The sequence below is a fragment of the Triticum aestivum genome, chromosome 6B (assembly GCF_018294505.1).
Source record: "Triticum aestivum cultivar Chinese Spring chromosome 6B, IWGSC CS RefSeq v2.1, whole genome shotgun sequence".
Lineage (NCBI taxonomy): Eukaryota > Viridiplantae > Streptophyta > Magnoliopsida > Poales > Poaceae > Triticum > Triticum aestivum.
The window spans coordinates 65,517,675-65,589,339 of NC_057810.1; the positions used below are offsets into that span (position 1 = coordinate 65,517,675).

At 44.3% G+C, this 71,665-nt stretch overlaps 3 protein-coding genes, 1 long non-coding RNA gene and 1 other non-coding gene across 8 annotated transcripts; 4 read left to right on the plus strand and 1 right to left on the minus strand.

Moving 5' to 3' along the window:
* The first annotated feature begins 18,547 nt into the window (after positions 1–18,547).
* On the plus strand, positions 18,548–25,759 carry LOC123135808 (F-box protein At5g03970). The gene is made up of 3 exons (XM_044555021.1): positions 18,548–19,724; positions 20,995–21,093; positions 25,675–25,759. Exons 1-2 carry the CDS (start codon positions 18,608–18,610, stop codon positions 21,045–21,047), a joined length of 1,170 nt encoding a protein of 389 aa, XP_044410956.1. The 5' UTR covers positions 18,548–18,607; the 3' UTR covers positions 21,048–21,093; positions 25,675–25,759.
* Positions 25,760–28,569: 2,810 nt separating this feature from the next.
* LOC123135809 (uncharacterized) lies at positions 28,570–32,944 on the plus strand. The gene is made up of 3 exons (XM_044555022.1): positions 28,570–29,792; positions 30,776–30,873; positions 32,644–32,944. The coding sequence occupies exons 1-2, from the start codon at positions 28,652–28,654 to the stop codon at positions 30,826–30,828; spliced, it is 1,194 nt and encodes a 397-aa protein (XP_044410957.1). The 5' UTR covers positions 28,570–28,651; the 3' UTR covers positions 30,829–30,873; positions 32,644–32,944.
* A 4,553-nt stretch (positions 32,945–37,497) lies between these two features.
* Positions 37,498–43,019, minus strand: LOC123135810 (DNA-directed RNA polymerases IV and V subunit 4). Of its 4 annotated transcripts, none has more exons than XM_044555026.1 (10): positions 42,828–43,019; positions 39,998–40,057; positions 39,103–39,204; positions 38,873–38,980; positions 38,557–38,623; positions 38,368–38,445; positions 38,222–38,255; positions 38,069–38,137; positions 37,884–37,973; positions 37,498–37,780 (listed from the first exon to the last, which is right to left on the minus strand). In XM_044555026.1, exons 1-9 carry the CDS (start codon positions 42,871–42,873, stop codon positions 37,899–37,901), a joined length of 639 nt encoding a protein of 212 aa, XP_044410961.1. In that variant the 5' UTR covers positions 42,874–43,019; the 3' UTR covers positions 37,498–37,780; positions 37,884–37,898. The 4 variants fall into 4 exon arrangements, with proteins under 4 accessions (XP_044410961.1, XP_044410960.1, XP_044410958.1 ...); XM_044555025.1 differs by having other exon boundaries at positions 38,557–38,626; XM_044555023.1 differs by having other exon boundaries at positions 38,557–38,668; positions 42,828–43,017.
* A 21,830-nt stretch (positions 43,020–64,849) lies between these two features.
* TRNAA-AGC (transfer RNA alanine (anticodon AGC)) lies at positions 64,850–64,922 on the plus strand. The gene has a single exon. It is a non-coding gene; the product is annotated as a tRNA-Ala (tRNA).
* A 1,390-nt stretch (positions 64,923–66,312) lies between these two features.
* On the plus strand, positions 66,313–70,716 carry LOC123133498 (uncharacterized). Its single transcript, XR_006465274.1, has 3 exons — positions 66,313–67,593; positions 68,273–68,366; positions 70,458–70,716. It is a non-coding gene; the product is annotated as an uncharacterized lncRNA (long non-coding RNA).
* Positions 70,717–71,665: the final 949 nt, after the last annotated feature.

The following is a 71,665-nucleotide window of genomic DNA, read 5'->3' on the forward strand; positions in this document are numbered from 1 at the left end:
CCACTTAGACATTTTCATTATGGTCTTGTCCTCTCGGCCCCCAAAGGAAAGAAAAGAAATAAAACTATTTACACGAGAAAGCTCCCAACAAGCAAAAGAAGAACGAGAAATCTTTTTGGGTTTTCTTTTAACTACTACTACAAGCATGGAAACTAGGCTAACTAATTTTTTTTTGTTTTTCTCAAGGTTTATCAAACACACAAGAAGAAAGCTAGAAAAAGAAATTAAACTAGCATGGATAGTAAAATGAAAAAGTATGAGCACCGACGACTAGAATGAGTGTGTGAACATGAATGTAATGTCGGGGAGAAATACGTACTCCCCCAAGCTTAGGCTTTTGGCCTAAGTTGGTTTATGGCCATGGGTAGCCTGGCTGATATCTGAAGTTGTAACTGGGGTCCTACTGAGATTCAGCAGTCATTGCTTCCTGAGCTGCAACATGGCGGCGAGCCGCCTCCGTCCTCCTCTCGTACTCGTTTGCCTCCTCCCTGGTTATAACATATCTTCCTTTTGCCTGATAGTCAAAGAGGGCAGGAGCAGGGAGAGTAATATGGACAGCGTGATGTCTGTCAAAGATTAGTCGATACTAGAGGAATTGTTCATTCCTCTCAAGAAAATGATGATTAACCATGGCATTATAATCTAAATAAGTGGGAGGCAACTCCTTATCTTTTTCATGTGCAGGTATACCAAGATAATTAGCCACACGGGTCGCATAAATCCCTCCAAACTAGTCTCCAACTAAACCATTATTATGCAACCTACGTGCAACAATTGCCCCCAAGTTGTATTATTTATCACCTAATATAGCACTCTTGAGAACACAAAGATCAGGAACACACATGTGGCATGCTTCATCTTTACCGTTAATTCATCTACCAATGAAGAGAGCAAAATAATGTATAGCAAGAAAGTGAATGCTCCCTATGGTAGCTTGTGCTATTTCTCTAGATTCTCCCACCGTGATAATAGCAAGAAAGTCTTTATATTCATATTTACGAGGTTTATTAACACTGCCCCACTGCGGGAGTTTACAAGCAGTAGTGAAATCTTCTAGGTCCATGGTATATGATTTATCATAAATATCAAAGAGGACATTTTGAGAATTACGCGAAGATGTAAGTTTAAACCTTCTCACGAATGAATCAGTCAAATGGTAGTATTGAGGACACTTATCTTGCATGAAATCCTCAAGATCGGCATTATGCACATATGCATAAAATTCATCCTTGATGCCTGCTTTGACCATAAACTCCTCTGACGGCCATTCACAAGGCCGCATGTTAGCTTCCCTTGGTGGCTCGTCGTCTTGCTCACGTATTGCAAGCCTGGGTCCTTTCTTCCTTGAAGAACTACCTTGGTACATTTTGCTAGACATACTTCTTCCTCTGAAAAATTTCTGAGATTTTTAGTAACTCAAAATAAAAGTGAATCAAACTCAACAAAATAGATAGCAACTACTCCGACAAGTGCCTAGAGCCTATATCATGCACTAGAATTACTTGGGACCATATAAATTTGACATGCAAGCTCAAGAACAGGGTCACCTAGGCAGCAAAAATTTGCAATGAATAAAGCACTAGAACAAAAACTAATTGGACCATTGGAGGAGTCACATACCAAAGAACAATCCCCCAAAGCAGTTTTGTGAATGGAGCTTTGAGCAAGGAGATCAAAAATGACAGCAAGGTGAGCTAGAACTTGTGCTTGAGCGGGATGGTGATTTTTTGGGAGGAAGAAGAAGTGTATGGGTGCAGGAATAAGTGGAGGGGGGCCACCGTGGGCCCATGAGGCAGGGGCGCGCCCTGTAGGGGTGGGCGCACCCTAGAGCCTCGTGGCCAGGTGCCAGCTCCCCCTACTGTGTTCTCAGTGCCAGGTATTCTCAAATATTCTAGAAAAATCATATTAAATTTGCAGGGCATTTGGAGAACTTTTATTTTCGGGTATTTGTTTTGCAAGGATAATTCAGAAAACAGACAGAAAATACTACTTTTACTTTATTTAATCTAAATAAAAGAAAGTAAAAGGAGGGTACAAAAGGTTGTGCCTTCTAACTTCATCCATCTCATGCTCATCAAAAGGAATCCACTAACAAGGTTGATCAAGTCTTGTTAACAAACTCATTCCGAATAACATGGAACTAGAGAAATTTCGAATGGCACTAGGTTACCTCAACGGAGATATGCACATCCCCAATAATAAGAATATCATATTTCTTCTTGATAGTAGGAAGAGGAAATTCAAAACCTCCAATAATGATAGTTGGAATTTTTCCAATAGAATTGATGCTATGAACTTGAGGTTGTTTCCTCGGAAAGTGTATCGTATGCTCATTACCATTAACATGAAAAGTGACATTGCCTTTGTTGCAATCAATAACAGCCCTTGCAGTATTAAAAAAGGGTCTACCAAGGATAATCGACATACTATCATCCTCGGGAATATCAAGAATAACAAAGTCCGTTAAGATAGTGACGTTTGCAACAACAACAGGCACATCCTCACAAATACCGACAGGTATAGCAGTTGATTTATCAGCCATTTGCAAAGATATTTCAGTAGGTGTCAACTTATTCAATTCAAGTCTACGATATAAAGAGAGAGGCATAACACTAACACCGGCTCCAAGATCACATAAAGCAGTTTTAACATAGTTTCTTTTAATGGAGCATGGTATAGTTGGTACTCCTGGATCTCCAAGTTTCTTTGGTATCCCACCTTTAAAAGTATAATTAGCAAGCATGGTGGAAATTTCAGCTTCCGGTATCTTTCTTTTATTTGTAATAATATCTTTCATGTATTTAGCATAAGGATTCACTTTAAGCATATCAGTTAAGCGCATACGTAAGAAGATAGGTCTAATCATTTCAGCAAAGCGCTCAAAATCCTCATCATCCTTTTTCTTGGATGGCTTAGGAGGAAAAGGCATGGGTTTCTAAACCCATGGTTCTCTTTCTTTACCGTGCTTCCTAGCAACAAAGTCTCTCTTATCATAACATTGATTCTTTGATTGTGGGTTATCAAGATCAACAGCAGGTTCAATCTCTACATCATTATTATTGCTAGGTTGAGCATCATGAACATTATCATTAACATTATCACTAGGTTCATGTTCATCACCAGATTGTGTTTCAGCATCAAAAATAGAAATATCATTGGGATTCTCAGGTGTGTCTACAACAGGTTCACTAGAGGCAAAGTCCTGTCATTTTTCTTTTTCTTCTTTTTAGAAGGACTAGGTGCATCTACATTATTTCTCTGAGAATCTTGCTCAATTCTCTTAGGGTGGCCTTCAGGATACAAAGGTTCCTGAGTCATTTTACCCGTTCTAGTGGCCACTCTAACAGCAAAATCATGTTTATTATTCAATTCATCGAGCAAATCACTTTGAGCTTTAAGTACTTGTTCTGCTTGAGTGGTAACCATAGAAGCATATTTACTAATGAGTTTAAGTTCACCTTTAACTCTAGCCATATAATCACTCAAGCGTCCAATCATGTAAGCATTACTCTTTAATTCTTTACCAACATAAGCATTGAAATTTTCTTGTCTAGCCATAAAGTCATCAAATTCATCCAAGCATGGGCAAGCAAACTTAGTAGACGGGATTTCAACTTTATGATACCTATAGAGAGAATTTACCTTTACTACCTGTGTCGGGTTATCAAGACCATGTGTTTCTTCAATATGAGGTAAATTCTTAACATCTTCAGCTTTAATACCTTTTTCTTTCATAGACTTCTTTGCCTCTTGCATATCTTCAGGACTGAGAAATAGAACACCTCTCTTCTTCGTTGTTGGTTTAGGAGTTGGCTCAGGAGTTGGCTTAGGAAGTGTCCAATTATTTTCATTAGTCCACATATTATTCAATAACAATTCAGCTTGATCAACAGTTCTTTCCCTAAAAACACAACCAACACAACTATCCAAATGGTCTTTGGAAGCATCAGTTAGTCCATTATAAAAGATATCAAGTATTTCATTTTTCTTAAGAGGATGATCAGGCAAAGCATTAAGTAATCGGAGAAGCCTCCCCCAAGCTTGTGGGAGACTCTCTTCTTCAATTTGCACAAAATTATATATTTCCTCAAGGCAGCTTGTTTCTTATGAGTAGGGAAATATTTAGCAGAGAAGTAATAAATCATATCATGGGGACTACCACACAACCAGGATCAAGAGAATTAAACCAAGTATTAGCATCACCCTTTAATGAGACTGGAAATATCTTAAGGATATAATAGTAGTGAGATTTCTCATCATTAGTGAACACGGTAGCTATATCATTCAATTTAGTAAGATGTGCCACAACAGTTTCAGATTCATAACCATAAAAAGGATCAGATTCGATCAAAGTAATTATCTCAGGATCAACAGAGAATTCATAATCCTTATCAGTAACAAAGATAGGTGAAGTAGCCAAAGCAGGGTCATATTTCATTCTAGCATTCAGAGTTTTCCGTTTCAGCTTAGCTAATAACTTCTTAAGATCAGATCTATCATTGCAAGCAAGAAAATCTCTAGCAGTTTCTTCATCCATAACATAACCCTCGGGAACAACAGGTAATTCATACTTAGGGGGAGAACCTTCATCATCACTATCTTCAATAATTTCATTCTTTCTAACCCTAACAAGTTGTTCATCAAGATATTCACCTAATGGCGTAGTAGTATCAAGCATAGAAGTAGTTCCATCATAAGTATCATGCATAGTAGATGTGGCATCATCAATAACATGCGACATATCAGAATTAATAGCAGAAGCAGGTTTAGGTGTCACAAGCTTACTCATAACAGAAGGAGAATCTAGTGCAGAGCTAGATGGCAGTTCCTTACCTCCCCTATTAGTTGAGGGATAAATCTTAGTTCTTTCGTCTTTCAAGTCCTTCATAGTGACCAACAGATATAAATCCCAAGTGACTCAAAGAATAGAGCTATGCTCCCCGGCAATGGCGCCAGAAAATAGTCTTGATAACCCACAAGTATAGGGGATCGCAACAATTTTTGAGGGTAGAGTATTCAACCCAAATTTATTGATTCGACACAAGGGGAGCCAAAGAATATTCTCAAGTATTAGCACTTGAGTTGTCAATTCAACCACACCTGGATAACTTGGTATCTGCATCAAAGTATTTAGTAGCAAAGTAGTATGGAAGTAATGGTAACAGTGGCAAAAGTAACACTAGCAGTTTTGTAGTAATTGTAACAATAGCAATGGTAAAGTAAAGAAGCAAAGCACAATGTGTGAAAAGCTCGTAGGCATTGGATCAGTGATGGATAATTATGTCGGATGCGATTCCTCATGTAATAGATATAACATAGGGTGACACAGAACTAGCTCCAGTTCATCAATGTAATGTAGGAATGTATTCCGAATATAGTCATACGTGCTTATGGAAAAGAACTTGCATGACATCGTTTGTCCTACCCTCCCATGGCAGCAGGGTCCTAATGGAAACTAAGGCATATTAAGGCCTCCTATTAATAGAGTACCGGACCAAAGCATTAACACCTAGTGAATACATGAACTCCTCAAACTACGGTCGTCACCGAGAAGTATCCCGATTATTGTCACTTCGGGGTTGTCGGATCATAACACATAATAGATGACTATAGACTTGCAAGATAGGATCAAGAACTCACATACATTCATGAAAACATAATAGGTTTAGATCTGAAATCATGGCACTCGGGCCCTTGTGACAAGCATTAAGCATAGCAAAGTCATAGCAACATCAATCTCAGAACATAGTGGATACTAGGGATCAAACCCTAACAAAACTAACTTGATTACATGGTAAATCATCACAGTCCAGCAAGCCTATGATGGAATTACTCACGCACGACGGTGAGCGTCATGAAATTGATGATGGAGGAAGGTTGATGATGACGATGGCGACGAATCCCCCTCTCTGGAGCCCCGAACGGACTCCAGATCAGCCCTCCCGAGAGAGATTAGGGCTTGGCGGCGGCTTCGTATCATAAAACGCGATGAATCTTTTTATACGTTTTTTTCTCCGCAAAAGCAAATATATGGAGTTATAGTTGAGGTCGGTGGACGTCCAGGGGGCCCACGAGGTAGGGGGCGCGCCCCAGGGGAGGGGGCGCGCCCCCCACCCTCATGGACAGGGTCTGTGCCCCCTGACGTTGATTCTTTCGCCAGAATTTTTTATTAATTCTGAAAAGTTGCCCGTGGATTTTCAGGTCATTCCGAGAAATTTTATTTCTGCACAAAAATAACACCATGGCAGTTCTGCTGAAAACATCGTTAGTCCGGGTTAGTTCCATTCAAACCATGCAAGTTAGAGTCCAAAACAAGGGCAAAAGTGTTTGGAAAAGTAGATACGACGGAGACGTATCACGGAGTAATGCAATAAGAATGATGACATGATGTATACGAGATCCGTTTATCTATTGCGGCAGATATAGATCTCATCTTTTTATCCTTAGTAGTAACGATACATATGTGTTGGTTCCCTTTCTGTCACTGGGATCAAGCACCGTAAGATAGAACCCACTACAAAGCACCTCTTCCCATTTCAAGATAAATAGATCAAGTTGGCCAAACAAAACCCAAATATCAGAGAAGAAATACGAGGCTATAAGCAATCATGCATATAAGAGATCAAAGAAGACTCAAATAACTTTCATGGATAAAAACATAGATCTGATCATAAACTCAAAGTCCATCGGATCCCAACAAACACACCGCCAAAAGAGTTACATCATATGGATCTCCAAGAGACCATTGTATTGATAATCAATAGATAAAGAGGAAGCCATCTAGCTACTAACTACGGACCCATAGGTCTACGAAGAACTACTCACGCATCATAGGAAAGGCACCAATGGAAGTGGTGAACCCCTCCATGACGGTGTCTATATTGGATCTTGGTAGTTCCGGACTCTGCGGCGGCTGGATCAATATTTCGTCGCCTCTCCTAGGGTTTTTGGAATATTTGGGTATTTATAGAGCAAAGAGGCGGTTCGGGGGGCACCCGAGGTGGGCACAACCCCCCAGGGCGCGCCTGGGCCTCTTGGCGCGCCCTGGTGGGTGCTGCTCATCTCGAGCAGCCCCTCAGGTGCTTCATTGGCCCATTCGCTTTCTTTTGGACCAAAAAATCCTCTAGGAGTTGCATTGCATTTGGACTCTGTTTGATATTGATTTCCTTTGATGTAAAAAACATGCAGAAAATAACAACTGGCACTGGGCACTATGTCAATAGGTTAGTAGCAAAAAATGATAGAAAATGACTATAAAAATATTGTAAAACATCCAAGAATGATAATATAACATCATGGGACAATAAAAAATTATAGATGCGTTGGAGACGTATCACTCGTCACGTCCGGGATCTCATCCGGGACAACGAACAACCTTCGGTAACCACATACAATTCCAATTACAACTCTAGCGTCACCGAACCTTAAGTGTATAGACCCTACGGGTTTGGGAACCATGCAGACATGACCGAGACACCTCTCCGGACAATAACCAATAGCAGTATCTGGATACTCATATTGTCTCCCACATGTTCCTCGATGATCGCAGTGGATGAACCATGATGTCGGGGATTCAATCAATCCCGTATACAATTCGCTTTGTCATTACTTGCCCGAGATTCTATCGTCGGTATCCCCATACCTTATTCAGTCGCATTACCGGCAAGTCCTTTACTCATTCTGTAACACATGATCCCGTGACTAACTCCTTAGTCACATTGAGCTCATTATGATGATTCATTACTGAGTGGGCCCAGAGATACCTCCCCGTCATACGGAGTGACAAATCCCAGTCTCAATTCGTGCCAACCCAACAGACACTTTCGGAGATACCTGTAGTGCACCTTTATAGTCACCTAGTTACGTTGTGATGTTTGATACACCCAAAGCATTCCTACGGTATCCGGGAGTTGCACAATCTCATGGTTTAAGTAAATATACTTGACATTAGAAAAGCTCTAGCAAACGAACTACACGATCTTGTGCTATGCTTAGGATTGGGTCTTGTCCATCACATCATTCTCCTAATGATGTGATCCCGTTATCAACGACATCCAATGTCCGTTATTAGAAAACCACAACCATCTATTGATCAACGAGCTAGTCAACTAGAGGCTCACTAGGGACATATTGTGGTCTATGTATTTACACATGTATTACAGTTTCCGATTAATACAATTATAGCATGAACAATAGACAATTATCATGAACAAGGAAATATAATAATAAAAATTTTATTATTGCATCTAGGGCATATTTCCAACATCTTTTCCTTCTCATGGAAGGGGAAAAGGGGAAGGGAGAGGGAAGAGGAGAAGGAAAGGGGGCGCGCCCCCTCCCCTAGTCCAATTCGGAATCCCTATGGGAGGGGGGCGCAGACACCCCTTGTGGGCTTTCTCCCCTCTCCCCTATGGCCCATGTAGGCCCAACAATTCCCCGGGGGATTCCGGTAACCTCCTGGTACTCCAAAAAATACCCGAACCTTTCTGAAACCATTCTGATGTCCGAATACCATCGTCCAATATATAAATCTTTACCTCTCAACCATTTCGAGACTCCTCGTCTTGTTCGTGATCTCATCCGGGACTCTGAAAAACCTCCGGTCACCAAAACACGTAACTCATCTAATACATATCATCATCGAACGTTAAGCGTGCGGACCCTACGGGTTCGAGAACTATGTAGACATGACCGAGACACCTCTCCGGTCAATAACCAATAGCGGAACCTAGATGCTCATATTGGTTCCCACATATTCTACGAAGATATTTATCGGTCGAACCGCAATGTCAATATATGTTATTCCCTTTGTCATCGGTATATTACTTGCCCGAGATTCAATCGTCGGTATCTTCATACCTAGTTCAATCTCATTACTGGCAAGTCTCTTTACTCGTTCCGTAGTGCATCATCCCACAACTAACTCATTAATCACATTGCTTGCAAGGCTTCATATGATGTGCATTATCGAGAGGGCCCAGAGATACCTCTCCGATACTCGGAGTGACAAATCCTAATCTCGATCTACACCACCCAACAAACACCTTCGGAGATACCTGTAGAGCATATTTATAATCACCCAGTTATGTTTTGACGTCTAATAGCACAAAAGGCATTCCTCCGGTGTTTGGGAGTTGCATAATCTCATAGTCGGAGGAATATATATATTTGACACGAAGAAAGCAGTAGCAATAAAACTGAATGATCATTATGCTAAGCTAACGGATGGGTCTTTTCCATCACATCATTCCACTCATGATGTGATCCCGTTTATCAAATGACAACTCGTGTCCATGGCTAGGAAACTTAACTATCTTTGATCAACGAGCTAGTCTAGTAGAGGCATACTAGGGACACGTAGTTTTGTCTATGTATTCACACATGTATCAAGTTTCCGGTTAATACAATTCTAGCATGAATAATAAACATTTATCATGAATAAGGAAATATAAAATAACAAGTTTATTATTGCCTCTAGGTCATATTTCCTTCACAAGCATCATCAAAAAGGGATATTTCAAACGAATCAACGGGATCATAGCAATTATCATAGCATTCATCCTTCGGTAAAAACGAAGGGACGTTAAACAATGTATGAGTTGAAGAGTTACTCTTATTAGAAGGTGGGCACGGGTGATCAATCGGCTCTTCCTCCTTTTGTTCTTCGCTCTCCTCATCATCTTTTTCATCCAATCAGCTCACAGTTTCATCAATTTCTTCTTCCACAGACTCCTGCAAAATATTAATCTCTTCTTGGACAGAGGAGACTCTCTCAATAAATGCATCAATATCGCAATATTTGTAATTATCATAGCAATATTTAAGGATGGCAAAAAATTTAGGTCTATAAACAACATCATCAAAAGCTTCATACTTTAAAAACAAAGATTCAATTTCATAAGCACCCTTAAAAGCAAAAAATTCTTCTATTCGTTCCACATCATAATAATCATATATACCATTGGCATAAGAAGCCAAAGTTTCATTATCATTAAATTTGCATGAAAAGGGAATGTAACGCCCCAGATTCGATGCGCCAAGTGTCCGCCCGTTATTCGCCGTCCTTGCCATGTCATTTGCTTGCGTGTTGCATATTGCCATGTCATCATGTGCATCTCATTTTGCATACGTGTTCGTCTCATGCATCCGAGCATTTTCCCCGTTGTCCATTTTGCAATCTGGCACTCCTATGTCCTCCGGCGTCCCCCTTTTGTCTCTCGTTGTGAGCAGGTGTTAAACGTTCTCGGAATGGACCGAGTCTTGCCAAGTGGCCTTGGCACACCACCGGTAGACCGCCTGTCAAGTTCCGTTCCATTTGGAGGTCGTTTGATGCTCCAACGGTTAACCGGGTAACCGCAAAGCCCCTTTTGTCTTGCAGCCCAACACCCCACCAAAGTGGCCCAATAACCCATCCAAACCCCCTCCATGCTCTCGGTCGTTCGATCACGATCGTGTGGGCGAAAACTGCTCCTCATTTGGACTCTCCTAGCTCCCTCTACCTATAAATACACCTTCCCCCGAATTTTCGCGCAGATGAACCCTAGCCCTCTCCCTCCTCGCGCCGCCGGACATGTCCGCCCGCAGTCGGACGCGTCCACCGCCGCCCAGCCACGTCATTCGGCCAATAGGAAGCCGCCACCTCAGCTCCCGCCGCCGCGCCCGGCAAATCCCGAGCCGCCACGTTGCCCTCCCCGCGCCCTCCACCGCTGCCGGCCTGTGCGGCCCGCTGCAGGCCCGCGCGGCCCGGTCGCCGCTGTCGCCCGGCCCGCGCCCGCATGCCGCCCGCTCCACCGGCGCCGGCCTCGTCTTCGTCCGCCGCCGCCTCACCGACCTCGTCTCCGTCCGCCGCCGCCTCGCCGACCTCGTCTCCGTCCGCCGCCGCGCCAGACCTCGCCGCCCCGCCGCCTCGGGTACGCGCGCCGCCCGCGCCTCCCCGCCCAACGCTACCTCCCCTTCGAGCCGCCCGCCGCCGGTCACCGCCCCCGCCGCCGGATCCCGCCGCGGTCGCCGCCCCCCTCCAGCCGCCTTCCCCCTCAACTCCGGCGAGAGCCCCGGCCATCCTCAAAGTCCGTGCCCGGAGCCCCCAGATCCAGATCCAAAAAGAGGTTGACCCCAGATTTTCCTTAAGTTCTGAATTATTTTGCATTCCCGTGCTAACTTTGACTGGTTATATCTCCATGCATACTGCTCCGTTTTGCGTGCATTATATATCAAAATGTTCATTTTGAGATTCTCTACATTTCATTCCATTGTGCCATGCTTGTTTGAGTTCATCTAGATGCCCTAATCATCGCTGCAAGAGTGCTATATGATGTTAATCTGCTGTCTGATAACAGAACTTGATGTTTTGTCATTTTTGTTGCATTTGATGTGTGCATCTTTTGAGCATGATCTCTACATGTGTTTTGAACTATATCATGCCATCTTTACAGAGGTGCAATCCATGTATTTTTGTGAGTCTTGTAGTGAGTGCATCGAGCTTGTTAAGTAGGGTACTTGCTGTTACTGTTTTGCTATGCTAAATCTGTTATTTCGTGATGCTATGTAAACCTGCTGCTACAAGTCATTCTATGCATAATATGGAGATGTTCACTAAGGATGTTTTGTTACACATGTAATGCTCTATCCATACATGCCCCTGGTTGAATTTATAGCCTACTTTAGCTTGTTGTAATCTTGCTCTCAAATTGCTAAATAATGTTGCTGTCAGCGTGTTAACATTAAGTTCAGCTTTGCCATGTGATTTGCTAGTGATCCATGTACCCTATGAACTTTCTCTTGCCATGCTTAGCTTCATAAACATGTCTTATTACTGTTGGTTGCCTTGTCATGCCATTTATTGCTCTGTGGTGAGTGGTACAAGCTCACCAACATGCCTACTTATCGTTGTTCCTGCCATGTTTGAATCTGTCATATCATTTGCCATGTTTACATGGGTGCCATCATATCTTCTGATCCTTTTTGGCTCATGGTCAGTAAAGGACTTTTGTTCTATGCATTTAGTAGTATCATGCCATGCCTTTGTTTGCCATGATAAGTTCCTGCAGCATTTTGTTTGATAGCTCTAAACATTGCAACTTGATGTTATTTCTGCAAAGTCTGACTGTTATTATGTGCAATCTTGCCATGTGTTTTTGAGCATGTTCTAGTGATTTCTGGAGATAGCTCAGTGTTCATGTTTTGTCATGTTGTACCTGTACATCATGCCCATGCCTTTTGTTCTTATGTTGAGGTGATGTAGCTTATTGTTTTGATGCTTGCAAGATGCCTAGTTGCTGTTTTGGACAGCTTGTCCTTTAAACTTGTATAGAGTGTATGTGTTGAACCGTTGCTCCGTTTTGAGTGTGCTTTATATGAAACTTGCTTGATTTTGCATGAAATTTCATATTATCAATGCCATGTTTAACTTGTTTTGCTCATATCTTCTAGGCCGTAGCTCCGAATTAAATGAAGTTTATATGTAACTTGACTAGAATCTCGTGTAGATCATCTTGGTGCATCTTAACTTGCTGTTTGACAACTTGAACATAAGGTTTATCCAGATCTGGACCAACTTCGAAATTTTCACATGAGGACTTACCGGAATTGTTATATGTTGTTTCCGGCCTCATTTAACCTTGCTTTGATGTGTTGCTCTCGTTTGCATCATCTCTTGCCATGAGTAGCTTCATGTAGCTTTGTCATGCATCATACTTGGTTGTGCACCATGTCTTGTCTATGTGTGATGTGTTTACCATGTTGTGTGCTTCTCTCGATAGTTCCCGTTTCGTTGCGATCGTGAGGACTCGTTCGTCTATGCTTGGTTCGTCTTCGTGGCTTCATCTTCTTCATGGACTCGTTCTTCTTCCTTGCGGGATTTCAGGCAAGATGACCATTACTCTGGATCTCACTACTATCACTGCTATGCTAGTTGCTTCGTTCTATCGCTATGCTGCGCTACCTATCATTTGCTCCTCAAGCCTCCCAATTTGCCATGCCAGCCTCTAACCTTTTCACCCTTCCTAGCAAACCATTGCTTGGCTATGTTACCGCTTTGCTCAGCCCCTCTTATAGCATTGTTAGTTACAGGTGAAGTTGAAGATTGCTCCATGGTGGACAGGGTTATGTTGGGATATCACAATATCTCTTATTTAATTAATGCATCTATATACTTGGTAAAGGGTGGAAGACTCAGCCTTATGCCTGGTGTTTTGTTCCACTCTTTCCGCCCTAGTTTCCATCATACCGGTGTTATGTTCCCGGATTTTGCGTTCCTTACGCGGTTGGGTGATTTATGGGACCCCCTTGATAGTTCGCTTTGAATAAAACTCCTCCAGCAAGGCCCAACCTTCGTTTTACCATTTGCCTCACCACCACCTATACCCTTCCCTTGGGTCGGCCAACCCGAGGGTCATCTTTATTTTAGCCCCCCCCCCCGCCCAGGGCCAGTGCTTCTCTAAGTGCTGGTCTGAACCGAGCAGACTGCAGGGCCACCTCGGGGCAACTCGAGGGCTGGTTTTACTCGTAGGCTGACCTATCCGGTGCTGCCCTGAGAACAAGATATGTGCAGCTCCTATCGGGATTGTCGGCACATCGGGCGGCTTTGCTGGTCTTGTTTTACCATTGTCGAAATGTCTTGTAAACCGGGATTCCGAGTCTGACCGGGTCTTCCTGCGAGAAGGTATATCCTTCGTTGATCGCGAGAGCTTATAATGGGCTAAGTTGGGACACCCCTGCAGGGTATAAACTTTCGAGAGCCGTGCCCACGGTTATGTGGCAGATGGGAATTTGTTAATGTCCGGTTGTAAATAACTTGACACCTGATTCGAATTAAAACGCATCAACCGTGTGTGTAGCCGTGATGGTCTCTTTTCGGCAGGGTCCGGGAAGTGAACACGGTTTTGGGTTATGTTTGACGTAAGTAGGAGTTCAGGATCACTTCTTGATCATTGCTAGCTTCACGACCGTTCCTTTTGCTCCTCTTCTCGCTCTTATTTGCGTATGTTAGCCACCATATATGCTTAGTCGATGCTGCAACCTCACCACTCTACCCCTTCCTTTCCCATTAAGCTTTGCTAGTCTTTATACCCATGGTAATGGGATTGTTGAGTCCTCGTGGCTCACAGATTACTACAACAACAGTTGCAGGTACAGGTTTTGCGATGATCATGACGCGAGAGCGATGTTACTTGTTTTGGAGTTCTTCTTCTGATTCTTCTTCGTTCAGGGGATAGGTTCCAGGTCGGCATCCTGGGCTAGCAGGGTGGATGTCGTTTGAGTTTCTGTTTGTGTTTCATCCATAGTTGGATGGTGCTCTTATGTAAGATGATATTGTATTCGTGTGGCTTTGTATGCCTCTGGTATGTATCCCCATCTATTATGTAATGTTGATGTAATGATATCCACCTTGCAAAAGCGTCTCAATATGCGGTTCTATCCTTGGTGGGACCTTCGAGTCTCTTTAGGATAGTATCGCATATTGCGCGTGACAGCGAAGGTGTGGAGCATTCATCTTAGAGCAACAAGTAAAATCATATCTCAAGCATAAATCCCGAGCATACCAATGCAACATATAAATTTGATCCCATAAAAGTTTCCCTTTTTGTGTCAAGCGATAATCCCTAAAGCATTCACGTTGATCCAACGTTACTCCCATTATATAGTTGAATGGGGTTTTCTCAGGATTATCAAAGTAGTGCATAATATCTTCCACATAACGATCATCGAGGGTTTTAGGAGGTTCCCCATCTCCATGAGTAGCAAGTACAACTAATTTTTTTGGTGTTTCGTGTTCCATATTCATAACTAAAGATAGAGAATAATTTAGAACAGGAAATAAAAACTACTTAGTGATAAAGCAAACAAGCACACACGAGAATATTCACCACACACTATTGCTCCCCGGCAACGGCGCCAAGAAAAGGTCTTTTAGCCCACAAGTGTAGGGGGTCGTTTGTAGCCTTCTTCGATAAATAAGGGTGTCGAACCCAACAAGAAGCTAAAGGCAGAACACATATTCTCTCAAGTTCTATCGACCAGCGATAAACCTCTACACACACTTGATGTTTGCTTTACTTAGAACGAGAATAAAACTACGAATAAATTGCAAGGTAATAAAAGTGGATAGCTTTTGTAAACAAGAAAGTCATTTGTCCCTAGGCAATCGATAACAAGTATCGGTAATCATTTTTGCAATTTTATATGAGGGAGAGGCATGAGCTAACATACTTTCTCTACTTGGATCATATGCACTTATGATTGGACCCCTAGCAAGCATCCGCAACTACTAAAGATCATTGAGGTCGTGAAACCCAACCATAGCATTAAGTATCAAGTCCTCTTTACTGCCATACGCCATAACCCACTTATCCGCGTTTGGGCTGCTGTCATCCCCTGCAACACCGACAATAAGCAAACCATGAACATATTACAACACCCTACAGCAGGGCCCCCTCATGTTTGCGTGAGAACGAAGGGCACCGTAGGACAACACCAAAATAAAATATACAATCATATCAACCAAGATCACGATTAACCCACAGGACAAAATAGATCTACTCAAACATCATAGGATAGCCAAATATCATTAGGAAATAATATATGGAGTTGAGCACCATGTTTAAGTAGAGATTACAGCAGGGAGAAGGGGTGTTACACCGCTGCATAGAGGGAGAGAGACTTGGTGTTGACGGTAGCAAGATTGTTGATGTAGATCGCCGTCATGATCCTTGCCCCGATGGCACTCCGGCGCCACCGGGAGAGAGGGGGAGAGAGCTCCCCTCCTTCTTCTTCTTCCTTGGCCTCCCCCCTACATGGGAGGAGGGTTTCCCCTCTGGTCCATGGCCTCCATGACGGTGAAGGGGCGGAAGCCCCTCCGAGATTGGATCTCCCTCTCTGTTCTCTTCTATTTCACGTTCCCCAGATCTGGCCCTTCACGATTTCTTAAATTCCTGGAGATCCGTAACTCCGATCGCGCTGAAATTTTTACACGATTTTTTCCATAAATTATCTTTCTTGCGCTAGAAGAAGGGCTCCAACCGATGTTCGAGGAGGGCACAAGACACCAGGGCGCGCCTGGGGCCTGTGGCGCGCCCTGGTGGGTTTTGGGCTCTATGGGCCCCCGTTTGCGTTGATTCCACCTCCTAAAAATCACATATATTCCAAAATATTCTTCGTAATTTTTTATCGCGTTTGGACTTCGTTTGATATGGATTTTCTACGATACAAAAAACATGCAAAAAACAAGAACTGGCACTAGGCACTGGATCAATAGGTTAGTTCAATAAATCATATAAAAAGTTGCCAAAAGTATGTGAAAGTTATATAACATTGGCATGAAACAATCAAAAATTATAGATATGACAGAGACGTATCAAGGGCCCGGGACGTGGTGGCTGCAGCGGAGCAGGCAGAGGCGTCTCGCGCTGGGATGACGAATCCACCCGGCGTCCACAGCCCACAAGCTGCCTACAGCCAGCAGAGCGTCGGGTCGCCGACCGGCTTCTCGCTGTCGCCACACCCCTGGGGGTGCGCGCCCTCGCCCGGCTATGCGCACGGCGGGTTCAACCCCAACATCACCTTTTCGCATGGCCACCTCGCCCAGTGCATGCCCTCACTCCCGTTCGCCAGCGTCCAGTACCCCCATACACCTACTCGACGCCAGCTTACGTCGTCGCCTTTGCGCCGTGGCACCCTGCACTTCTCGCAAGCCTTGTCGTCGCATTTTGGCAACCCCGAGGCAACAGAAGCCAACATGGATGACATCATCACGAGCGGCTCGGCCGCCACCTTCCCCGGGTTCCATGCGCAAGATGATACAATGGACCTCGCCGGCGCATGCTCCGGCGAGGAAAGGGAAAAACAAGAAGCGGGCGGCCAGGCCCGGCGAGCCACGCATCAAGTGGGTGTCCAAAGAAGATGAGTGCCTCGCCGAAGCATGGAAGACCGTCTGCCTCGACCCAATCACCAGCACGAACCAGAACGCCGACACGTACTGGGAGCGCATCAAGTCGGAGTTCGATGAGCGCAAGTTGGTGCACCCCTACTTCAGCATCCACATGCAGCGCGGCTCGAAGGCCATGGCGAACCATTGGGCGCTCATCCAAACGCCCTGCAACAAATGGCATGGGATCTTCGAGGAGATCGTGGCTCGCCAGGAAAGCGGCGCCAACGCCGAGGGCCAGGTATGCACAAACGCCGGTTCACGCTCCTTTTCGTCGTGTGCGTCACCGATACTTGTTCTTCGGCGCAGATGGTTCCGATGTTCGCCATGTACCGCCAGGACAGCAGCACCGACCAAGAGTTCAAGTACCTCCACGTGTTCTCCCGGATCGAGAAGTGCAAAAGTGGGCAGACGTCCGGCACACCCTTGACAAGGCCAAGGAGACGTACAAGCCGGACGCGCCGACGCCGGGCGCGGCTGATGGGCGCCCAGACGGCAACAAACAAGCCAAGACGGCGAAGAACGTCGCGCTGGCTGTCGCGTGGCTGCAAGCGTCCATCGAGCGGTGCATAGCCGACGCCAAGAACCACGCCGCCCAGAGGGAAGAGAAATCCGAGGCGCCGTGGTCGGTGTTGGTGACGAACAACACCGTCAAGCTTGATCTACTCTGGACCAACGTCGCCGCGAAGAAGAGGAACACCGACCTAGCATTCCTGATGGGGACGGACATGTAGACGATGGACGAGTAGGTCAAGGCGTGGTATCTGGTGGAGTGCGGCCTCATCTTGAACCAGATGTCGTCGATGACCGCGCCAACTCCCACGCTGACCCCAACGTCGCCGCCAGCCCGAGCAATGATGCCTCCACGACGCCCAGCACAGAAGTCGCGCCGACGCCGACAAGCCCGTGCACGCTGACTCCCGCCAGTCCGACGCCGGAGGACAACGCCGCCGTTTGATGCATTGCCTACGTGTCCTTCCTTTTGAACGCCGAACTTTCAAGTGATTGATCGCCGAACTGTGGCATGGTGATCGCCGAACTATGTGGCAGCCGCTGATCGCCATACTTGTGGCGTTTTTTGGGTAGCGGGAAATGTCAAGATTGAATTTATAACGTCTTGGGCCGACACCTGGGGTCGTGGCTGGGAACTAAATCGCTCCAAGGCCGAAAAAGCAACGGCTGGTGCACTGGGGGCCGAACGAGTGGAGATGCTCTAAGGGTGATGTGTTGCAACGGGCTCCTCCTTTGTGATGCCAGTGAGTGTGAGTGCTTCGTCTACAAGCCGGCCACGTGGTGATAGGGTTAAATTTGTTCATGAAGGCTGCAAGAAATATTATTATAGATAACGATGCATTTTCTAATAGTTTTTATTTCGAAATAGAATTCAGATAAATTAATTAGAATAAAAATATACACAATAGATAAATTTTGGAGCAAGTATTACCTAGTATTTTTAGAATTAATTTAATTTCTAGAGAAAAAAGGATAATATTAATTTGCACACTTTGTGATGTTTTTGTAGGGGCATTGGTCTCTCACATTCGATCCATGGGCTTTGGGCTGTCGAGCCGTTGGAACCAAAAAGAAGCCACGGGATCGCATTCCACTTCAGACTTGCCTGCTGGTTCCTGTCCAACGCCACACTCCCCACCCCAGTCCCCACCCCCGAGCGAGCTCTAGGGCGAGATGAGCAGCCGCCGCCGCCGCCGCCACGCCCGCTCGCCGGCGGCCGCGCCCCTGGACGACGACGACCTGCTCTCCGAGATCCTGCTCCGCCTCCCGCCGCAGCCCTCCTCCCTCCCGCGCGCATCCCTCGTCTGCAAGCGCTGGCGCTGCCTCGTCTCCGACCCCGGCTTCGTCCGCCGATTCCGCATCCGCCATCGCCACAACCCTCCCCTCCTCGGTTTCTTCAACAGATATAAGGGTAGGCCCTTCGTACCTACTCTGGATGCCCCCAATCGTGTCCCCGCCGAGCGCTTCTCCTTGCCGAGCGACAAGGATCACGACGACTCCACGACCCTTGGATGTCGCCATGGTCTCGTGCTCGTCTACCTTCCGAGGAGTTTCCAGGTCCTGGTGTGGGACCCCGTCACCGGCGACCAGCACCACATTGCCGTACCCCGGGAGTTCGAGAAGAACCTAATCAACGGGGCGGTGCTTCGCGCTGACGGTGACGCCCAGCACTTCAAGGTGGTTCTGGCAGTGGCAGACGGCGACGACGTACAACATACACGAGCGCTCGCCTGTGTTTACTCGTCAAAGACCGGCTTGTGGGGAAATCTTATCTCTACGCCGCTCCCATACCAGGATTCTGGGTGCAATCTTCAAACCATGGTTTATTCGAGAGACGCTGTGCTGGTTGGGAATTGCCTTTACTGGAAGCTTGCTGGGAACTTGATTGGTATCCTCAAGTTTGATTTGGAGAGGCAGAGCCTAGCTGTGATACGGGTGCCAGTGGATTTGCTTGGCGAGGGTAACTCCTTCACGGTTATGAGGGCCGAGGGTGGTGGGCTGGGTTTCCTCTTTGTGCCGTACTCAGACTGCAATGCTCAGTTATGGAAAAGGAATATCGATTGCGATGGTATTGCCTCATGGGTGCTTGCACGAACTATTGAACTGGACAAGCTACTTTCTGTGGGATGGCCCTATATGATGCTTGGGTTTGCTGAGCAGAATAATGTGATGTTTTATTGGACAGTTAATGGCGTCTTAATGGTCGAGCTTGAGTCATTGAAGTTCAAGAAGCTTTTTGAAACCATGACTTTGTCGTACTATCATCCATTCGAAAGTGTCTACAGTGGAGGTAATAGTCTGGCTTACTTCCTAAAAAAAAGTCTGTTTTTTTGCTAGGTTGCTGATGAAATAATGCTCACATGATTTATTGTTAAGCTAAAAATATTTAGGTAGTGTCATATCATTTGTTCCTTTGCTACTTGATGGTTTCTCAATGTATAGCGATGATGCTATGTGTAATGATTATGTACATGTAAAAAAATCCTGTGGTTTTTAATTAGTTTCTGTTATGCAGCCAAGCAGTGGGCTGCAATTGGTTTGCTTCCTCCTCATTACTTGAACTTAGTAAACTTAGTAAAGGGTTGGAGGTTAGTAAACTTAGTCATTTTTTCTCAAGATGAGATCCACAACAGTTGGAAGTTGACTACATGAAAAACTGACTTGAATCCTTTGGAAGATTAAGCCTGGAATATTTCCTTCATTCTATATTGTTATCTCCGCTGATATTTCTAATAGTCTTAAATGCATAATAACCACTTCATTTGAAATTTGCGAGTAACTTATCACTTGTAGAACTGTCCTACGTGTGTCAAGTTCATTTGCACCAGGAAACATTTATAACCAGTGTTCATTTTCATCTTTTCATGCTAAATTTATTTAAAGATAATTTAAACCAGGATTACTTATGTTGCCAGGATTGTTAGTATGAGTTTTCCAATATGGTGTGGAAGGAGCTTCAGATTAGCTCTATATAAGGCCTCCATTTTTTACCAGCTAATTGTATGATTGTGCATGTTATTCATTTGCATGACATCAATGAGTATGCGCTGTTTTGGGGATATTCACTAAATTTGGCAATAGGTGTATTATGTTTATCTGTTTCATTATTGTATCAAATCTGAGTTGCTTTTCTTGAATTACAGCAATGGATTTACCTAAATACCTAGTTGATGCATCTCGTTTCTATGTCTTTCATCCGAATGTCGTGAGCGAGCCAAAGCTCCCGCTTCGGGTTTATTGATAGCTAATACTGGTTACAATATAGGACTCTCTTTGTATAGCAAGTTAGTAAATAAGAAAGCTTCAGATGTTTCATCTGGATAGGGCATGCACTAACTAACTTTGTAGAACAACTAATGTACTACCTCTGTAACTAAATGTGAACTGCAAAAACGTCGTATATTTAGTTACAGAGGGAGTATTTGATATGGATAATATATTTTATGTGGAAATCAGGGGCTGACTTGAGGATCAAGCCTTCAGTTCCTTCACCTTATCCTTATTGCGGCAGCCGTGTACTCTGCCCATATGATACATTGTTTGACTTCTTATGCTTTTAGGAACATGTGTTGGCGATGGACGCGATGGGGCTGAGCTTTTGGTTGATGCATAAGATGATTGTCCGGTTGGATATGCTATTTGATCTACTGGTTGAGCAGGTAAGCTTATCTCCTACACTGATGTTCTATCTCCTTTCTACTGGATATGCTCCTTGTTTGCCCTCCCTTCCATCCAGCTTCCTTGCTTTCAGTTGTTCTCCTCCTTAGCACTCTCCAAGTTCCTTCTGGTAGTGGCTCTTCTCCCTCTAGCCCCTCCAGTGACTGGCTGATGACTTATGACTCTTCCTCTTTCCCTATTTGTGCATATGTTTGTGCCTGCTTAGAGTTGAGAATGTTGTCATGCTAAGTAGTAGGAAAGGAAGCACTAACCTTTACTTTGCTTTAGTGATATATTTGTGTTTCTGTTTTACTCTTCGCAGCATTGCCTTTTACTTTTTACCCACTGTGGTTATGGGCCAATCAAGTCCTAGTGTGATTTGCATGTTGTCCCGTCTACACAAGGGAATAAGTAATTGCTAGCTAACAATACCTGAGCATCTGTTTTCAAAGTTTCTTTATTTATACAGGTGTATTAGTATCCTATTTCATGTTGCTGCTTGTTTTAGATCACTGATATCCAATGAACTAATTGTTTAGAGTTATATTTATGGTGGACTTTGGCCTTTTGCATTCTGACATTTGGCCTCCCCGTGTGGCTTTTGCCTCCTGATAATATCAAGTTGCATATTTTCTTGACATGGTATTAGAGCCTTAGTTTTTTTTCTGCATGTGCAACTCGTGCTCTCCCGACCCAATCTTGCGCTGCCGTTGACCTCCATCAGCCACCGTCGCCGTTTCTCCCATCCGCACACTCACTTTCTGTTTCTCAAACCGTTGCTTCCCCGACAACTACCGGGGTGCTGTTGCGACCTGTCAGCATGCTGTAGCCTTGCTTTTCACGCCGGTTGTGCTGCCTTCCTCCCTCTCTTGCCGCTGCAGCATGTGCCATCCCACATCCGCGCGCCAATCCGCGGTCAACGACGACGCCCGCGACTCCTGCGCCAGTCCGCGGCCTGCGCCTGTGCGTCAGTCTGCGTCCCGCGACTCCTGCACCTGTGTGCTAGTCCGCGGCCCACGACTCCCATATCCGCGCCCCAGTCCGTGGTCCACAACGAATTATGCGCGCCCGCGCCCACACGGACGGCTCCAGATCGGGCCGCCAGTCCCTTGATCTAGATCAGACTGGGACTCCAGGTCGTCTGCCATCACCACCACCTCCAGGAGGACGCCATCAACTTCCAGGTCGCTCGCCCTGCTGCTCCCCTCCAGCCGAAGCTCCCAGGCCACCGCCCGATGCCTGTCCTCCGATCGCCAAGGCCCTCCAGGCCGTGTCTGCCCCTTTGATTCGCTCGCGCTGACTCCCTTGGCCGGGTGTTTCCAAGGTGTGTGCATCTTGATAAGGTTTGTGACTAAAAGAGAGAGAGAAAAAAAAGAAGTGAGAGTTAAAAAAATGTTGTGTCCGTCAGGCTTGCATCTCCTTCGCTGCCCACCAACTTTCGACGGTGTTCCCTATATTGATCCCGTCTCACACATGCGTCGTCGCTTGGTGCTCATTTGTCTATGACGTTGTCCCCTAAGACGTCTTCAGCAGGCTGCATTGGTTGGTCGCTATTCGTCGACTCTTCTTGTGGCCTCTGCCCGCGGTGGCGGTGACCGCTCTACGTCGACTCTTCTCACGACTTTTGCCCGCGGTGACAGTGACCGCTCTATGTCGACTCCTCTCAAGCAGTCACGGAACCTGCAGAACCTATCGGTGAAGAATCCCAAGCAGCAAGCAGGCGTCGCAGTTGCACAACCTCACGCGCAAACCTAAACATGGCGGAAGAGGTCGAGGTAGAAACACTTGCCGACGATGAGCGGTCGACACCACCCATGGAAGCCGCATATAGAGTCAACGTAGAGCCGCATGTGGGAGCCACCAGGGGAGTCGACGTAGAGTGGTCACTGCCACGCACGGAAGCCATGAGAGGAGAGGTCGAGGTAGAAACACTTGCCAACGATGAGCGGTCGACACCAGCCGTGAAAGCTGCATATAGAGTTGACGTAGAGCTGCATGTGGGAGCCACTAGGGGAGTCGACGTAGACCGGTCACTGCCGCGCATCGAAGCTGTGAGAGGAAGGGGAGTCGACGTAGAGCGGTCACTGCCGCGCACGGAAGCCGTGAGAGGATCTCCTCTATCCTCTCACGAGTTTCGTGCGCGGTAGTGACCGCTCTACGTCGACTCCCCCAGTGGCTCCCACATGCGGCTCTACGTCGACTCTATTTGCGGCTTTCACGGGTGGTGCCGACCGCTCATCGTTGACAAGTGTTTCTACTGACCTCTTCCGCCGTGTTCATGTTTGATTGTGAGGTTGTGCAAGTGCGACGCCTGCTGCTTGGGATTCTTCACCGACAACTTCTGCAGGTTCCGTGACCGACCCTTCTGGCACCGAGAAACCACCTTCTACTCATTTCGTTTTTGCATTTCTCAAGCAAGCATGTTCTGGCGAGCTCACCTCTTCCTTGCATTTAAGTGTGCGCTCATGTGTGTGTGTTGTATCAGGCAGGGAAGTTTCTGTCCAATTTTGGATGTGTTTTGTTGAATTTCTATCTTGTTCAGAGCTCGTATTTTAAACGCTCAGTTACCTGGTGCTATTTGGCACTACTGCATAAATAAGTGTCCGTTTGACTAGGGTCGAGCAATGCTACTTGCGTTCTTTGATACTCCCTCCGTCCGGAAATACTTGTCATTGTTCAATGTTAAGTATTTCCGGACGGAGGGAGTATATTGGAAAGACTTTGATTCGTCTTTTTATGAGTTTTGAAGAAGTAATGTCTCAACTTACTTCCTGACAAAGACGGTAAATAACCAGGCTGTTGTGAATAGGACAGGTATTTCTAAATCAAAGCAGAATAATTATTAGAATTGATATGCTTCTACACAAGGATGACAGCCCACTAGTAGAAAAGGGGGCATTGGTCCAGGCCGGGTCAGCCCATTAGTCCCGGTTCGTGAGCCTCGGGGGCCGGCCGGGCCACGTGGGCCATTGGTCCCGGTTTGTCTGGACCTTTTGGTCCCGGTTGGTGGGACGAATCAAGACCAATGTGCCTTGCTTCTGGCCCACCACCATTGGTCCCTGTTAGTGGCATGAACCGGGACCAAAGGTTTCCCTTTAGTCCCGGTTCATACCACCAACCGGGACTAAAGTGTTGGTCCTCGTTGCGGCCAGAGTTTAGTCCCACCTCGCCAACCAAAGGGGGCTCACATCGGTTTATAAACCCCTCCCTATCTGTCTTGTTGAGCTCCTCTCAAAATGAAAATAGATGCCTTTATACAGGAAATTTGACCTAAATTCATACTGAATTTCTCTGAAGTTAGTAGAAATTTATTATGAATTTAGGTTGAATTTTCTCTATAAGCGCATCTATTCTCATTTCTGAGTAGTTTTTTATATAATTTTTTTCTTTTCTGCTATATTTATTTTTATTTATTTATTTCTGAGTTGTAATAAGTCATTAAAAATAAAAAAGATTTTAGTAAAGTTAATCACAACTATTTTTTCTTTTATTTATTTCTGAGTAGTTTTTTATATAGTTTTTTTTCTTTTCTGCTATATTTATTTTTTCTATTTATTTCTATGTGGTATAAGTCATTAAAAATAAAAAAAGGCGCAATGCTAGTTAATACGCTTCAAGCCTTTCGGAATAGTGTAAACTGCACTGCATATAGCTCTGTGCAGTCTACCCTATTCCTCAAGGCTTGAAGTGAACCAACGTGCAGGTGAGCATTGAGCCTCTTCTTCATCGTCTCTGCACTCAGGGCTTATAAACAGCTACGAGTGCCTCTCGCTTGGCGAGGTGGGACTAAAAAAACAGTTGCAGAAAGAATCAACTAAAAAACAGCTGCAGAAAATAAATAAGTAATTAGACGGGTCCATTGGTACCGGTTGGTGGCTCCAAACGGGACCAATACCCCTCTTTAGTCCCGGCACATAATGCTTTAATGTCTTATGGTTTGGCCCTCGTGATACCATGCCAACTTTTAACTTTCAACTTTTTCAGAGTTCATTTGAAATGCTTTAATGCAGAAAACAAAAGAAAATAAATAATGCAGAAAATAAAACAAAAAAACTGGAAAAAAATAAAGCAAAAAGAAAACAAAAAAAGTGTATTCAAATTTGAAAATTAATGGCACTAACAGAAAGTTTATAATTTTTCTAAAACTAAAAGCAAAAAGAATTAAAAAAAATAAAGCAAAAAAACAAAAGAAAATAAATAATGCAGAAAACAAAATAAAAAATCTTGGACAAAAATAAAAATAGGAACAATAAGTATTTTGTTGTAAGTAGAAACAAAATAAAATAAATAAAGCACGAAACAAAAAAACAAAAAAAAAGTGTTTTCAAGTAAAGTTGTACAATGCTCAGAGTGTAACCCATTTTGGTTGCAAAAACTGGGAATCACTTTGCAAGATGTATGGTTTTGATGAGGCTATGCTTGTCACCATGGATCTTGGTGATCCTACAATCGCGCAAGAGAGACCTTCGATTTTCGTCCTTGTGGATACACCTCCAATTCTTCCCCCACGTGAGCTTAACATAATTATTAAGTAATTTATATTGTTTATTTCAAAATAGTTGACAACTTATTTCCATTGACAGCTTATTTTCATTCTTAAAAGAATGTGCGGAAGATGGTAGACAGAACCTACTACACCGAAGGCTCCGAACTAACTTATCAGGAGAAAAATCATCTGGTCGCATTTTGTACTGATCTTGAGAATTACAATATCTACAATCAAACTCCTCAACATTATGGTCAATACGTGCCACTAGTGCACGTGTTAAACTACGGTAACTACCATGAAGATACCCTGGTAAGATTTTTTACTATTACGACATCCGTGCATCTTTTTGCACACTTCTAAAACTAGTACATCATTGCTAACTACGAAGTTATTACTATGTTTTTCAACAGATAATCCCGAATGATTGTGTGCCTCATCTGATGTATACACACGGTAGCCTTCATGTTTTGAATATACAACCAGGTCTTCCTACGAATCTCAACTGTCCATACCGGGTTTCTAAAAGAAGTGGAGACATGACAATCAAAGAATGGAAAAAATGTATGGACAGTCGTAAAGAGCTTCTTGGAAGCAACAATCAACGAAGGGCAAAAATTGAAAACAGGATGATCGCCATTCTTCATAATGGAGAGTCAGGGTCTATATTGTTTTATACTATTTTACCTTAAGGGTGTTTAAGTCATGTCCTACCTGATACTGATGATCATGTGCTAAGAACAATTATGTAGAGTTGGGTTCGATGACTATGAGGATGATGATCGTATGACTTATTATTAATAACGAGTAGAAGTTGTATGATGATGCATGATTAGTAGGACTTGTTATTATATATGATGATGTATGATGCAAGCATGCATGAGTTATTATATCAGCGGGTGAAATAAACATATATAGCAGCAGCGTTGGTAAACCAAGGACGAAGATATAAGAGAGGACACTTCTCTCTGTTAGCTAGCTAATAACAACCTAAAAATAACCCTCAAAATCCCTAAAGCAACCACTTTTCTAAAAAAATGGACTTTTGGTCCTGGTTGGTGTAACCAACCGGGACCAAAGGCCCTCTGACTGGGCTCGGCGCACAGGGCCACGTGGAGGCACGTTGGTCCCGGTTCGTGTTTGAACCGGGACTAATGGGTGAAGGTATTAGTAACGACCCATTAGTCCCGGTTCATGAACCGGGACTAAAGGCCCTTACGAACCGGGACTATTAGGTGTTTTTCTACTAGTGGCCTTTGCTTTAAGATAGACAAACTTTTACATAAGTGCCCTGCAAAAAAAAACTTTTACATAAGTGATGCGATGAAGCAAGACATGGACACTGTATAACTGGCACTACATGCTTAGCATCCTAAGCTCCCATATTATATATTTTGTTGAAAGAAAGAAATATATAGATAAGCTGTGACACAGCACACACAGATCCGGGAGAAATCTCAATGACAGCTCAAGATGGGAATTGGCCGGGTCGGCCCGCTGGGTCGCTGACCCGACCCAAAAATTCAAGGCCGATGGGTCACATGGGTCGGCCTCAATTTTTTTTTGGGTCAGTAGAGCCGACACCAAATAACCCGTTGGGTCAGCGGGATCGACCCACCTCGTGCTCTCTATTCTCACGACGGCTATTTCTCAATCGTCGCCCTCGCCGATCTCTGCCTTGCCGGTGGTGCTGCCTCCCGCTCATCGTCCCAGTCACGTCCAGCTCATTATCCGGCTCACCGTCAGCCCGTCCACCCTGCGCCGTCCAGCTCTCTAGTGTAAATTTGAGACTAATAGGTAGAGCGTCAGTCTGATGTCAACTAGTAGTACTAGCGGTATCCGATGGCTAGATACAATTCACCCGCATGGATGCATCTCTGTACAATGCCTGGAAAGAAACAGACGAGCTTACAATGGTCTAGGTAATGTATGCATGTACAATGAACAGATGCAGCAGCTAGACCACTTGAATCTCCGTATAAATTTTTTCTTCTATCCCTAGATTACTACTCTATAGGATTTTAGCTATCGGCATATCACAAAAAGAAAACACACGTCACTAATAATTTATTTTTTGAGAAAAAACACATGTCACTAATAATTGGGTCGACCCGAAATACCCATTGTGCCAACAAGGCCACTACTATTCACGATATGGGTCGGCCCGTGGCCTCTTATGTTGGCCCTGAGGCCACCAGGGCCGGGTCCAAGGCCAGGGCCGGGCCGACCCATTCCCATCTTGAATGACAGCGGCAGAACTGCCATCATATCTTGTCACAAGAGATGGATAAAGCTCGGTTAATTCATGAAAATCTGGGCAGAAAAATCCCGACAAAGGGATAAACCACATGCAAATTTAACTTGGTCTGGGCCGACTTCAAAGATAGAAGGGAGCTGACTAAACAGATTACAATGCAACACACACTACTGCACGCACAGACAGCACATAGAAATTCATGCTAGCAATGTCGAAGCCTGCTGCAAAGACAGGGAAGCAAAGTAGCATTGAGGATCAGTCATTAGCATGAAAGCACCGAGAGCCGCCTGATCATGGAACTTAAAACAACGAACCCCCATCTTCCAACCCCGAAGAAGAACCCTATCCTCTCGCCTATGCTAGAAGGCACCGCACCGTCGGATCGTTGGGCGGTTGTAACCCCAGAGCAGGCAAAGCTAGCGGTCCTCACCACGCCTTAGGCACACATACACCCGCTGCACTCTCACCTTCCCTGGACAACCGAGAGCAGAAGGAAAGCCGTCGGGAGGATCGTCGAAGAAGCAAGCCACATTTGTCTTTCACGTGGGATCAAAATTTTAGGTTGGGCTTTTCTCACATCGGAGAAAACGAGGGGGAATGGAAGAATTTTACTTCCAAAAAATGTTACTCACAAAAATAAAAAATATGGAAGGATCATGGGCTTAAATGTTTATGTGGCCATGGGCCATGGGCTCTCGAACAGTGAAGGCAAAGTGAAATAGTCACGGGCTCTCACTCCACTTCACATCCCACGGACCAGTGTCTCCTGCTAAGTCCGAGTCCACTGCCAGTCCCCACGCGAGCGACCTAGGGCGAGATGAGTAGCCGCCGCCGCCGCCGCCACGCCGGCTCGCCGGCGTCCGCGCCGCTGGACGACGACGACCTCCTCTGCGAGATCCTGCTCCGCCTTCCCCCGGAGCCCTCCTCCCTCCCGCGCGCATCCCTCGTCTGCAAGCGCTGGCGCCGCCTCGTCTCCTACCCCGGCTTCTTCCGCCGCTTCCGCCTCCACCACCGCCGCAACCCTTCCCTCCTCGGCTTCTTCGACAGGTTTAATGGCCTCTCCTTCCTACCCACTCTGGGGGCCCCCAATCGCGTCCCCCACGGGCGCTTCTCTTTCCACTGCGATGACTTCGACAGCTGCTCTATGTCCCTTGGATGTCGCCATGGCCTCATGCTCATCTTCCTTCGTAAGCGTCTCCAGGTCCTGGTGTGGGACCCCGTCACCGGCGACCAGCACCGCATTGCCATTCCCGCAGCGTTTGATACGGAGAAAACCCTTATCAACGGGGCGGTTCTTCGCGCTGCCGGAGATGTCGAAAACTTCCAGGTGGTGTTGGTAGCTGCAGATGGCGACGACGAACAACACATACAGGCGCTCGCCTGTGTTTACTCGTCAAAGACCGGCTTATGGGGAAATCTTGTCTCAACACCGATTCCATACCAGGCTTCTGATAGTCCATACCGTATCCCCACCATGGTTAATACAGATGACGCTGTGCTAGCTGGAGATTCCCTTTACTGGAAGCTTACTGGGAATATGGTTGGAATTCTTGAGTTTGATTTGGAAAAGCAGAGTCTAGCTGTGATAAGGATGCCACTGGATATGTATGGCCAGGGCAAGTGCTTCACGGTTATGCGGGCCGAGGGTGGTGGGCTGGGTCTCCTCGTTGTGTTGAACTCTGACTACACCGCCCAGTTATGGAAGAGGAAGATCGATTGTGATGGTGGTGCTTCATGGGGGCTTGCACGAACTATTGAACTGGACAAGCTACTTCCCATAAAACCGGAGGAGAAAGGGCTTCTAGTGATACTAGGGTTTGCTGAGCAGAATAATGTGGTGTTTCTGTGGACAGTTATCGGTGTATTGATGATCCAGCTTGAGTCATTGGAGTTCAAGAATCTTTATAAAACCATGATCTTTTCTTACTACCATCCATTTGAAAGTGTCTACAGTGCAGGTAATAGCATGCCTTTTATTTCGGGTACAACAAAACCAAGTTGTGTTTTGATAATTGGCTGATGCAATTACGTTCACATCATTCTTGTTAAGCCAACAATTTCAGTTAGTTTCATACCAGTGATTTCTTTTGCTGCTTGATGATCTCTTTAATGTATAGCGATGTCTGTTCTGAATACAAGATTGGCAAATTCTTTGTAGGACAATCGAAATAAATTTCGTCATTATCTGCCCATTGATAGATGCAATAATTGTCTAATGGTAGTGCATACCTGCAGTGACATTTTTCCTCTAATGGTACACAAAAGTTGGAAGTTGGCTTTATTCTGTATTGTTGTCTTTGCTGATATTGCTAACAATCTTAAATCCATAATAACCACTTGCTTTGAAAATTATGTATATTATTATTAGCAAGTCCGTTTGTAGAAGGAAAAAAATAATAACCAGAGTTCATTTTCATCTTTTCGTGCTAAATTTATTTGAAGATAATTTTAAAATGACCACTTAAAGATAATTTGCATGGTGTGGAGCAAGCTCAAAATAGCTCCAGATAACTTCTCTGTTCTGAGCAGCTAATACTATGTTTTCTTATTTCATTTTTATAGAATTGATGAGTGTCTGCTGTTCGGGAAAATTCATTAGATTTGACAAGAGGTGTTTTTTTTAGTATTGTTGTACCAAGCTGAGTTATTTTTCTTGAATTACAGCTATGGATTTATCTGAAAATCTACTTGATGCCTCCTGGTTTTTGCTTGTCTTTCATGAGAATGTCTTTGTGTCTTTTGCTTCGGGTTGGAGCGTATTGTCTTTTGTCTCTGGTTTCTTGATAGCTTGATATTGTTTACAATAGATAGCTCTCATTATACGAGTTAATAGCAAAGCTTGATAGCATAAGGATAGGGAAAGCACTAAGCCACTAACCATGCTGCGGCGGCCACATACTTTGCCCCACATGACGAATTGTTTGACTTCTTATGCTCGTAGGAACATCTGTTTCTGGTGGACGCGACAGGGCTGAGCTTTTGGTCAATAAATAAGATGATTGTCCGTTGGATATGCTGTTTGATCTACTAATTGAGCAGGTAAGCTTATCTTGTACTCCTATTCTGCACCTATCTAGTGGATGTGCCCTTTTGTTTGCCCCTCCATTCCTTCCAGCTTCTTTGCTTTTTGGTTATACCTCGTCCTTAGTACTCCCCAAGTTATTCTGCTACTGTGGGCTCTTCTTCCTCTAGCCCTTTCAGTGACTGATGACTTTGGAGTTTGGACCCTTCCCCATTCCGTATTCGCGCATACGCTTGTGCCCCTCAGATATGGGAATGCTGCCATGCTATCGCGCATACGCTTGTGCCCCTCAGATATGGGAATGCTGCCATGCTAAGTACTAGAACACTGTCATGCTAAGTACAAAGTACTAGAAAATGAACCACTAGCCCATTACTTTGCTTTCATGATATATTTCTCCTTTTGTTTTGCTCTCATGACATTGCCTTGACTTTTTTCCATGTGGTTATTGTCTATCATGTCCTAGTGTGATTTGCATGTTGGCCCGTGCATACAAGAATTGATAACTAAAAACACATGAGCATATGGTTTCATAGTTCCTTTATTTATATGGATGTACAGGCATGTCGTTTTGGATTGCTGCTTATTTTGGATTATTGTGATACCTAGTGAACAAATGATTGTGACAATACTTTGAAGGCTGTGGCTTCATTAAATCAAATACTGTTGTTTTCATTTTGCTTGCAGTTATTGTAGTTTCATGGACGATAATTCTGGTGTCGGGATGATTATTCTACTGTTGTGTTGTTTTGCTGAACATTTTATTAGCATGGCACTTGTTGTCTGCCAATTCGGCCATTAGGCACTATATGTAGTTATGCTTTGTATGCAGTCTAATTTCTTCACTTTTGGCCACATGAATGTTTAATACATAATATAAAACACAAGATCAAAATTACATGACTAGATTCATCATAACAACTGCTTTAGTTACTAATAACTTTTGTTAGTTTTTACTAGTAGTGGTGGAACTGTTGGACCAAAAGAAGTACTCCCTCCGTCTCAAAATATAAGACGTTTTTGTAGGTTATAAAATAGCCTAAAAAACGTCTTATATTTTGAGACAGAGGTAGTATCAATTAATAAGATGATACATGATCATGGCTTTAAATAGCCCGCTATAGATCTGCTATAGCGTTTAAAAGAGGTACTGCGCTAAGGGTCTTTTGTCCAAACACATGAGCAAATATTTTAAATAGCTCGCTATAGCACCGCTATAGCATTTAGAAGAGGTCCGCGGCCCGCCGCTAAGAGGCTTAGCGTGCTATTTAAAACTTCGTACATGATCCCTTGCTTCTGGCTTGTAGTGCATATATTTGATGAAATTCTATTTGTTAGTGACTAGTTAAGCTCATGCATTTCTGAAAAGTATGTGTATGAGCTAGAAACCAGATCTTTTTGTGCTTTCCTCCACCATGAGCCGCCTTATGCCCACTGTTCTTTTAAGCTCTATTCAGACCGGTATAGCCAAATACTTGTAATGTTAGAAGCTGAAGGACCAGTATAGCCAAATACTTGTGATGTTAGAAGTTGATGGTGTGGTACTGCCCACTACGCTCCAATTTACCTTATTGTTGTTCTCTGACTCTGTTTAATGTTGAATTGTCTAATAATGCTGAGATGATCTACCTTCAAAACTTTTGGCTGAATTTCCACAATAGTGATGAAGCTCATGTTTACTGTTTTGGGTCTTGCAAAAGTTAGGAGAATAACTCCAGCGGCTTTTTGCGAATAAATAGTAGTGCTAGACAATTGCTTGACTGACGGTGATACTGCTTACTTCACAGGTATCTAGAGCTACATTCTGGTGACTGAGATGAAGAAGAAATGGGTTGTTGGCTGTAGGCAGGGATCAGGCTCTTGTATTTTGTATGTTGGACCTTCAGATTGACTCTCTATGTAGCATGCACCGGTCTGTACTCTGCTGTGAAGTGCACCTGTAGGAATTAATTGCTTAATTTGACAACCTGCGTCGATCATCTAGTTTCTGTATGCATCAGTCAGCTGGCATGTTGGTTGATGGCACATTTACTTGCTTCGGTTACCCTGCGTTTCATTTAACCTGCTCTATCTATGCTTTTCAAGCAAGCATCTTGTGACGGGCTCCCCTGTAAATTTATCTTGCTTGCATTTTGGTGTGTGCGCATGTGTCTGTTATTTGATTTATTGTGCGTGTTGTTATTTGATTTATTTTGCGTGTTGTATCAGGCGTCTGAGATTTTTGCCAGATTTTGTTGAATTTGTATCTGATTCCGAGCTAAGTATTTAGAGTCTTGGTAGTTGTGATTAGTCTGACTAGGGCATCTCCAATGTGACCCGTAAATTTGCTCCAGCATCCACGGACACAGATGTGGGAGCCGGTCATCTAACATTGTTCGCATACATTTCAACCATTGTTTGAACTAAGTGGATGAAATTCATGCAAAACGGTGGATTTCATTCAAGTCCGGATAGAAAATATCACAAATCAATCATACATGTTATGCAAGTAAGCCTAATACAATAAAAGTTTAAATTCAACGAGATTAATCGGATGTTCAACAAGTTTTTCATGTCTCACACATACTGCTCCTTCAGCTTTATCCAATGGTACATGTGCATAAATGGCCGCCCCTCTGCCTTGTGATTGTACCTAGCAATGGGCAGCCCGGCCTGACTCGACCTTGCCCATGGGCCGGGCCTGGGCCTAGATTTCGAGCCTGATGGTCAGGCCGGGCCAGGCCTGGGCCCGTCGTATTTGCAGTTTAACGAAGAGGCCTGGCTTGAGGCCCGAGGTTTGACGGGCTTTTTGCATGTTGGGCCGGGCTTGGGCCTGATGGTCAGGCCGGGCCGGGCTCGGGCCTAGGTTTTTCATGTCGGGCTTTGGTAGGCCTGGCCCGGTCCGAGGGATGACCGGGTATACCTGTGATACATCATGGCAGCGCATGCGGGTTATACAATGTGTAGAGCAACATTGAGTGAATGAATGATTCAATCTGTAAGTTGAACAAGAAGAATCAAAACTTACGATATCATTGGCTGCAGCGCGCAATGGTCACCTTGGCTCCAGCATATTAACTGCACCAGAAAACTTGGTAACGCTGGTCTAGATGGCATATCATCGGTACACTAATGCCCTCACATTGCAATCATGGATGATGGGCGTGTCGTACGGCGTCATGTACTTTCGTGCGTGAAATGATTCATGCACTTGCTGCCAGAAGGTCCCACCTCTGCCCCTACCTATGAAATCCACGGATACAGCCAACCACGCATCACACGATAGGTCATCCTTCATGGTCGAGTGGAGTTCCTGGTCGAGTACCCCGCCATCCTTTGTACTCTAAAAATGACATGGTGTTTGAAAATAAGTTCAATGACATTTGAGTATTTGACTGAACACCTACGGGCATGGTGTGCGCCATGGTTGACGTCTACAGGACGGGTCTTGGGTGGATGAGACCGTCGTGAAAGGCGAGCGGGCGGGTCGGTGCTGGTTGCGGAGGTCCAGCAATGCATGTGTGCCAGCCGAAGTAGTACAACGGCGACAACAGGCGGAGGAGTGTGGAGATGCAAAGCAAGAGGGGAGATGTGACGGAATGGAAGAAAATGGGACCGGAAGGAGGGATTTAGTGGGCCAGGGGTGTCGGAGTCCTATGTCCGGACTCCTGCAAAGCCCAACCCCCCCCCCCCCCCACACACACACACTTCGCTTCCACTTTTGCATGAAAAAGTGCGTCTAGACCGCTTGGGGAATCGATACAGACCCGTGTTGGTTGGCACAACACGTCCGGACAGCACGGTATGAACTTATGCGGGTGGTTTGAGGGTCGGCTTTGGAGATGCCCTTATACATATACAGTCAAACAAAACAAAACATTGCACATAGCTTACAACCAAATACGTCACATAATTTTTCCATCACAATAAATAAAAACCTCATAGTTTATTACAACCAAATGAATTTAAAATTATACCAAATACGTTGAAAGAAAAGGAGCCGAGACACCCATTGGTTTCCTACGTGAGTTCATATATACCCAACCAAATCATTTTAAAATTGAATGTGAGTTGTTCAATCACATATTTCTTGATGAAATTGGATAATCTGTGTTGTTACCGCTCCATACTCAGGCATAACGTTCTTACCTTGGAAATCCCACCCTTGATCAAAGATGCTCGTCAGCTACAATCATGTTGTGCATGATCACATAAGCGGTCATCATCTTCCACATCCTCCGAGGGCTCCATGTTCTATCAGGGTGCCTAACAATAGCCATCGAGATTGGAGAACACCAAAAGCACATTCAACATCCTTCCTAGTACTCTTTTGTCCTTAGGAAAACCTACTCTCCCACGGGCTTGGGAATTGTTTTCACAATAGTTGACCATTGAGGATAGATATACCATAAACTAGGTAGTATCTCTTGTTGTTTTTGTGGCCATTGATCTCAAAGTTGACCTATGTGGAGTTGCCTTCTGAAAGCCTTGCGAACACTGATGAGCACTGAAGCATGTTGATGTCATTATGAGAACCTGTCATGACAATAAAAGAGTGTCAAATCCAGAGATCTTGTGAAGTTGTGATGCCACATCTTCAAGTATGACCATGCAAGCTTTAACATGTCCCTTATATTGCCCTTTCCAAGCAAATGGACAGTTATTCCACGCACAGTGCATACAATCTATGCTACCAAGCATTCCCAAAAAGCCTCTAGATTCATTGATCGCCAACAACCGGGTTGTATCCACAACATTTGGTTTTCTCAAGTACTCCAGGCCAAACACTGCAACCATAAGTTTACAAAACTTATACAATACGCTAGGCATATGAAGTCACTCATGCGGACATACTCATCCACAAAATCATCGGGATGCAAGCATCTGAACAGCTGCAGTACATTTCTAATAAGAGGAGAAGCAACCCTTTTCAAGGGCATCATGCTTGCATTTAGGTAATCATCATACGCCACCACTCCCTACCGAATATGGTTTAACATATGTCTCGTCATCCGGAAGCATCGCTGAAAAAGCTTGGGAGTGTATAGTGTGTCAATGAAATTGCAATAATCGTTGTACAGTATGCAATGGACGCTCTCTCTGTTACGATTCAACCCAGAGAATGGCCCGAGATTGATACCCAAACCTAGGTCGCTGACTAGCAATGTGCTCATTGACAACCAAAGTAGCAACCACAGAATCCTCATCGTAGGACGATGAATCGTCTGATGAACATATGAAGTTATTGTAAAAACAATATCATCCGAGCTGTCCACCATGGTAGCTTGCGGGCAAATGCCCGAACAACTTGCGGACGACGACGAAGGCAGTCGTGGTCGAGTCCCGGTCAGTGCAGGGCAATGCCCTCTGCCCATACTAGCAATAGGCATGTCAAAGCACGCGCCCTCCGACAGTGATCGTGGAGGCAGGTAGTGCCAACAACCTGGGTAGGCGTGCCTTGTAGTGCTCCTAACCGTGGCGAGGAGCGGCTACCAAATGTCGGCAAATGTGGGCATTGCTGGTTGCGATGGCGGTGGGGCTGTTGATGGATGGGCGATGGGGCCTGGGGCAGTGGCGAAGCGGCCGGAACTGGGGTGATGGCGAGGGCAACAAGGCCGGGTTAGTGTGTGTGGAGGGGAAGGGGGAAGAGTTACCATTGTGCCACAGACAGGAGAGCCAGGGGAGGACATGAGGAGGACAACGCGGGTGTCTGTTGCGTAGCTACGCCAACATCCATCCTCGTTTGCATCGCTACGTTGAGTCGCGTTTTCTGTTCACTTAGACCCAAACGGACGCGGCCAAACGAATGGGCCGTCGTGTTGGAGTTGGCCTTAGGATTCAGTCACCTTTTATTTACACCAAGATTTACACAGGATTCAATCACTTTTTTTTTGACGGAATTACATCATGGCTTACTTTATTAATTTAAGCCACACTTACATTATCAATCAACGAAGACAAAATAAAACTAGGGGGATCATGCCCCCAAACACAACTATCTAAATCACATTCATGGGCAAACGTATGCGCCACCCGGTTTGATTCCCTTGGACAATATGTAAACAAAAGTCTGTCAAAAGAGTTAGTCTGAATACGAATGTCCTCGAAGATTGGAGCAGCAAATGTCGGAGAACCCTTCGTCCCGAAGAGTGTCCCGAAGAGTATCAACAACTCCTTCACAGTCATACTGGATGACCAGCTTCTAACAGCCTAATTGATTTGCAAAATGAATTCCATGTAGAACTACTTGGGCAAGCTGTGGCTGCATCTATCACAAAAGGAATAACCTAGGAGCTCATGGGGCCTCGCGGTACCGCAAAATTTTTCTACAGGTCTACCGTAAACGAATTTGCAGGGCACGGCTTTACCGGACCTGCTAGAGATGCTCTAAGGATCTATAAGTCCTCAAAATCTCCTGTTAGATTCCTTTGAATCAAAGGAGGAGCCCTAAAACTGCTAAAACTACACATTCAAATAAAATATATTTTGCGTTGGAATGTTAATCGTTCTAGCTAAAACGGCAGAACCTACAAATTCAACCTGCCCTACCAGAGCTGCCGTCTACAGAAAACAAAATCCTTTTCAAACAGCTCTACGAAATATATTACTTCCCAAATTAGAAGTAAAAAACTGCAGCCAGAAGAATACGACTCACAGAAAAGTAAACAGACAAGCAGAGGTGCATAAACACACAGGCCACAACAACAGTTTTCATCGTCCAGGCGAGCCAGACCATCAGGTACCACTTGGCAATTCAGAGTACATCACTTCAACCACTCTAGCTAAACCTGCAGCTAGTTTCCAAAAGTCAATGTTCAATCATCCAGACCTAGGCATAGTACAGTTTCCACATACACACAACTTGATTTCGGCCCTCAAAAGAATTTCGGTTAACATCCATACACCACAGAGGCATCCGTTGCGGATTCTTCATTGCCTGATCAGCTGCATATATGTTTAAGATTAAGAACCCATTCAGAAATTCAGATCATTAAGAAAGGTGAGCGATCAGGAAGAGGTGTGGTTCAAAGATTTACCCCCGGGTTACCTGTGTAGCTGAGGTTCACTTGGAGGCTTTTATGTTAGCGAGGGCTGTAAGGGCCTCCGGAATCTTGCCTTCATTGATCGACCTAGTGGCCTGTGCAAAGAAATTTGGATTTTGCAGGACTGAGCTCCTGTTCCTGGTAATATATAAAATGGCATATATCCCAAATGTCAGCAAAAGACACTGACCTTGAGAGACGGTATGAGTGCATAAACCTCTTCAATGGTCTCAGGCCCAATGTTCGCTATCATGCATATCTGTTACAGGTACAACAAGCCATTTCATGTTGAGATGATGGAAATGAGATACAAGAAGGTGAGAGGAAAAGAAGGGTTACGAACCTCGCCATCATTAACACCATAGTCTTTAAGGGGTCTGCAGCTACGAGTCAAGGAAATTAACTACAAAGTGGTTGCTTGGCGGAACAATTTAACTGCGTAACCACATGCAATCTCCAATACTAGTTCTTAATCAAAATAAAGGATACTCCAGGATTTCTTTCACCAACTTCGCAGAGGTGAAGTGATTTCCTTCTTTTGCATATTGAAAGGCCTTGTCAAACGACCTGCCGGTGCAAGAAGAAATGAGTAAACATGAAGGCACACAAACTAACAGACTGGAACACCACATAAACAATTATTAGCGGAACAGAAATAAAACAACAGATGTTCCTTACTCAGGAATTTTTATCTTCGGATCCTCTGATAAGATAGCCATATGTGCCTGAATTTTCTGCAACATTTCTGCTGCTTCACAGTTTGTTAACAATATAGAATTAGGAGACATATCTGCAACCAATTGTTATGCGGGAATCAGCTTGATGTGTGCCCGTTTCAAATGGTGTAAAACTAACAATCTCATTATACAGAACTTCTCAAGTAAAGAGCCTACTGAAATTCCATAAACTACCGAACTTTAACTACTATTAAGGTTACTATGACAAAAAATAAGCTTCTAGAAAAATAGAGGATTTTTCAATGGAAGGAACTGACCAAGCTGAAGCTTTAGTTCTGCATCAGACATTGCAGGCTTTGCATTTGATGCGGAGCCCTTCCCACCCTTCCCAGCACTAAATGCCTTCCCTCCTTTGCTACCTTCTCCTATGAGAACATAATACATGAAAGGAAGATATGTAAGACACAGAAAGGCAATCGATTGTATAACTAAAACTTTTAGTTTTATCAGCAATGTATAGCAAAAGTACAAAATGATGCATACATACCATTAGAAAAGGATGAAGCCTTTCCACCAGTTTTTAGGCTATCAGATGAAGCTTTCCCATTTGACTTGGAGTGTGTGGGGGGAGCCTCTTCTTCGAAAAAATCTAAATACAGGCAGTGATATATGAGGTTCTTGTATATTTTCAACTATATATCAATATATTATTCACATTGAAGTTTCATTCAACAATACAGTAAATTTTAGTGCTTATTTATGTACTGTAATCAGATATACTGCCCTATCAAATACTGCAACAGTTACAATGTAAGCAGCTCAATGATTACCATTTGTTATGCACAGCCATAAATTGGTGAAACAAAACAACAGTGTCTTGTCTTCAACTACAAATGATATGAAGTGTCCTTTCACACTCAGTGTAATGGTAAATAACATCAACTATGAACAAATAGTCAACAAATCATCTGCAAATAAAACCAAAGGGGAACCACAAACATGGTATAATTCTCTTCCGACATTTTTTCTGTAGTATTTGATCAATCCTATGAAGGCTGCCAAGATAAGTATTTGGCGAGCATAGAAGGTTGTGAGACTCTTCTAGTCAAATGATTCTTTACTGGAACAAACAAGTATCATTTCATGTTTTCAAACATAAAAGTTTACCCCCTTCTTGCTAAAGATGGCCTAAGCCCTAGGGTAGCAGGGTACAACCGTACAAATGAAATTTTCTGACAGTGATAAATAAAACACAATGGATGCTGATCATGTCAGACAGATAGCTCGTAACGTGCTAGCAGACACAAGTGATATTCTTATAACAAAAGCAAACAACAAAGGATTTTCTCATGGAGCAGAGCTGTGATAAGTGCAGTAAAACTAGATTTAAATAAACTGTTGCCTGGAAAATGTTTAATGACGAGATTGGGCAATATTATTACCATCAGAATCAGAATCAGAATCATCAGAAATCAGAACCATCTGCCTTCCGTTCGGTGCTCCTGTCAGAATAAATCAGTTAAGAAATCTGCCAAACTCTAAACTTGCCTTCGAACGCTGAACTGACACAGCATTCATTTTGATAAAGCTGTAAAATCATCAATCATCATATAGCAGGATCACAAAACTGAACAACAAAAAAACATACCATAAAAATCTTAGATCAAAAAACTTCCATGTCAGACATAAATACCTTTATTATGTTCGGGTTTGGCACCTGAGGCAGTGCGGGGGTTGTCGCTCTGGTTTGGCATGGCAGAGGATATTACTGGGCGGGACATGGGCTGTCGAATAGCCTGCGTGTTCTGAAGGTAGTGGCCGTGCGAGGCGGCGCTGGGGTTGGCACTCAGGTTCAGGTTTCTGTTCGGGTTCAGTGTGTGGATGGAGTTGCCTGAGCTGGCCATGGGAGATTGGCGATCCTGCTGGCGGCTCAAGGAGGCTCTGAGGTTAACACTCAGGTTCAGGTTACGCATGTAGGAGTTGACTGAGCAGGGTATGAGGTATCGGAGATGCTGCGGGTAGTGAAGATAGCCACCACCCAAGGCGGCGCTAGGGTTTCCATTTAAGTTTGGAACCGGGAAGGAGATCGCTGGGCGGGGCATAGGGGGGTGAAGATTCAGCATGTGGTGGAGGTAGGGGACGCCGTGAAAGGGAGAGGTGACCGAGGGGTGGGAGTAGCCGAACGGCAGCAGCAGGGAACATGGGCACGGCGGTAGGCTCCGGGTTAGGAGGCGACCCGAAGAGAATACCCATGTCGAAGGGACGATCGGGGTTGTTAGTGTTCGGATTAGGGTTAAGGTTTCTGGCTGGAGACGCCATGGGAGGCGGTGGTGGAGTAGATCTGGAGAAGAGGAGAAGAGGAGGAAAGTTGGAGGTGGGATGAAGCGGAAATGGAGATCAATAACTCAAGATATAGGCAGTGGTTGTCTTGTTGCTGTTGTGCCCCGCAATTTCACTTTATTTTGACTTAAAGCCTCTCAGTTCCAAACAAGTTGCGGTACGCTAGACTTGAAACCCACAAGATCTCGAAACCAAGTCATGGCTCTGCCACGTGAATAGCTAACTTCCACGCACCCATGCCCATGGCTAGTTCTTTGGTGATAGTGCTGCTAAATATTGATATTTTAAATTAATTCCAAAAATACCCAACAATATGCAGACTTGATGCATGTACATCACTCCATTTCACGCATTTCAACAAGACAACAAGGTTGTAGTGTGTGTTTCTAAGATGCTGCGAAATAGATAACCTATTGCTAGTAAACATCCAAGCATATTAGTGAGGCACAAAGACTCATCAGCCCTTACCCCGTAAAAGAAGTTAAAGCTAATCATACATTGGCCAAGTGAGTAGTGCTCGGACCACTTCAAATATGCAAGGGATAAATCATCATGTTCTCCAAAGTAGTATATTCTTGAGAGAGAATTTACGGCATGTCATAAGCCGTTCTGACACGGGTATGAAAAAACGCTAACTATCACAGAACCACGAGCATATCACACATGTGATATTTTAGAATAGGCATATACCTCAGTTTCTAGTTTAATTCTACATTTGATCCACCTTTACCAAAATAGTGAAGGTTGGTTTAACTACGGGGCTGCTTTGTTCCCAGCCACACCTTGCCACACTTTGCCACGTATCAAGTTAGGCAAGTTTGACCAAGTTAGGTGGGTATTTGGTTCTAGCCACACCTAAGGCAAGATTCTTTTGTTCAAAATAAGTCCACATGTCATACACACAAAAAGTGTGGCGAAATTCCCTTGGGCAATCCAAAGTGAAGCTAAGAATTTGAGCACCTAAGCTAAGGCAAGTGTGGCAGAAGTAGTGTGGCAAAATTAGTCACCAACCAAATATGTCCTACATTAACAGACGATCTTCCTTTGCAGAGTAGAATTAAAAAAAAACACCAAGATGCTCAAGCATGGAATTTAAATACACAGACCAAGTTTATGTGCTTAACTGCACCAAAATCAGCAGAACTTCTTCCAAGGAAGACATGCAAGACAAATCCACGGATATTCTCTCTCTTGTTTGATGCGTTATTCTCTCTCTTGTTGAAGGGAAGGACCATTCGGTAGACTAATAGGATGCTAGTGATTCCACAATGCCCAGCAACCTTTAATGCATTGTCATTTTGAGCAAGCTGTGTCGTGATCAACTCAATTATCTACTTTTCCAGTTTTCCTTGAGACACCAAATTATCAGAACCCACCCACATATGAGTGTGACACAACCAGTAGCAAAGTTGTTGAGATCAATTTGGTAACAAATAGTAGCCAGATCTATTTCTATAAGCGCACATAAACAGATAATCCGATCCAATTCCACAATCCAAAGGGCATTGTGGTAGCAAGAAAATTCTGAAGGGCTGGAACCCTCCAAAAGTCCTACAGTCGAAAGAAGCCCTGAACAAACAGCTATGTTTTGTCGTGGATATATCACACACCCATAACAAAATCCGACCAAAACCATATAAACAACCGAATCATCAGCCCTCGCACCGGTCAGATTGGATCTAAACCTTCTCCAATAGCCAAGATTCGTGTCCTTTCGATGCCCACCCGCCAGGGCACCACTATCATCCATGACAACAAAACCCTAGGCGTTCTGCAAACCCTAATCCTTAGCCGTTCGCATCGGATAGATGCCGAAGAGCCCGACACCCACCGGGCTTTATCCGGTGAAGGTCGCGTTGGTCGAGGGTTGAGACATCGACGCAAAAAAATTACGGGGAAAGGGGGGGATAAAACGAACGAAAGGGGGGTCACCTGAGTTGGACGGGGGGTACGACCCCTTCCCTCCCCTGTTCGCCATTGCGGCTGCCGGCGGGGGAGAAGGCGGTGGTGATCGGGAGGCGCCTGCCGGAGTCGGTCGCGTCGCCGCCGCCACTCTCCACACTGACGCCGCAAGACTCACTGCTCGCTGTCGCTGGCGAGGAGACGGAGAGTGAGAGTGCGGCCTGCCTCTGCCCGGATTTATAAAGTTGGGCTGGGGAGTGAGGGAGAGATGTTCTGGGCTCGGATCGATTATGGGCCCATACATGAGATACAACCATTCTAAAAAAAACATAAGATACAACCATGCTTCCTCGGATACATGACCGGCGGGTCCGCGGTGCCTCTTTGGAATCTCATTCCCTCCTTCACCCCCTCCCTCTTATCAAGCTCGCCGGTGCGGTGATTTCCATAAAGTTGCCCCGTCGAAACCAAAAAAAGCCACCACGACAACAAGGAAAAAAAAAAGGTTCGTACACGAGGGCCATGGACTTACCAAAAGTTGGGGGCTCACCGGAGTCCGAGCACTAGTGCAACTTGGGGCTGCACAATCGGTCGCCGACTTAGGGGATCTCTCTCGTTGAAGCAATCGAGGGAGAGAAGAGAGAGCGTGAGGGTAAGAAAATGTCCAGGCTGCGGAGGAGAGAGACGAGCGGTGACCTCTTGTGGGTCATGTGATACGTGGCATGTGGGTATGTGTTCTCGTTAAAATTTCAGTTTAATGATTTAATAGCACACATGTCTGTGTGTTGCAATGAAATAATTTTTTAGAAGTATATTCAAATTTCTTCCAACGGTGTTGGTTCATTGCGCAGTCTTTAGTCGGGCACAACACTTCGAATCTTCATGTTCGAAATTTCAGTTGAAGTCCTACTATTAATGCCCCAATTTAATTCATGGTGTTCGCTCATTGCGTCGGATCTTCATGCTCGAAATTTTGGTCCAAGACCCGCAATTAATGACTCAATTTTATCCATGGGTAATTTCTTTCCAACGGTGTTGGCTCATTACCCAGCCTTTAATCAACCACGACACTTCGTACTAGTATCCTCATGCTCAAATTTTCGTTTTAGGTCCCGTAATTAATGCCCACAATTTAATCTGTGGATAAATTCTTCCAACGGTGTTGGCTATTGTGCATCATTTAATCGAGCACAATTTAATTCATGGATAATTTCTTCAAACCATGTTGGCTCATTCTGCAATTTTTAATCGGGATTTCCTCAAGGGATAAATCAGATTCATCCATTGTTTATCAATTCCAAGACGGCTTATTGATTGGTAAGTCGGGTAGATATATAAATTGATGGGTTCAGAGTAAAAAATAAGATGGGACTATTTAATTGATGAACTCATGAAAAGACATATAATATTCGCAGCCCTGCCCCTGCTTATGAATATATAGAGAAGAACAACGTAAGAAAAATTGCATAATCGCACACAACAGGGACGCTGTTGCAGCTATCTCACAAAACATTGGTTGGCCCAACACTACTACAAAAAGGGCTATAGATGAAATGGCCACTAATGGCGCACCTGTGATGTGGTGCACCATTACTATATTCTAATGGCGCACCATGTCTCGGTGCGCCATTAATAGTTTTGAAAAAAAAACATAAAAAAAATTTTGTTACTAATGACGCACCGTTGCATAGTGCGCCATTACTAATTGACATAGTAATGGCGCACCACATCCGTCGTGCGCCATTAGTAGTTTTGAAAAAAAAGTAAAAAAAAAAATTTGTTACTAACGGCGCACCATGTCTCGGTGCGTCATTACTAGTTTTAACTAGTAATGGCGCACTTTCCACTGGTGCGCCATTACTAAGTCTTTCTCAAAAAAAAGTTCAAAAAAAATATCAATTTTTTTTATTTTTTTTTCAAAACTAGTAATGGCGCACCGTGGATGTGGTGCGCCACTACTAGTTAAACTAGTAATGGCGCACCACCCCACGGTGCGCCGTTACTAACTTGCCCCAACACCGAATGCACCCCCCCTGGATCGCCTTTTCAGTTTTAAAAAAAATAAAAGAAAATGATGGAAATGTCAGAAAAATAAAAGAAAATATGTTTCCCATGTGATATGTGCTCTAGTTTTTGGGAAAATTTACAAATATGAATTTCGACTTTATTTGCAAAATTTCTCTAGAAATTTGTAAAATGGGCATAACTTTTGCATACGAACTCGGATGAAAAAGTTTTTTATATGAAAAATCATCTACTCGAAAAGTTACATCCAAATTTAATCGGGGGAACCCCGTTAAACATTTTCAAAATCCCCAAAAACCTAACAGAAAAAAGTTACAGGGCTTTCAAGATCTAGCGGCAAAAAAATTCAAAAAATTTCAAACTTACTAGTGGCGCACCGTGGATGTGGTGCGCCACTAGTAACAGGAAAAAAAATTGGTTTTGATTTTTTTTTTAAAAATGATACGTAATATGACCGGGAAGTTTGAAATATTTTTCAAAATTTCATCATAGTCATGAACATGAACAAAGTCCTAGACATCAACAAGGTATAACAGGATTGATATGCTAGATATATCAACAAGTGCCTGTGAAGTGAGCTGTTGCTGGGGTTGGATAGAACTCTGAAGTTAAGCGTGTTTGGGCTGGGGTAGTGTGAGGATGGGTGACCTTTCAGGAAGTTTGACCACGGAGTGCGATTTGACCCGAGATTAAGCCATAGTGAACTAAGATTAATAAAATTTAAAAAAAATTGAATTTTTTTTAAAATAAATTTGAAAAAAAAAATGTTACTAATGGCGCACCGGTGGTGCACCATTAGTAAAAAATACTAATGGCGTGCTAGTAATGGCGCACCGGTAGTGCGCCATTAGTAGGCAAAATCGGTGCGCCATTAGTAGGCCTTTTTCTAGTAGTGCAAAAGCGAAGCTTCATGGACAAGTAGCTGTTAAAAGGCTGCTAATTAGATTGGTCAATGTGGGGATGTAGCTCAGATGGTAGAGCGCTCGCTTAGCATGCGAGAGGTATGGGGATTGATACCCCACTTCTCCAGTTTTTATTTTGGTTTTTCTGCAGATCTCAATACTTATACTGTAAGGGCCTCTTTGATTCGTAGGATTTTGAAAATATAGGAATAGGAGAAGTATAGGGTTGGAATGGCATGTCCACTTGAATCCTATAAGATTAATAATGAGTATTTGATGTCATAGGAAAAATAAAGGAATTGTAAAAAGAGATTGGAGTGGATGTTAGATCTCCTATGAAATGTAGTACAAAAGATTTCATAGGAAAAATTCCTATGGGATCCAATCCTATGAATCAAAGGACCAACATAGAAAAAAATTCTAAGAATTTCAATCCTTCAAAAATTCTATAAAATTTCTTCGAATCAAAAGCATGCACACAATCTGTGCGGTAAACAAAGGCGGTGCAATACTAATCACATGCCAAGAGTAAAATGTCACCATCATGATTTTGTTAACCATCCATACTGTAGAAAGGGAAAGAGCAAAATGATACCCCGAGTCACAATTGGAGCATTCCAGAAAGAAAAAAACAAAAACTCATCCATATGTTCTACTCTGCGCCCAACCAAATTTATCCGGTCGATCAATCTCACCAATGCAACAAAAGGTTAAAATAAAAACGTTCCCCTACACCCAACCAAAAACCTATGGTGGCATCTACCTTCCTTCCAATAGTGTGTGTGCACGCACGCAGGCGTGTGTGTCATGCAAACTAGCTACCCGACTTGATGAAGCTTGACTTACCAAAGAAACATAAATAATATTTTGAAATCTAATATAATATCATGATTTTGTTTACATCAAACATATATGTGTGTGAACTATATAAATATTTTAATGCATGATTATATTTGTGGGCTACACAGAAAACAAATATGTTGATATTGGACCTACAATTTGCTATTGTGGATCTTTTTTTTTTGTAGAGGAAAAATGAAGGTATTCTTTTTTTTCATGTGTGCATGCGTGCACTTGGATTTGTACTACGTTAGATATAAATATGTTTGTCAAAAAGATAGCAATGCTGCGGTGATGCTATAAGAGTTGAATTTGTGCCACATGATCAACACACGCAGTTGTCAGGATCTCATTACTCTTGGCGAATATAAGATTGCACCCCATTGTGTTGTTACCAGAATGCCCAGGATGTCAGCTGTGTAGAGCTTGGTGTCTGTGGCTCAGGATGCATAAAGTTTGTCTTCTGTTTCATTTCGCTGGAATTACATTCAGAAAGTTCTAAGCTGTCTGGAAGTAGTACTGTTGTACCCTGTCCAGCTCTAAACAATCCCTTGGCTGTGAAGCTGCTGCATGTGTTGCTGCAGAGGAACAAAACCGAATGCCTTTTGCAACAACAAAAAAGATGAAGAGGAAGAAAGAAAACCCGAATGCGTGCAGTGATGCCTGCGCGATCTCAGTTTCTGCTGTTACGCGAAGGAAGGAGTCAGGTCTGGCATTGATTTCAGAACTCCAACGCTGGAGTGTGCTCAATTGCTTCTTCGGCGTCCACAATCCGGGGGTGGTGGTGGAGGAGAATTTGCTCGGGCAGCGGTCCGCTGAGGCGAGAAGAAGAAAATCTGAAATCAAATACTCCCTCCGTTCCTAAATATAAGTCTTTGTAGAGATTCTACTATGGACCAGATACACATGTATATAGATGCATTTTAGAGTGTAATTCACTCATTTAGCTCTGTATGTAGTCCACCTACAAAGACTTATATTTAGGAACGGAGGGAGTAATTTCCAACAAAAAGCAGTACTTGTGTATGTATGTAGCTGGGATATGGAGGAAGATACGACGATCCAGTTGGTGCCCACTGAAGCGGAGCGCGATATGCAGCAACTCTTCTCATGAACTCACCTTCAACAAAATGTGGCCGTGTTCTGCACCCGTCAACTTTTTTTTTCCCTTGAAAGAAGAACGGGATAATGCCATTTTCCTACTGGCCGGCCTTTTCATAATGGAGACTTTGCCAAACTGCAATCCCTTGTTTTGTGTCCATGGAAGTAATAACGACCCAAGCACAGAAACCAGCAGTATCCGGCCTCCATTCGACTGAATCTCTTGCCGCCGAATTGGCAGCGTACACTGTCCATGGGAATTAGGACTTGTGGGTGTGTGCTCATCTGCTGTCGACACTTGAATAATTGAATATCAAATTTAATTACTCCTAGATAATCTTTTGGTTTTGATATTTGTTATAACTGCCAATATTGTCTAAATGATTAAGAAAATCGATGCAATCCTAAATAATCTAACAACTTGTAGACATATAAACCTTCATGCATAATATGTGATGCAGACAGTCGCCGAATTGGTAGTACCACTAAAATGACATTGCAAACTAACTGATATTTTATTTCTAACATATTTTAACCACCCACCTTGTCTTAAGTCTAAAGTCCATGTCTTAAGCTACACAATAAGGAATCCAGATGGTGTTTAATTTAACACTGATTGTACTATATCCTCTTAATTAGGCCATCATAAATATCACACCACAGGTTTTCCATTTAGGAAAGGGTCCCTTGCTGGTCATACATCATGATTCAATGATACTCCCTCCGTCCCAAAATAACTGTCTCAAACTTAGTACAACCTTTTTTTTGGTTAAGACACTTATTTTGAGACGGAGGGAGTATTATATTCGAAGTCCCGTTTATGAATATCTAGAGAAGAACAATGTAAGAAAAATGGCTACATTTTCGCACACGGCAGGACGGTGTTGGAACTATCTCACAAAACATTGGTTGGCCCAAAACCGAAACATCATGGTCAGGTATGTTGAGAAGGTGCTCCGGCTTAATACTTTTACTAATTAATTAAGGCGACATGGGGATGTAGCTCAGATGGTAGAGCACTCACTTAGCACGCGAGAGGTATGGGGATCGATAACCCACTTATCCAATTTCTTATTCTTTTACTTTTTTGCAGATCTCAATATTATCACTGTAAAAGAACTATCTTGAGTTCACTTTTGCGAACTCCAAATCTCCCCAAATATGCGCAAATTCCTTCTATACATAAAAGAGAAATCAAAAGCATGCACACAATCTGTGCGGTAAACAAAGGCGGTGCAATACTAATCACATGCCAAGAGTAAAATGTCACCATCATGTTTTTGTTAACCATCCATACCGTAGAAAAAGAAAGAGAAAAAGAAAGAGGTATGGGGATCGATAACCCACTTATCCAATTTCTTATTCTTTTACTTTTTTGCAGATCTCAATATTATCACTGTAAAAGAACTATCTTGAGTTCACTTTTGCGAACTCCAAATCTCCCCAAATATGCGCAAATTCCTTCTATACATAAAAGAGAAATCAAAAGCATGCACACAATCTGTGCGGTAAACAAAGGCGGTGCAATACTAATCACATGCCAAGAGTAAAATGTCACCATCATGTTTTTGTTAACCATCCATACCGTAGAAAAAGAAAGAGAAAAATGATACTCGGAGTCACAGTTACAAAAATCTAAAAACAAAGAAACAAAATTGCACACACGTGTGTGTCAGAAATGCAAAATAGCTACCCGACTCGATGAAGCTTGACTTACCAAAAAAAAAAGTAAACAATATTTTGAAATCTAAAATGTTGAGATGAATTTGTATACATCAAACATATATATCTGTGAATATAAAATGTTTCAATTCATATTTATTTTTGTGGAATACACAAAAAACAAATACGTCCATAACTGGACCTACAATTTGCTATTGTGGGTCCGCTTTTTTATAGCACAAAAATGAAGGTATTCTTTCATAAAAATAAATAATATATAACTCACCTACAAGCTGTATATGTTTTAAAAAATTAGAATATACGTGTGTGTGCACGCGCGTTAAATATTCATTTTCAATTTCCCCTAAAAAAATCAGACGTCCTGCCCTTTATTTAACCCATCGTGGGCTTTCAATGTCCAGCCCAGTTTTGGGCTCTTCGTTGTCACTCTCACGGCCTACTGGGTCGCGTCTACTGCATCCCCATCGAGCCTAGCCCACGTCCCACACCACCGCATTCTTCTGGAAAAAAAAAAGCATCCCACATCGTAGGGCGAGATGAGCAGCCTCCGCCGCCGCCGCCCTTCGCCGGCGGCGGTGCCGCCGCTGGAGGACGAAGACCTCCTCTCCGAGATCCTCCTCCGCCTCCCCCCACAGCCTTCCTCCCTCCCCCGCGCCTCCCTCGTCTGCAAGCGCTGGCGCGGCCTCGTCTCCGATCCAGGCTTCTGCCGCAGGTTCCGCCGCCGCCACCGCCGCAACCCTCCCCTCCTCGGTTTCTTCCAAGTAGACGACGGGCTCTCCTTCATGCCTTCCCTCAAGGCCCCGGATCGTGTCTCGCCCGAGCGCTTCTCCTTGCAACACAAAGATTTGGTCGACCGCTTCTTCTCCCTTGGATGCCGCCATGGCCTGGTACTCATCTACCTTCGCAAGCGTCTCCAGCTCCTTGTGTGGGACCCTGTCACCGGCGACCAGCACCACATTGCCGTCCCCCGGGGTTCGACGCGGAGACATCCCCAATCAGCGGCGCGGTGTTTCGCTCTGCCGGAGACGTACAACACTTCCATCTGGCTTTGGTAGGGAGCAGTGAGAGACAAATTACGCAAGCAGTCGCCCGTGTTTACTCGTCGGAAACCGGTGTATGGGGCGATCTTATCACAACACCGCTTCAATCCGAGGATGCTGCCCATTTTTGCATCGCGGTTTCTACGATCAAGCCTGCTGTGCTGGTTGGGGGTTCTCTTTACTGGTTGCTTGATGGGAGCTCGGGTGGGATCCTTGAATTTGATATAGACCGGCAAAGACTAGCTGTGATACCTATGCCAGTAAATGACCTAAGGTTTTTCCACTTCTCGATGATAACTTGATTGATTTTGCATGTAGTTTCATATTATCATGTTGCATCCTTGTTTTGAGGTGTTTGCTTGATGTTTGTATGCATTTTGCATCAATGCCATGTTTAACTTGTTTTGCTCATATCTTCTAGGCCGTAGCTCCGAACTAAATGATTTTTATATGTAACTTGACTAGAATCTCGTGTAGATCATCTTTGTGCATCTTAACTTGTTGTTTAACAACTTGAACATAAGGTTTATTCAGATCTGGACCAATTTCGAAAATTTGCATATGAGGACTTACCGAAATTGTTATATGTTGTTCCCGACCTCATTTAAACTTGCCTTGATGTGTTGCTCTTGTTTGCATCATCTCTTGCCATGAGTAGCTTCATGTAGATTTGTCATGCATCATGCTTGTGTGTGCATCATGCCTTCTTCATGTGTGGGGTGTTTACCTTGTTGTGTGCTTCTTTTCGATAGTTCCTGTTTCGTTGCGATCGTGAGGATTCTTTCGTCTACGCTTGGTTCGGCTTCATCCGTTTGTCTTCTTCATGGACCCGTTCTTCTTCCTTGCGGGATTTCAGGCAAGATGACCGCTACCCTGGATCTCACTACTATCATTGCTATGCTAGTTGCTTCGTTCTATCGCTACGCTGCGCTACCTATCACCTATTTATCAAGCCTTCCCATATTGCCATGAACCTCTAACCTTTGACACCTTTCCTATGCAAACCATTGCTTGGCTATGTACCGCTTTGCTCAGCCCTCTTATAGCGTTGCTAGCTGCAGGTGAAGTTGAAGATTTCTCCATGGTGGACAGGATTATGTTGGGATATCACAATATCTCTTATATTATTAATGCATCTATATACTTGGTAAAGGGTGGAAGGCTCGGCCTTATGCCTGGTGTTTTGTTCCACTCTTGCCGCCCTAGTTTCCTTCATGCCGGTGTTATGTTCCCGGATTTTACGTTCCTTACGCGGTCGGGTGATTTATGGAACCCCCTTGACAGTTCGCTTTGAATAAAACTCCTCCAGCAAGGCCCAATATTGGTTTTACCATTTGCCTCACCACCACCTACCTTTTCCCTTGGGAGTCGCGCTCTCAAGGGTCATCTTTATTTTACCCCCCCCCCCCCCCCGTGCCAGTGCTTGTCTAAGTGTTGGTCCAAACTGAGCGATGTCCGGCGCCCCCTGGGCAACCAGGGTCTATGCCAACCCGTCGTCTTGCTCATCCGGTGTTCCCAGAGAACGAGATATGTGCAGCTCCTATCGGGATTTGCCGGCACATCCGGGCGGCTTTGCTGGTCTTGTTTTACCATTGTCGAAATGTCTTGTAAACCAGGATTCCGAGTCTGATCGGGTCTTCCTGGGAGAAGGTATATCCTTCGTTGATCGCGAGAGCTTATCATGGGCTAAGTTGGGACACCCCTGTAGGGTATAATCTTTCGAAAGCCATGCCTACGGTTATAGGCATAAGGGAATTTGTTAATGTCCGGTTGTAGATAACTTGACACCAGATCCGAATTAAAACGCATCAACCGTGTGTGTAGCCGTGATGGTCTCTTTTCGGCGGAGTCCGGGAAGTGAACACGGTTTCTGGGTTATGTTTGACGTAAGTAGGAGTTCAGGATCACTTCTTGATCATTACTAGTTGACGACCGTTCCTTTTGCTCTCTTCTCGCTCTTATTTGCGTATGTTAGCCACCACATATGCTTAGCCGCTGCTGCAACCTCACCACTTACCCCTTCCTTTCCCTTTAAGCTTTGCTAGTCTTGATACCCATGGTAATTGGATTGCTGAGTCCTCGTGGCTTACAGATTACTACAACAACAGTTGCAGGTACAGATTTATGTGATGATCATGATGCGAGAGCGATGCTTGCTTGTTTTGGAGTTCTTCTTCTGCTTCTTCTTCGATCAGGGATAGGTTCCAGGTCGGCAGCCTGGGCTAGCAGGGTGGATGTCGTTTGAGTTTCTGTTTGTGTTTCATCCGTAGTCGGATGATGCTCTTTTGTATTGTGATGTTGTATTCGTGTGGCATTGTATGCCTCTTGTATGTATCCCCATATATTATGTAATGTTGATGTAATGATATCCACCTTGCAAAAGCGTTTCAATATGCGGGTCTATCCTTGGTGGGACCTTCGAGTTCCTTTTGGATAGGGTCGCATATTGGGCGTGACAAGTTCCCCGGGCAAGAATGCACTAAGCAGCGTAAGTACGTCTCCAGGCACTGGTTGACCCTCTCGGTTTGCCCGTCCGTTTGCGGATGGTACGAAGAACTCATCTTCAGTTCAGTTCAGCACAGGCGAAACAGCTCCTGCCACACTTGACTTGTGAAGATGTGGACCCTGTCAGAAATTATCCCCAATGGCATCCCGTGAAGTCTATAAATCTCGTGCATGAAAATTTTTGCTATGTCCAGGGCCGTGAACGGATGCTTGAGCGGCACAAAATGTGCATACTTGGAGAATTTGTCGACCACTACCAGGATAGCGTTGTATCCACCCGACTTGGGCAAGCCCTCGGTGAAGTCCAGGGATATCACAGCCCAGGGTCTCTTGGGAATAGGGAGCGGCTAAAGCAACCCAGTCGGTGAGATTCGCTCTGTCTTTGCTTGTTGACAGGTTAGGCACTGCTTGACGAACTCCTTCACTTGTTGTTTCATTCCTTTCCAAGCGAACAGGCGTTTGATGCGGTTATATGTTGCGTGAAAGCCGGAGTGCCCCCCCCCCCCCCGTGGCGTTGTCGTGTAGCGACCTGATGACATGTTGTTGTGTGTCCATGTCCGGTCCAAGCCAAACGCGCCCTTTGAATCGCAGCACCCCTCCTTGGAGCTGATATTCAGGCTCGGCACCTGGGTTCACCGCTACCCGCGCTAGCAATTCTTTTGTGGCAGCATCCTCCTGGTACCCTGCTCTCACTGCCTCCAGCCACACTGGTTTGCAAACTGACAAGGCTGCTAACTCTGCATCTTGCCCGTGTTCTCTTCTTGACAAGGCGTCAGCTACTCTGTTCGAGATACTCGCCTTGTACTGGATCACATACTGCAGCCCTAGTAGCTTTGTAAATGCTCGCTCTTGGATGGGTGTGTTCAAGCGTTGGTCTGTCAGATGCAAGAGACTTTTTTGGTCAGTGTGCACAACGAACTCTGCGTGCTGTAAGTACGGTCGCCAGTGGTCGATAGCCAGGAGCAGGGCCAAGCACTCTTTCTCATACGCTGACAGCCCCAAGTTGCGTGGAGCCAGGGCTCGACTGAGGTAAGCTACTGGGTGGGAATCCTGCATCAACACTGCTCCGATCCCTGTTGCACTGGCATCAGTTTCGACCACGAAGGTTTTGGAAAAATCCGGCAGTGCTAACACGGGCGCCTCAATCAATGCTTTCTTGATAGCCCCGAAGGTAGCATCCGTTGTGGGCGTCCAAACAAACACCACATTTTTGCGCAACAGATCCGTGAGCGGCTTACTGATGATCCCAAAGTTTCGGACGAACTTACGATAATACCCTGCCAATCCGAGGAAGCCATAGAGCTTTTTCACTGTATCAGGTACTGGCCAGTCTCTAACATTGCGCACTTTGGTGTCATCAGTTGTCACTCCTTGCTCACTGATTACGTGCCCCAAGTAGCTAATCTTTCTCTGGGCAAAGGCACACTTGGAACGCTTGGCGTAGAACCCATTCTGTTGCAACAATCCCAATACTTGCGACAGCAAACTCACATGTTTCTCCAAGGTTCTCGATGTTGGAAATATGCCCTAGAGGCAATAATAAATTAGTTATTATTATATTTCTTTGTTCATGATAATTGTCTTTTATTCATGCTATAACCGTATTATCCGGAAATCGTAATACACGTGTGAATACATAGACCACAATATGTCCCTAGTGAGCCTCTAGTTGACTAGCTCGTTGTGATCAACAGATAGTCATGGTTTCCTGGCTATGGACATTGGATGTCGTTGATAACGGGATCACATCATTAGGAGAATGATGTGATGGACAAGACCCAATCCTAAGCCTAGCACAAAGATCGTGTAGTTCGTTTGCTAGAGCTTTGCCAATGTCAAGTATCTCTTCCTTTGACCATGAGAGCGTGTAACTCCTGGATACCGTAGGAGTGCTTTGGGTGTATCAAACGTCACAACGTAACTGGGTGACTATAAAGGTGCACTACAGGTATCTCCGAAAGTATCTATTGTTTTATGCGGATCGAGACTGGGATTTGTCACTCCGTGTAAACGGAGAGGTATCTCTGGGCCCACTCGGTAGGACATCATCATATGCGCAATGTGACCAAGGAGTTGATCACGGGATGATGTGTTACGGAACGAGTAAAGTGACTTGCCGGTAACGAGATTGAACAAGGTATTGGATACCGACGATCGAATCTCGGGCAAGTAACATACCGATAGACAAAGGGAATTGAATACGGGATTGATTTAGTCCTTGACATCGTGGTTCATCCGATGAGATCATCATGGAGCATGTGGGAGCCATCATGGGTATCCAGATCCCGCTATTGGTTATTGACCGGAGAACGTCTCGGTCATGTCTGCATGTCTCCCGAACCCGTAGGGTCTACACACTTAAGGTTCGATGACGCTAGGGTTATAAAGGAAGTTTGTATGTGGTTACCGAATGTTGTTCGGAGTCCCGGATGAGATCTCGGACGTCACGAGGAGTTCCAGAATGGTCCAGAGGTAAAGATTTATATATGGGAAGACCTGTTTTGGTCACCGGAAGAGTTTCGGGGTTTATCGGTATTGTACCGGGACCACCGGGAGGGTCCCGGGGGTCCACCAAGTGGGGCCACCTGCCCCAGAAGGCTGCGTGGGCCAAGTGTGGGAGGGGACCAGCCCCTAGGTGGGCTGGTGCGCCCCCCACAAGGGGTGCAAGGCGCAAGAGAGAGTGGGAGGGGGCAAACCCTAGTCCAGATGGGCCTTAAGGCCCACCTAGTGTGCGCCTCCCCTCTCTCCCCCTCTTGGCCGCCTCCCCAAGTCCCATCTAGGTCTGGCCGCACCCCTTGGGGTGGGAAACCCTAAAGGGGGCGCAGCCCCCTTCTCCCCTATATAAATAGAGGCCTGGGGCTGCCCATAACACATGAGAACTTCTCCTCTCGTTGGTGCAGCCCTGTCTCTCCTCCTCCTCCTCTCCCATGGTGCTTGGCGAAGCCCTGCGGGATTGCCACGCTCCTCCACCACCACCACGCCGTTGTGCTGCTGCTGGATGGAGTCTTCCTCAACCTCTCCCTCTCTCCTTGCTGGATCAAGGCATGGGAGACGTCATCGGGCTGTACGTGTGTTGAACGCGGAGGTGCCGTGCGTTCGGCACTTGATCATCGGTGATTTGAATCACGACGAGTACGACTCCATCAACCCCGTTCACTTGAACGCTTCCGCTTAGCGATCTACAAGGGTATGTAGATGCACTCTCCTTCCCCTCGTTGCTAGTTTCTCCATAGATAGATCTTGGTGATACGTAGGAAAATTTTGAATTTCTGCTACGTTCCCCAACAGTGGCATCATGAGCTAGGTCTATTGCGTAGATTCTTTGCACGAGTAGAACACAAAGTAGTTGTGGGCGTTGATTTTGTTCAATATGCTTACCGTTACTAGTCCAATCTTGTTTCGACGGTATTGTGGGATGAAGCGGCCCGGACCGACCTTACACGTACTCTTACGTGAGACAGGTTCCACCGATTGACATGCAGTTGGTGCATAAGGTGGCTAGCGGGTGCCAGTCTCTCCTACTTTAGTCAGAACGGATTCGATGAAAAGGGTCCTTATGAAGGGTAAATAGCAATTGGCATATCACGTTGTGGTTTTGCGTAGGTAAGAAACGTTCTTGCTAGAAACCCATAGCAGCCACGTAAAACATGCAAACAACAATTAGAGGACGTCTAACTTGTTTTTGCAGGGTATGCTTTGTGATGTGATATGGCCAACAAGAATGTGGTGAATAATATGTGATGTATGAGATTGATCATGTTCTTGTAATAGGATTCACGACTTGCATGTCGATGAGTATGACAACCGGCAGGAGCCATAGGAGTTGTCTTTATTTATTGTATGACCTGCGTGTCATTGAACAACGCCATGTAAATTACTTTACTTTATTGCTAAACGCGTTAGCCATAGAAGTAGAAGTAGTCGTTGGCGTGACAACTTCATGAAGACATGATGATGGAGATCATGATGATGGAGATCATGGTGTCATGCCGGTGACGATGATGATCATGGAGCCCCGAAGATGAAGATCAAAAGGAGCAAAATGATATTGGCCATATCATGTCACTATTTGATTGCATGTGATGTTTATCATATTTATGCATCTTGTTTACTTAGGACGATGGTAGTAAATAAGATGATCCCTTACAAAATTTCAAGAAGTGTTCTCCCCTAACTGTGCACCGTTGCTACAGTTCGTCGCTTCTAAGCACCACGTGATGATCGGGTGTGATGGATTCTTACGTTCACATACAACGGGTGTAAGACAGTTTTACACAGCAAAAATACTTAGGGTTAACTTGACGAGCCTAGCATGTGCAGACATGGCCTCGGAACACGGAGACTGAAAGGTCGAGCATGAGTCGTATAGCAGATACGATCAACATGAAGATGTTCACCGATGATGACTAGTCCGTCTCACGTGATGATCGGACACGGCCTAGTTGACTCGGATCATGTAATCACTTAGATGACCAGAGGGATGTCTATCTGAGTGGGAGTTCATAAGATGAACTTAATTATCCTGAACATAGTCAAAAAGATTTTGCAAATTATGTCGTAGCTCGCGCTTTAGTTCTACTGTTTTAGATATGTTCCTAGAGAAAATATAGTTGAAAGTTGAAAGTTGCAATTATGCGGACAGTAGAAAGCTTATGTCCTTAATGCACTGCTCAGTATGCTGAACCCCAAACGTCGTTTGTGGATGTTGCGAACATCGGACATACACATTTTGATAACTACGTGATAGTTCAGTTAAACGGTTTAGAGTTGAGGCACTAAAGACGTTTTCGAAACATCGCGGAACATATGAGATGTTTCGAGGGCTGAAATTAGGATTTCAGGCTCGTGCCCACGTCAAGAGGTATAAGACCTCCGACGATTTTCTTAGCCTGCAAACTAAGGGAGAAAAGCTCCTCGGTTTCTTCCAAGTAGACGACGGGCTCTCCTTCATGCCCCGGATCGTGTCTCGCCCGAGCGCTTCTCCTTGCAACACCAAGATTTGGTCGACCGCTTCTTCTCCCTTGGATGCCGCCATGGCCTGGCGCTCATCTACCTTCGCAAGCGTCTCCAGCTCCTTGTGTGGGACCCCGTCACCGGCGACCAGCACCACATTGCCGTCCCCCCGGGGTTCGACACGGAGACATCCCCAATCAGCGGCGCGGTGTTTCGCTCTGCCGGAGACGTACAACACTTCCATCTGGCTTTGGTAGGGAGCAGTGAGAGACAAATTACGCAAGCAGTCGCCCGTGTTTACTCGTCGGAAACCGGTGTATGGGGCGATCTTATCACAACACCGCTTCAATCCGAGGATGCTGCCCATTTTCGCATCGCGGTTTCTACGATCAAGCCTGCTGTGCTGGTTGGGGGTTCTCTTTACTGGTTGCTCGATGGGAGCTCGGGTGGGATCCTTGAATTTGATATGGATCGGCAAAGACTAGCTGTGATACCTATGCCAGTAAATGACCTAAGGTTTTTCCACTTCTCGATGATACGGGCAGATGGTGGTGGATTTGGTCTCCTCGTTTTATCAGGCTTCAGTGCCCAATTCTGGAAGAGAAGGATCAATTGCGATGGTGTTGCTTCATGGGTGTTGGGAAGAACCATTGAAATTGACAAGCTACTTCACTGCGAACCAGAGTCGAATGGGAGCCAATTAATACTAGGTTTTGCTGAGGACAATAACGTGGTTCTTTTTTGGATAATTGATGGCCCTGTCATGTTACAGCTTGAGTCACTACAGTCTGAGAAAGTCTTGGGAACCAAAATCATGGCTCACTATCACTCATTCGAAAGTGTTTATACTACAGGTAATATCATGTTTTACATCATGGGTATAATAAAACCAAGTTAATTGTTGATAATTGTTTGAAGTAATACTGTGCACACACTTTCGTGTTAAGCTATCAATTTAGTAGTGGTATATTAGTTTTTTAATTGCGGCTTGATGAACTAGATTTTCAAAAGTGATGTGATTTGTGAAATTTTGTTTCATTTAGTTGATCTAAAGAGGGTCAGAGAATACCCTAAAGGATACCCATTTGCACCTCTACTGAGGAGCTAATAGTCCTAGTGTGCATCTTTCATTTTTACGATAATCAGATCCGGTTTCATTTATCTTTCTCTGGCGTTGTCTCCAAATTGATTTTTTTTTCAAACTACAGCTGTGAGTTTATCTAAGTATCTTGATGCCTCCTCATGTCTGTTTGGCTTTTTGTTGGAATGTCCTTGGTTGTTTGACTTTGTATGCTTGCAGAAAGAGGAATTGGTGGTCCTGAAGCTGATCTTTTGACAACACCTGAGATTCTTGTCCAGTTAGATATGCTATTGTGATTTACTGGTTATGCAGGTAAGCTTACCTTCTGCAAGCAGGTTGGGGCACTTGAACTCTTCTTAAACAAAATGTACGGCTTTCCTTTTTACTGCCACTCCTCAAGTACAAGAGAGGACCCAGATTTTCTCTACAACACTTTGCTTAGATGTTGCCCACCTGGCAGTGGTGGAGCTTGAAAGAAATATGAGGGGCGAAGTTAAGCAGTGGTAGGCACAATATTTGGAGAATGGTTTTTTCATATCCTGGAGAAATCGACCATGCAAAACAAAATTACCCTTCCATGAAGAAAAACATGATCTAGATTACCAAAATTGTAAATATACATTATTCTTGGCAACTTTAAATATCTCAAATAATTTGGACAAGTTAAAACATAATGAAATTTAAATTGCAAATTGCTAGATGATTGATTTTTATAGTCTAGTCTCTTAATTGCAGCAAAATATAATGTTTGCACTAGTGGAAGTGTATTTGTTAAGTTAACAAGGAAGGGATGCATCAGGCACGACAATGGCTGTGACTGAGCGAAACTGATTTTCACTTGTTAGGAATATGAACGAAATAGATCCCATACTGCCTTTTTCTCGCTAATCCCAGGCATGTCCAAGGATGTGCTAGAACTTATTTTGAGTGGACCGGTGGGGCAAGTGAAGCTGAACGCCAGGGCCTAACAGTCTTGGAGATGGTCCAGTGGCTGGCCACCTGTCACGCTTTCATGGCACACTGCATATTTGACAGTCTTTTCTCGACGCCCTGCTTCTTCATCCCTTCATTAGCAGCTCTCCATTCTCTTCCTCATGCCTTCACCCATCTACCTTCTCTTGTATTTGCTGATATTCTGCCCCCTCTCTATTGGATGTGCTCTTTCAGTTGCCTTCCCTGTCCATCCAACCGCCTCACTTTCAGCTAGCTCCTCCCTATTACTCTCCCAGTTCCTTCTGTTAGTGCAGGTTATTCTCCCTCTACTCCTCTAATGGCTGATGACTTAGGACCCTTCCCCTTTTGTGCATATGTTTGTGTCTGCTCATAGATGATAATGATGTCACATTAGTGGTAGCATAACTAAATACATCATCTTTCATGTGCTTCATGGATGCTCTTTTGTTTTACTTCTACCATTTTCTACATTGCATGTGATCATTTTGTATGGTTAAGGATATATCAAGTCCTACTGTAATTTGTACGTTCTTCCCTCTCGTTCCCTTCATACTTTCTTTATTCGTACGGGCTTATAGCTATGCCATTTGCACATTTTACACTGTTGATATTTGGGGTCATTATGGTACCTAGTGAAATAATGACTATTAGGATATTTATTCTAGTGTTAGCCTGTTTGCTTAAATATTTTCTCAGCATATCTCGCAATGTTTGTCTAATTGGAATATGTATGGGCAGCCTATTTTCTCATTATTTGGTCATATTCGATGTTCAATACTTCATATTAAACACATGACCAAAATGGCTGGATTCACCATAAATACTGCTTTAATCTTGAATTGCATTTTTACTTAACATTTATCATTATAAGTGGTGGCCAAAGTATTGTTTTGATGTTGTACGGATTAAAATAGAATGTCATATGTATTGTAGATTGAAGGAAGTGTATCTATTAATAAGACGATGCATGATCCCTTAATTGATTCTTCGACTGAATGAATCTAACTAAATTTGATTTGTTAGCAACTAGCTAGGTAAACCAGATGTTTCTCCTTTCCTATTCCATGAGCCCCTCATATGCCCATCATAACGAAAAATATTTTAAATGATTTGGTGAGCTAGGATCTTCGGAATTGGCCTCCTATGGAGTTCTTAAAGCCACTAATCTTTTAGCCTCTACTAACATCAAATGTAGCCAAAAAACTTGATGTTGGCAATGGAATTTCTAGGCGTGCCACTATTTTGCAAATCACCTATTGCTTCTCTTTGTTCGTATTGCTGGCATTGTGTTAATGCTGAGAGGATCCAAATTTGGAGATTTTGGTAGAAGTCCACAACACTAGTGTAGCGACGGTTACTGTTTGAGTCGTACAAAAATTGGGCGATATAACTTTAATAGATTTTGCATGAATGACTTGTACAGATTGGCTTGACTGATGAAATTGATTGCTCTGCAGGTGTCTGGAATTACAGTCCGGTGGCAGATGCAGAAACGGCTTTTTTGCTGTAGGTTCTTCCATTTTATATGCTGTGTTGGTGCTGGCATTATTCATTAGTCAACTGGCATGAAGACACGTTTCGCTTGTTTGTGTTGGCGCTGTCGGTTATCTCGCTTGCAAGCGTTTGAGGCAAGCCAAAGTCTTCTGTCCTGTGTTGTGTCTGGTCGAGATTGTAACTACTATTCTCTGATTAAGCTTTTGTCTCTCTTTTTTCGTGTGTGCATGCGTGTACTTGGGTTTGTACTACATTAGATATAAATATGTATGTCGAAAAGATAGCAATGCTGCGGTGATGCTATAAGAGTTGAATTTGTGCCACATGATCGAACACACGTAGTTGTCAGGATCACATTACTCTTGGCGAATATAAGATTGCACCCCATTGTGTTGTTACCAGAATGCCCAGGATGTGAGCTGTGTAGAGTTTGCTGTGTGTGGCTCAGGATGCATAAAGTTTGTCTTCTGTTTCATTTCGCTGGAATTACATTCAGAAGGTTCTAAGCTGTCTGGAAGTAGTACTGTTGTACCCTCTCCAGCTCTAAACAATCCCTTGGCTGTGAAGTTGCTGCATGTGTTGGTGCAGAGGAACAAAACCGAATGCCTTTTGCAACAACAACAAAAGAGGAAGTGGAAGAAAGAAAACCCGAATGCGTGCAGTGATGCCTGTTCATCTCAGGAGCAGGAGAGTGCCGCCCATCTGACCCTGCATTTCCGCTGTTACATGAAGGACGTCAGGTCTGGCATTGATTTCAGAACTCTAACGCTAGAGTGTGCTCAATTGCTTCTTCGGCGTCCACAATCCGGGGGTGGTGGAGGAGGGTTTGCTCGGGCAGCGGCTCGCAGGGCAACAAGAAGAAAGATCTGAAATCAAATAATTTCCAACAAAAAGAAGTGCGTGTGTAGTATGTAAGTAGCTGGGACATGGAGGAAGATACGACGATCCGGTTAGTGCCCACTGAAGCAGACCGCGATATGCAGCAACTCTGCTCATGAACTCATCTTCAACAAAATGTGGCCGTGTTCTGCACCCGTGATTTGCTGAGGGAGGGACTAGTATGGAGGATTGGTGATGGCTCTCGTGTCAATATTCATCATGACAATTGGATTCCACGGAGTGGTTATATGCGGCCACTGGGTCAGGTTTTTATCCAAGGTATTACTAAGGTTGCTGATCTGCTAAGCCCGGATGGCACTGCCTGGGATTGTGCGAAGATCGATGATATGTTCTTGGAGTCAGACGCTTAAGATATTAAGCAAATTGCGGTGGGTGGGCCTGGTACTGAGGATTTTCTTGCCTGGAATTTTACCAAAGATGGATTGTTCTCAGTCCGCTCCGCGTTCCACCCGCAGATGACTTTGAAAAGAGCTTGAATGCACGGATACTTCAGCCGACCAGCGTGACCAGCGTATCAGTATCGGATACCGATACTCCTCTGATACGCCCCCGATACGTATCCCTGGAGTATCCGAGAATAAATGATTTAAAACAATTACAATACTTGAAGGATACTTTGCCAGTACGTTTTGGATACTTTTCCAGCCCAGGTAAGAGCCCACTCAGCCCGGTTAAAAGGCAACCCGCAACCCTATTGCCCCGATGCCCCCCATCCTTTCCCTCACAGCGTCTTTCCTCCCTCCCGTGCTCACACCAGGCGGCGGCTGTGTCCCCAGCGGCAGCTCACCCAGGTCCCAGGGCCAGCGGCAGCGGCGGCTAGCCGGCGACAAGCTGCTCCTCCTCACCAACATCCCCTATCACACAGCAGCCATCTTCCTCCTCACCAACGTCCCCTCTCACGCAGTAGCCATGTATGTACACTTCTCTTCATTTCTCCTGCCCATCCAAGCTCATCTCCTCTTCTTTCTTCTCTGATCTCTGAAGATCTCTTATTCTCATCTCCCCAGATTGCTTTGAGTAGCTACAACGTATCCGTATTGGCACTTTTTTTGAAATGACGAATTTACGTATCCGTATTGGCCCGATACTGATACTCGTATCCGTATCGGTGCATTCGAGGAAAAGAGGGAGCTCGGGACAGCCTGAGTCTTCGTCTTCTATTGATAAACACAAGGCGTTTTTGGCGCTGTGGGAGAGAAATGTTCCTGGTAAAGCTAAGATCCACTTCTGGAGGATTCTTCGTAATGGGCTAGCTGTGGGATCAGAACTGCATAGGCGACATATTAAGGCTGGTGTATTCTGTGTTGCTTGTGGTAGGGAAGAGACTATCTGTCATCGGTTCTGGTCTTGCCCTCACTCTGTTCTTTTCTGGAGTTTGCTTCGAAGGGAGAAAGGGATTGGGGTTGCTAGTCCTCCTGTGTGGATGGATTCACAAAGGGAATTGGCCAACTGGCTGTTGGCTTGGCTCACTGGAGCTCGGGATGATGAGCGGGAGGCTATGATCCAGTCGGGTTATGTTCTATGGCTCGCTAGGAATGAAGCACGTGATGGGATTCAGATTGCACCGCCCCTTGAAATAATGGAGAGGGTTGTGCATCTTTTGCATGAGTGGAGAGGTATCCATCAGCCTACTGTTAAGGAGAGTGTTGTTCAGAGCAGGCCAAAGTGGGAGGTGCCGGAGGAGGGATGGATAAAGATTAACTCGGATGGCGCCGTGTCTAAATTCGGTGGCAAAGGTGGCGGTGGTGCTGTGCTTCGAGATCATAATGGTGCGTTTATTGGCGGCCTCTCTCATCACTTCCCCCACATTTCTGAACCGGAGGCTACTGAGATACTAGCATGTAAGGAGGCACTGCAGGTAGCTATTAACCTGAACTTTGATCGAGTGCATGTTGAGCTGGACTGCAAATCTGTTGTGCACAAGATCAAGCTTGATCATCAGGATCTCTCCATGGCGGGTCCTTGGATTCGGGAAATTAAGCAGATGCTGAACTCTCGGGTGGATTTTAAGGTCTCGTGGGTTAGTAGATTAGCAAATGCAGCTGCGCATAAGTTAGCTAAGGTTGGAGTTGGGGATGAGTTGTGTAATATCTGGTATGGTGTTCCCCCAGAATGTATCTTGAATGTAATATCGGATGACATTCCGAGCTTTGGTTCTTAAATAAAGTAATGGTATCACCCCTAAAAAAAACTATTTTTTTCCCCGAGAAAGAAAGGGGATAATGCCATTTTCCTACTGGCCGGCCTTTTCATAATGGAGACTTTGCCGAACTGCAATCCCTTGTTTTGTTTGCCGGGAGCGGGCGGCCGAACTGGCCGGTTCTGCTCCCCTGACTTGTGTCCTCATGAAGATCACACAACAGGTTTTCCATTCAGGACATAGTCCCTTGCTGGTCATACATCATAATTCAATGATATCATATTCGCAGTCATGTTTATGAATATCTAGAGAAGAACAGTGTAAGAAAAATCGCATACGTTTTCGCACACAACAGGACGCTGCTGCAACTATCTCTCGAAACTGTTGAGATTGTACTCAAGGTGAACAGTTTTGCTAATTGTTTAAGTCAACATGGGGATGTAGCTCAGATGGTAGAGCGCTCGCTTAGCATGCGAGAGGTATGGGGATCGATACCCCACTTCTCCAATTTCTATTTTTGTTTTTTGCAGATCTCAAATTCTCAATATTATTATATACTCTAAAAAAAATATCTACTTAACTTTTCCAGAACTCCAAAACTCCCCAAACATGCGCAAATTCCTTATATAAAAGGAAAATAAAAGTATGTGCTCCAATATTATTTTTTGTTCTTTGCAGATCTCAAATTCTCAAAATTATTATATACTGTAAAAAAACTATTTGACTTCACTTTTGCAGAACTCCAAAACTCCCCAAACATGCGCAAATTCCTTATATACATAAAAGGAAAATTAAAAGCATGCACACAATCTCTGCTGCAAACTAAGGCGGTGTGATAACATGCCAAAGAGTAAAATGTCAGCATCATGATTTTGTTAACCATCCGTACAATAGAAAAAGAAAGAGCAAAATGATATCCGGAGTAACAGTTACAACATTCCAGAAAGAAAGGAAAAAGAAACTCATCTATATGTTCAGCCCTAAGTGCAACCAAATTTATCCAGTCAACCAATCTCACCAATGCAAAAAAGAAAAGGATAAAAAAATATTTCCCCTACACCAACCCAAAATCTATGGTGCCATCTACCTTCCTTCCAATAGTGTGTGCACGCGCACGCACACGCACGTGTGTCAGAAATTCAAAATAGCTACCCGACTCGACGAAGCTCGGCTTACCAAAAAATTGCAAATAATATTTTAAAATCTAAAATAATATCGTGATTTTTTGTACATCAAACATATACGTGTTTGAACTATGTAATATTTTTAATGCATATTTTTATTCCAGTGTTACACAGAAAACAAATATGCTGATAATTGGACCTGCAATTTGCTATTGCGGGTCCGCTTTTTCTAGCGCAAAAATGAAGGTATTCTTTCATAAAATTAAATAATCTGTAACTCACCTACAAGATGCATATGTATTAAAAAAGTAGAATATAGGCGTGTGTGCGCATGCGTTAAATATGCATTCATTTTGAAATTCCCCTAAGGCTGGTTGTAATGGGGAGTATCATATACTAGTATCATGCATATAATACTAGTGTATGATACTACCTTCCTAATGCTTAGTATCATATATTAGTATCATGTAGTATTTTATTTATTGTCATGCATGACACATAGTGTCATAGCATTTATTATGATACGGTATCATGATATGATACTCAACTCTTTTTTTCTTCATTTAATTCTATGACACTTCATCAAAATTGTCTAATTGGCATGCATGATACTAACTACGATACTACTATTACAACCAGACTAAAAACACACGTCCTCTCCATCGTGGGCTTTCCAATGTCCAGGCCAGTTTTATGCTCTTCGTTCTCACTCTCAGGGCCTACACAAAAAGCATAACCCACGTCCCACACCTCATTCTTCTGGAAAAAAAAAGCATCCCACATCGTAGGGCGAGATGAGCAGCCTCCGCCGCCGCCGCCCCTCGCCGGCGGCGGTGCCGCCGCTGGAGGACGAAAACCTCCTCTCCGAGATCCTCCTCCGCCTCCCCCATAGCCGTCCTCCCTCCCCCACGCCTCCCTTGTCTGCAAGCACTGGCGCGGCCTCGTCTCCGATCCAGGCTTCTGCCGAAGGTTCCACCGCCGCCACCGCCGCAACCCTCCCCTCCTCGGTTTCTTCCAAGTAGACGACGGGCTCTCCTTCATGCCTTCCCTCAAGGCCCCGGATCGTGTCTCGCCCGAGCGCTTCTCCTTGCAACACCAAGATTTGGTCGACCGCTTCTTCTCCCTTGGATGCCGCCATGGCCTGGCGCTCATCTACCTTCGCAAGCGTCTCCAGCTCCTTGTGTGGGACCCCGTCACCGGCGACCAGCACCACATTGCCGCCCCCCCGGGGTTCGACACGGAGACATCCCCAATCAGCGGCGCGGTGTTTCGCTCTGCCGGAGACGTACAGCACTTCCATCTGGCTTTGGTAGGGAGCAGTGAGAGACAAATTACGCAAGCAGTCGCCCGTGTTTACTCGTCGGAAACCAGTGTATGGGGCGACCTTATCACAACACCGCTTCAATCCGAGGATGCTGCCCATTTTCGCATTGCGGTTTCTACGATCAAGCCTGCTGTGCTGGTTGGGGGTTGTCTTTACTGGTTGCTTGATGGGAGCTTGGGTGGGATCCTTGAATTTGATATGGATCGGCAAAGACTAGCTGTGATACCTATGCCAGTAAATGACCTAAGGTTTTTCCACTTCTCGATGATACGGGCAGATGGTGGTGGATTTGGTCTCCTCGTTTTATCAGGCTTCAGTGCCCAATTCTGGAAGAGAAGGATCAATTGCGATGGTGTTGCTTCATGGGTGTTGGGAAGAACCATTGAAATTGACAAGCTACTTCACTGTGAACCAGAGTCGAATGGGAGCCAATTAATACTAGGTTTTGCTGAGGACAATAACGTGGTTCTTTTTTGGACGGACGAGGATCCCCTGCCGTGGCCAAGCCTACCTTTGAGTCACTGACACACGGGTCCCACAAAGCATGGGGCCCACCTGTCAGTGACTCAAAGGCAGGGTATGGCAGGGATTGCAAAGTCAGAGGATCCACGTCCTTTTTGGACAGTTGATGGCCCTGTCATGTTACAGCTTGAGTCACTACAGTCTGAGAAAGTCTTGGGAACCAAAATCATGGCTCACTATCACTCATTCGAAAGTGTCTATACTACAGGTAATATGATGATTTACATCATGGGTATAATAAAACCAAGTTAATTGTTGATAATTGTTTGACGTAGTACTGTGCACACACTTTCGTGTTAAGTTATCAATTTAGTAGTGCTATATCAGTTTTTTTTTTGGCGGCCTGATGAACTTTCATCATATAGTGATGCTGTTCTCACGCTTTCATGCCACAGTCTTATGTAATGATTATGATAGAAAATATCTTTTAGTGGTATGTAATTTATTTTACATTCTGTAGCCAGGCAGTGGGCATTGGCCTAATGTTAACTTCATTCTGCAATGTGTGTGGTTCAAGTCAGAGCTAGAAAACTGTATTTATCACTAAATCTGAATAATCTTGATCATTTCTGTTGCTATGATTTATTAGTATACCCTAAAGAGGGTCAGAGAATACCCTAAAGGATACCCATTTGCACCTCTGCTGAGGAGCTACTAGTCCTGGTGTGCATCTTCTTCATTTTTATGATAATCAGTTTCTGCTGTTTTTGGAATATTCATTAAAATTGACAGTAGATCCGGTTTCATTTATCTTTTCCTGGTGTTGCCTTCAAATTGATTTTTTTCAAACTACAGCTGTGAGTTTATCTAAGTATCTTGATGCCTCCTCGTGTCTGTTTGCCTTTTTGTTGGGATGTCCTTGGTTGTTTGACTTTGTATGCTTGCAGAAAGAGGAATCGGTGGTGCTGAAGCTGATCTTTTGCACAACACATGAGATTCTTGTCCAGTTAGATATGCTATTGTGATTTACTGGTTAAGCAGGTAAGCTTACCTTCTGCGAGCAGGTTGAGGCACTTGAACTCTTCTTAAACAAAATGTATTACTTTCCTTTCTACTGCCACCCTTAAGTACAAGAGAGGACCCAGATTTTCTCTACAACACTTTGCTTAGATGTTGCCCACCTGGCAGTGGTGGAGCTTGAACGAAATATGAGGGGCGAATTAGTGGTAGGCACAATATTTGGAGAATGGTTTTACAAATTCTGGGGAAATCGACCATGCAGAACAGAATTACCCTTCCATGAAGAAAAACACGATTTAGATTACCAAAATTGCAAATATACATTATTCTTCGCAACTTTAAATATCTCAAATAATTTGGACAGATTCAAACATAATGAAATTTAAATTGCAAATTGCTACAAGATTTATTTGTATAGTCTAGTTTCTTAATTGTAGCAAAATATAATGTTTGCACTTATGGAAGTGTTTTATTGAGTTAACAAGGAAGGGATGCGTCAGGCACGACAATGGCTGTGACTGAGCGAAACTGATTCTCATTTGTTAGGAATATGAGCGAAATAGATCCCATACTGCCTTTTCTTGCTAATCCTAGGCATGTCCAAGGATGTGCTAGAACTTATTTTGAGTGGACCGGTGGGACAAGTGAAGCTTAATGCCAGGGTCTGGCAATCTTGGAGATGGTCCAGTGGCTGGCCACCTGTCACGCCTTCATGGCACACTGCATATTTGACAGTCTTTTCTCGACACCCTGCTTCCGCGTCCCTTCATTAGCAGCTCTCCATTCTCTTCCCCATGCCTTCACCCATCTACCTTCTCTTGTATTTGCTGATATTCTGCCCCCCTCTCTATTGGATGTGCTCTTTCAGTTGCCTTCCCTGTCCATCCAACCGCCTCACTTTCAGCTAGCTCCTCCCTATTACTCTCCCAGTTCCTTCTGTTAGTGCAGGTTATTCTCCCTCTACTCCTCTAATGGCTGATGACTTAGGACCCTTCCCCTTTTGTGCATATGTTTGTGTCTGCTCATAGATGATAATGATGTCACATTAGTGGTAGCATAACTAAATACATCATCTTTCATGTGCTTCATGGATGCTCTTTTGTTTTACTTCTACCATTTTCTACATTGCATTTGATCATTTTGTATGGTTAAGGATATATCAAGTCCTACTGTAATTTATACGTTCTTCCCTCTCGTTCCCTTCATACTTTCTTTATTCGTACGGGCTTATAGCTATGCCATTTGCACATTTTACACTGTTGATATTTGGGGTCATTATGGTACCTAGTGAAATAATGACTATTAGGATATTTATTCTAGTGTTAGCCTGTTTGCTTAAATATTTTCTCAGCATATCTCGCAATGTTTGTCTAATTGGAATATGTATGGGCGGCCCATTTTCTCATTATTTGGTCATATTCGATGTTCAATACTTCATATTAAACACATGACCAAAATGGCTGGATTCACCATAAATACTGCTTTAATCTTGAATTGCATTTTTACTTAACATTTATCATTATAAGTGGTGGCCAAAGTATTTTTTTGATGTTGTACGGATTAAAATAGAATGTCATATGTATTGTAGATTGAAGGAAGTGTATCTATTAATAAGACGATGCATGATCCCTTAATTGATTCTTCGACTGAATGAATCTAACTAAATTTGATTTGTTAGCAACTAGCTAGGTAAACCAGATGTTTCTCCTTTCCTATTCCATGAGCCCCTCATATGCCCATCATAACGAAAAATATTTTAAATGATTTGGTGAGCTAGGATCTTCGGAATTGGCCTCCTATGGAGTTCTTAAAGCCACTAATCTTTTAGCCTCTACTAACATCAAATGTAGCCAAAAAACTTGATGTTGGCAATGGAATTTCTAGGCGTGCCACTATTTTGCAAATCACCTATTGCTTCTCTTTGTTCGTATTGCTGGCATTGTGTTAATGCTGAGAGGATCCAAATTTGGAGATTTTGGTAGAAGTCCACAACACTAGTGTAGCGACGGTTACTGTTTGAGTCGTACAAAAATTGGGCGATATAACTTTAATAGATTTTGCATGAATGACTTGTACAGATTGGCTTGACTGATGAAATTGATTGCTCTGCAGGTGTCTGGAATTACAGTCCGGTGGCAGATGCAGAAACGGCTTTTTTGCTGTAGGTTCTTCCATTTTATATGCTGTGTTGGTGCTGGCATTATTCATTAGTCAACTGGCATGAAGACACGTTTCGCTTGTTTGTGTTGGCGCTGTCGGTTATCTCGCTTGCAAGCGTTTGAGGCAAGCCAAAGTCTTCTGTCCTGTGTTGTGTCTGGTCGAGATTGTAACTACTATTATCTGATTAAGCTGTTGTCTTCTTTTTTTCGTGTGTGCATGCGTGCACTTGGGTTTGTACTACATTAGATATAAATATAAATATGTATGTCGAAAAGATAGCAATGCTGCGGTGATGCTACAAGAGTTGAATTTGTACCACATGATCGAACACATGCAGTTGTCAGGATCTGGTTACTCTTGGCGAATATAAGATTGCACCCCGTTGTGTTGTTACCAGGATGCCCAGGATGTGAGCTGTGTCGAGTTTGCTGTGTGTGGCTCAGGATGCATAAAGTTTGTCTTCTGTTTCATTTCGCTGGAATTACATTCAGAAGGTTCTAAGCAGTCTGGAAGTACCTTCTCCAGCTCTAAACAATCCCTTGGCTGTGAAGTTGCTGCATGTGTTGATGCAGATAAACAAAACCGAATGCCTCTTGCAAGAACAAAAAAGAGCAAGAGGAAGAAAGAAAACCTGAATGCGTGCTGGCATTGATTTCAGAACTCCAACGCTAGAGTGTGCTCAATTGCTTCCTCGGCGTCCACAATCCGGGCGTGGCGGAGGAGGATTTGCTCGGGCAGCGGCTCGGAAGGCAACAAGAAGAAAATCTGAAATCAAATAAGTTCGAACAAAAAGCAGCACCTGTGTGTGTAGCTGGGATATGGAGGGAGATACGACTATGATCCAGTATGCAGCAACTCTGCTCATGAACTCATCTTCAACAAAATGTGGCCGTGTTCAGCACCCGTCAACTATTTTTTTTCCCTCGAAAAAAGAAGAGAATAAGGCCATTTTCCTACTGGCCGGCCTTTTCAGAATGGAGGCTTAGCCGAACTCCAATCCCCTTGTTTTGTTTGCCGGGCTAGCTGTTAGGGTCCCGATCAGATCGAAGGAGGGAGGAAGCAGGAGGGGATTTCTTAGAGAGGAAGGAGGCCAGGAAGGAGAAGTACAGCTTCTCTCTTTAGTCTATTCGATTACAATAATTCTCGATGCCTTGGATCGG

What these genes read in the sequence shown, in the direction of transcription:
- LOC123135808 (XM_044555021.1), top strand. Translation starts at nt 18,608, where the DNA reads ATGAGCAGCCGCCGCCGCCGCCGCCACGCCCGCTCGCCGGCGGCCGCG. An exon ending in CGAAAGTGTCTACAGTGGAG is followed by an intron (nt 19,725 to 20,994) that starts GTAATAGTCTGG and finishes TTATGCTTTTAG; the next exon opens with GAACATGTGTTGGCGATGGA.
- LOC123135809 (XM_044555022.1), top strand. Translation starts at nt 28,652, where the DNA reads ATGAGTAGCCGCCGCCGCCGCCGCCACGCCGGCTCGCCGGCGTCCGCG. An exon ending in TGAAAGTGTCTACAGTGCAG is followed by an intron (nt 29,793 to 30,775) that starts GTAATAGCATGC and finishes TTATGCTCGTAG; the next exon opens with GAACATCTGTTTCTGGTGGA.
- LOC123135810 (XM_044555023.1), bottom strand. Translation starts at nt 42,873, where the DNA reads ATGGCGAACAGGGGAGGGAAGGGGTCGTACCCCCCGTCCAACTCAG. An exon ending in GTACCCCCCGTCCAACTCAG is followed by an intron (nt 40,058 to 42,827) that starts GTGACCCCCCTT and finishes TTATTCTGACAG; the next exon opens with GAGCACCGAACGGAAGGCAG. An exon ending in TTGGTGAAAGAAATCCTGGA is followed by an intron (nt 38,256 to 38,367) that starts GTATCCTTTATT and finishes TCGTAGCTGCAG; the next exon opens with ACCCCTTAAAGACTATGGTG.